We start from the raw sequence: 72,089 nt of genomic DNA, 5'->3' as shown, positions 1-72,089 counted from the left end.
CCAATTTGACCCTAGGTTTTCTTCCACATATGATGGCAGATATTTTCTCTGTGGTCCAATGTACATAAGTGTATTGACTCATTTATTATTTGCCAAGAAGGACTTGAAACAGTATGATTACACTATGTGTTCCTGGAGGAGGAATGGTCAGCAGCACCATATGGTGTTATATTTCCAATATTATCTCCCTCTACTCTGAGCATAAGCCTTTTATTTTTGTGCTGAAGTTTAAGCCCAGGGCCTTGCACATTCTGTATGCACACTTTCAGTGAACTGTGCCCCAAGCACAAACATCTTTCTTTAGATTTGGTTGTATCATGCCTCCACATTTAATGTTAGGCTCAGTGTCATTGGATTTACATAGTCCCTTCTATTTCTATTTAAAATACAAATAGTTTTTATATACCTATGGATTCATTAATGGATTTCTTTGTTTCATGATTGCTTGGTTTATATTATTGCAAATTTATACTTTAATAATACACCTTGGTGTCAGGATGGGATAATGACTTTTTTTTCCTTAGAATTTAAAATTTCTTGGATAAGTTTATTGCAGGATCTTCCATCTCTGGTTTGATGGTGCCCAGTCCCTGTGCAGTTTAAGGGTTGTAACATGTTGTGGTACTACTATGATCTTTGTAAGGGTAGATTATGTATCTTCAAGTTTTCATGGCTACATCAACACAAAGGGAAGAGAAGGATTTATGAACATAAGTCAAGGAGTGCTAGTAGCAACCAGAAGGTTGAATGATTCTCCCCTGACTCTCTGAAGGCAGTGTGGGTCTGCTAACCCTTTGACATTGGTCTGTGTCACTGAAAACATACATTTGTGTAAAAGAATAAGCTTCTGTTACTTTAAGCTCTGATATTTTTGGTGTTTCCTTTCAGCAAAAATAAGAATAAAGGGTTTTCTGCACCTTAGACTATGTGACCAGATTGAATCCTGTTAATGTAGTAAATGTCAAAGATAAGCCATAGTTGTCCAGATTGTGTAAACATTTGGTCATCATGATGGTCAGGTGACTCCTTACTGTCAGAAATAGCAACACCTGGCCACGCAAATTTTTCAGTGTGAACTCTGAATAAATTGTGATCCTAAACTGCAGTTTCCTCATAATGCCATCCATCACTGTGCATCTCTGTATCTCCACAGTTTGTGTAGAGTGACTAAAATGGTCATGAGACAAGACCCCGGATAGACATGTGTTTCCTGTGTGGGAGGATGTGTTTTCCCATAGGACCTCAGTTTGTTCTTTCTCCTGAGGCATCACCCCTTCTGAGTCTTTCACAGTGTAAGAAGGGTCTCAAATCTAAGGTACTCTTTCCTCATTCTAGCTGCTCATGGGTGTGATAAATTCTCACATTTTGAGTACCCTCACCACATTTCCAATTGTCTGTTTTCCCTCTCCAATTCACAGGATTATCAAGTATTTTTCCCATGCAACACTGAATCCGACACAGCATATTCCCATTTATCTCCAAGTAATGAATGGTAGTTTAAAAAATATTTATGTTCAGGTGATTAACATTCCACATGGGAGTTTAGCAGATAATAATTTCCTGACTCTGCTGGCAAAAGATTTTGTACCTTTCTTCTTTCTGTCTTCTGTAGGCACATTCATATTATCAGTTTGTTTTGGAAACTGTTCTTATTTGAAACTGGACTATCCCCCAAATAATGTGTTGGTAGCCTAGTCAGCAGTGCAGCGAGACTCAGAGATGGGGCTTTTAGGCTAATATAGAATCAAAAAGGTTCTGCCTCTTCAGTGGATGAGTGTGTCAGTATCTCCCTGTCGTCCTGGGAGCTGGAACATTACTTAGAGGAAATGGGTCACTGGCAGGTGCACTGCACAGGTTTATCTTCTCCCCAACCTCTTCCTGCCTCTCTCTGCTTCTTAGACTTCATGAGCTCAGCAGATTTTCTCCATGTCTTTCTTCCATGATGTTGATGCCTTGGAGACAGCCTAGCATGAACTGAATTCTTTGAAATTGCAATTCAAAATGAATAAATTCTGTTTTAAATTATTTTTGTCAGGTATTTTTGGTCACATAGATGAAAAGTTAACTAATACTGAAAGGACATAAAGTAGTTTCCTCACCTACTGTCATCCTTTTTTCCAAGTAATAAATATCACAGCTGCCAGGGCATTAAACTTGATGCCCACAGGGGTGATTTCTCTTGGCTTTTGTAGAGCCTTATTGGTGTCTGGTCATCTCTTCTTAAATGACAGTCAGAGGAATGGGGAGATGATTATCAGGAGATAAGCTGGTTGTCTGTGGCTTAGAAGCATTGCCTATTATCCCTTTGATCTACATAGGAAAACTTTTGGGAAATGAATATATAAAGATTTTTTACCACTTCTTCCTTTTTATGGAGATTTTTGGTAACCTATAAATTGGACACTGGTATTAAAGGGAAAATACAGAATTTATTTTTCCCTCTGATATGTAAAAGAAGGTAACTTAGAACAAACTGTAAGGAAAACTCATACATGTTCATGTGTTTCAGAATACACAATGTCCTTCAGTAAGTAAAAAGAGGTATTGGAGAATACCACAGTTGACACAAAGTGTGGACTTGAAGAGTAGGCCTAATAATTAGTATGTTCATTTCTTGGTTTGTAATTCAAGATTTGTTCACTTATTACAAGTTTCATTTTTAATAATTGCAAAACAATTTTACTAGTAGAGCTTCAAACACTAAATATATCCAAAGAAGGATAGAGTTGGATTTCAGAAAAATTATTGTCCTTACTTTACATTAATCAAAATTTTTCTTCACTATTTTCTTTTCCCTGAATGCTGATAGTAAGTTTATCACATCTTTTCCAGTGTGGGAGGTGATTTTAAATCAAATTCCAGAGCTGAACTTTGTAAAATCTATCAGAAAAATAAAAAGAAAACAAAATTTTCCTCCATTGTGACTGCATAAAAATCAATACATTTCCTCAAGTTTGTGTGTCAGACAAGTTGGTGAATTATGGCTTTACCACATCAGATTTTCTCTCCTAAGGTATTGTGACTGTCAATCATATATCCTATTCTCTGTATATTGCAGTTTAATGCTAAATTTTTGTTATATTTTGTGTGTAAGGTGACCCCCAAAAGCCCATTTTTGAGAAAATGCAAGAGGGTTAAGAGAAGAAGTGATTGGGTTGTGAGAGTCCTAACTCCCCCAGGTATTTAATGCTCTGATTGGAATTAACTGCAGTAACTAAAGGGGTAGGTAGGGTGGGGCTGGAGGAGATTGGAATTGGGGCATGACTTTGGGTTATGTATTTTTATCTGGAGAGTGGAGACTCTTTTTTTGCTTTCTGATTGCACTGTGAGCTGTTTCCCTCTGCCACACTCTTCCACTGTGATGTTCAGGCTCACCTCAATCCCTGAGGAGTGGAGCCAGCCTTCTATGGACTAAGACCTCTGAAACTATCAACCCTTAAATAAACTGTTCTTCCTCTACAATTTTATGCTCAGCTCTTTAGTCACAGCAGCAAAATAGGTGACTAGAACAATCATATATATCATAGTGCTTTGCAAATTCTGGATTGCTCACATAAGATTCATTGTCTACTAAGTAATTATTACTCTGGAGATATACCAGGTTTCAGCCCTAACCATTGGGGATCCTAGGTGGATGGGAGGCTTCAGCAAGGTGGGGAAACAGCACACAGAGACACCAGACATTTGGAGGCTGAATCTGTCTTCATTTTTTCTGCCAGTCTTTTTATAGATATTTTTCTATACTGATGATCATATAATTTTATGGCTAGTTTAAAATAAGAAAAATCTTCAAAAGTATAATGTATGCTTCTTCTCAAAGTACACATTCTCTCTGTATGACAGCCTAGACCAAAACAACCTCATCTCCCAGCTAGATTAAAACAATCTCTTCTCCCAGCTAGATTAAAACAACCTCTTCTCCCAGCTAAACTGAGGGCACCATGATCTGCCAGCCTTCAAACCTCAGAACAAACACATCACTAGATTTTCTAAAAAACTACCCCCACCATGAACTCCAGTGTTTAACAGTGAGAAAATTTTACTATTATTAAAGGGCAAAGAAATCAACTTATAGTTAATATTTAGTCTATTCTAATTTTATATAATAGCAGACTACAATCTTATTCTGATTCTTAAAGAATTACACTAAATATAGGAAAAGCACAAATTATATTTATGACTAACTTAAATGTTTTTATTATGTAAAGTATCTCTAGAATCAAGTATTGAAACTAAGAAAGCAACAAAGGCTAAACACCACATCCAAGCTCAGAGGAATGCCTCTTTATCCATCTATTATTATACTAAAACAATCACAGCCTCCTTTTAACTTGAGCACAGCTACAATTGTTTATTTTCATATATTTTATCTATGTACTACTGCCAATTTTTTATTATGCACTATTTTGTGTCCCAATACGGTAAAACCTTCCCAATGTTTTCCCAATCAGTTTCTAAATAATATATTGAATATTAATATTAAAAAGCAAGTACACATGGAGACATGCCACACCTATGGTGTCCAAGAGGGAGGATGATAAACAGAACAGCGTCAAGTGTTGAGTCCTTTATTCCAACAGACCGTGTCAAGTGTCAGAGTGGCAGGAAATAGACCCAGCCTATATGTAACAAAATTACATATTATTTTCTGAAAAATGTTGATGCTTGCTTTTCCTCTTGAGGAATATATTGTAAGCAACCTACATATATTTTTCCTCTTGTACACATAAGCATTGAGTTTGGGCAAGCATGGTCATGCACACTGTAATTCCAGCTACTCAGGAGACTAATGCAGGACAATTAAAGTTTGATCTTAGCTTTCACAATTTAGTGAGATCCAGTCTCAGAATAAAAAACAAAAAAATAAGGAGAAGTATCAATGGGAAATCAGTCAATTTTCCCTGGGTTCTATACCTAGTACAAAGGAACATAAGCAAAACCCACTGAACTTGAAAATTTTTACTCACATCAGGGTGGGCAGTTTCTCATTCAAATTCTATGAATACAATTGGGTACAGGGAAGACCTGAGCTCCATGACTTCCAGCTAAAACTAGTCTTGACAACATTAATTCTGCCTATCCAAGAACATGGGAGATCTTTCCATCTTACAAGATTTTCTTTAATTTCTTACTTTAGTGTTCTGTAGTTCTCATTATAGAGATCTTTTACCTCTTTTGTTAGATTGATTACCAAGTATTTTATTTTTTTCAAGGCTATTGTGAATGGGGTAGTTTTTCTAACTTCTCTTTCTGAAGATTTATCACTTATGTATAAAAATGCATTGGATTTATGAGCATTGATCTTGTAACCTACTACTTTACTGAATTTGCTTATGAGTTCTAAAAGTTTTCTGGTGGAATTTCTGGGTTCCTCTAAATATATAATCATGTCATCAGCAAACTTGGGTAGGCAGAATTAATATTGTCAAAATGGCCATACTACCAAAAGTGCTATACAGATTCAATGCAATTCTAATTAAAATCCCAATGATGTACCTTACAGAAATAGAGCAAGCAATTATGAAATTCAGCTTGAAGAATAAGAAACCCAGAATAGCTAAAGCAACACTTAGCACAAAGGACGAAGCAGGGGTTATCACAATACCAGATCTTCAACTCTACTACAAAGCAATTGTAACAAAAATGGCATGGTATTGGTACCAAAATAGAAAGGTAGATCAATGGTACAGAATAGAGGACATGGACACAAACCCAAATAAATACAATTTTCTCATACTAGACAAAGGGGCCAAAAATATGCAATGGAGAAAAGATAGCCCCTTCAACAAATGGTGCTGGGGAAAACTGGAAATCCATATGCAACAGAATGAAATTAAACCCCTATCTCTCACCCTGCACAAAACTCAACTCTAAATGGATCAAGGACCTCAGAATCATACCAGAGGCCCTTCATCTTATAGAAGAAAATGTAGGTCCAAATATTCAACATGTCATCTTAGGTTCAGACTTCCTCAACAGGACTCCCATAGCACAAGAAATAAAAGCAAGAATCAACAACTGGGATAGGTTCAAACTAAATAGCTTTCTCTCAGCAAAGGAAACTATCAGTAATGTGAAGAGAGAGCCTACAGAGTGGGAGAAAATCTTTGCCACTCATACTTCATATAGAACACTAATTTCCAGAATATATAAAGAACTCAAAAATTCTACACGAAGAATACAAATAACCCAATCAACAAATGGGCTAAGGAAATGAACAGACACTTCACAGAAGAAGATATACAAGCAATCAACAGATAAAGGAAAAAAAGTTCAACATCTCTAGTAATAAGAGAAATGCAAATCAAAGCTACCCTAAGATTCCATCTCAGCCCAATTAGAATGGCGATTATCAAGAACACAAGCAACAGTAGGTGTTGGCGAGGATGTGGGGAAAAGGTACACTCATACATTGTTGGTGGGGTTGCAAATTAGTGCAGCCACTCTGGAAAGCAGTGTGGAGATTCCTCAGAAAGCTTGGAATGGAACCTTCATTTGACCCAGTTATCCCACTCCTTGGTCTATACCCAAAGTCTTCAAATCAGCATACTACAGAGATACAGCCACATCAATGTTCATAGCTGCTCAATTCACAATTGCCAGATTGTGGAACCAACCTAGATGTCCTTCAATTGATGAATGGATAAAGAAACTGTGATATATATATAATGGAATATTACTCAGCCATAAAGAATGATAAAATGATGGCATTTGCAGGCAAATGGATGAAATTGGAGAATATCATGCTAAGTGAGATAAGCCAATCTCAAAAAGCCAAAGGATGAATGGTCTCGCTGATAAGCGACTGATGACACATAATGGGTGGTGGGAGGGGTTAGTGTTAGGGTTAGGGTAAGGTTAGGGAGGGGGGCAAGAATGGAGGAAGGAAGGACTGTATAGAGGGGAAAAAGGGGTGGGAGGGGTGAGGGGGAAGGGAAAAAATAACAGAATGAATCAAACAATATTACCCTATGTTAATTTATGATTACACAAATGGTATGCCTTTACTCCATGTACAAACAGAGAAACAATATGTATCCCATTTGTTTACAATAAAAAAAAAACTAGTCTTGAGCCTACAAAAGGTGTTCTATGAAGGTTCATGTGTTCTGATGCATGTAGAGGCAGATTATTAAGAGATAGATTTGAATTGTAGGTAATCACTCCTGAGAAAGAAGTCTAGGGAAGGAGAAGAAAGCAGATGTAGCTGTTTTTCAGGGGTGTTCCAGGTCTGGGGCTGCATTTTTTTCCCAAAATATCATGTATTTTAAATTTGCAAATTCCTTTCCTACTATTTATTTTTTTGGTAGTATGTCTTGAACTACTTTATTTCCTTTACAGAAGTTAATTTGTAGCCCTTTATTATAGGAGCATCCCCTCAATTTGCACACTTCATTTTTATTTATGTGATAGATTGATGACCTGTAGTGTTGAACATATTTTCTTTTGGACATTTAAATGTGTTAGTACCATAGATTTGCATTTGTTACTCTAGAGTCATTAGATATTGCTAAGAAAGTAAACCATGCTTATTATTTTTACATTCCATCTGGATGATCCATCAACTTTAAGAATTAACAAAATGCACATTAAAAGAGGATTCCATTCATTGCCTATGGTAATAAAGTTTTGAAAGAGAATAATAAGAAGAGAATCACTCCCTATTGCATTCAGGGAGCCCAAACCTGTCTTTTCTTGGTCACTTTTCATCCACATGAGTCTTGGCAAGGAGACAGGTTAGGCATGTCCTTGTCTTTCTGCTTCCACTCACTCAGGCATGATGAGGTTTGGACTGCTGTCCCTTGTGTGGGCTTTGCAGACTGTCATGGCCATAGGAGTTTATTGTTCTCCAGGCTTGTCCTGCCACCTGGGCCTCTAGCTCCTCTGAACTTCCCAGCACCCTGTGCCAAGCCCTCACTTGGTACCAGCACCTCTTTCCCTCTGTCCATCTTCCTTGGAGGAGCCCTGTCCAAGTGTGACATGGGAAGATTTCCAACACTGCTGCTGGGTCAACCCATCACTTCCTTTACTATGACAAGCATGATGTGCACCATACTAACCTAGACAATCAGCCTGAGGGGACTGGGAGAAAAAGTTGACATAGTGAGCAAGGAACAGTTTCCACCTGGAAACCCATGCTCTAAGGGTCCATCTTTCTTCATCTTTCCCATCAATGTCTGTAGACTTGACCCTTACATCTCTCATGGGGGCAAAATTGAGCCCAATTCAGTGATCTTTCCCTTAGTTTTACATGCTCATAATGGATGACATTCATCTTGAATCTTTTGGCATCCCTTCCATTAAATCAGAATTGCTTTCTCATAGTTCACATTAGAAAGATGTTCATTATACTAAAGCAAACCAGGAAATGAAGACACTCACTAGAATATTAAAGTGTCTATTCAATTACCTTTTAGCACTTCTATAGCATGGAACATGTATCAAACATCAAGTAAAACTTTTATCAGAAGATTGTCATTATGCTCTACTTTTAATTTCATTTTGCTTCCTTGTGGCCACTCATATCAAAATCATGATGCTGTCCTTTTATGTGCATTGACACTTTATATAAAATCTATCTGCCAGATTTTTCCCAGTAATGATAATAAATTTAACTTTATTAAGTATCTCCTTAGAAATTTTTAAATGCTTTATGTAAACCACCATATTTTTTACAGATTTTTTTTTATTTTTCTTTACTTGTGAATTGCTTTGGAGAACAAAAACTCTCATGTTTGTTTACTACATGTTGGCTTTGTAACTGGAGGGTTGAAGGAAACCATAGCTTTGTATGTTTTCATTTTATTGTACCTCAAGTTCAAAGGCATACACATTCAAATCTCCTTACACTTTCAGTAAAAGAAACAGCTTAAAGAAGCCTATTTCTCAATACATTAATATTCTAAAATATAGGTCATAGATAAGTGAAAATTATAAAAAAGACTCAGAAATTCTAACTTTTTTATTCTTTCTTCAATGTTATATCTCAGTAGTGTCTTAAACAAACAAAGCATCAATCCCAAGTTGAATTATAATTTTAAAAACTGAATATTTTTACTTTCATTTACATAAAAGGTTGTCCTGTTTTAGTGCATAAAAAGTTGCTGTTTTCCCATATGTACTAAAATGTAAAATTTAATCAATTTGATTTTATTGCCTCCATAATATGTTTGCATTACTCTCCTCAGTTATAATAACTGTCAATAACTGCTCTGAAAATTCTTTTAATTTCAGACTTTATTTTGATATTTATGTTCCTTTTTATGAATTCTAGGCCACAGGTCAACTTGCAAAAAACCCAGGAAAACATTAATTGGATGTATGACAATATGTCCTCAAAGATTACCAAAAAACAAAAAACTATTACCACTGTCAATAGATTATTTTGGGTGTATGCATTAAGATATGACAAATTCTTGGAGTGATACGTGTATATTTGAAATGATCAAAAAGGATTCTTGTTGCTATTTGCTATTGTAGCAAAATGTACAAACTGCTTAAAATATTTGAATTCAGATTCAATAGTGAACTCTTCTTTAGTGTTCTACCTCATTGTTATTCTTGGACCAGTGCTACTGGCATCAATAGAGAGCTTGCTACATACTCAGAAACCCAGATCCTGTCCCAGGACTAGTGACTCCATCTATGCATTAGCAACACATCCAATCCATGTTTGTGCTCATTTCAATTTGGGAAGCAATCATCTAACTCAGTATAACTTTCTCATCTGAGAAATACACAAAATATACAAATATATTCTTTTATTTTAATTTTACATTTTAGTTCACAAAAGTATAGGATATACACTTCTTTTGGACTTATGTCTTCCTCTTTCCTCAGAGTTACATAATACATTAGACAAGCAAGCTTTGTTAAAAAGTATCTTATTGAATCATTGAGGTTCCTCACCTTTTTCAGAACCAGTTCTCTTAACACTCATTGGGTTGTTAAAACCTGTGTGAATGATCAGATGGTCAAAGTGTCATTTATATGCTTATTCTTATTTTAGAAACCATTGACATTCATGGATGTGGCTATTGATTTCTCTCAAGAGGAATGGGAATGCCTGGACCAGGCTCAGCAGAAATTATACAGAGATGTGATGTTGGAGAACTACAGAAACCTGGTCTTTCTGAGTGAGTGAGCTTCCCTTCAGAATCTTGATTCCCTAACAGTATTGAATGCCCTTCCTTTGTAGAGTATCTCTTGGTAGGTCCATGTGCACAAATCAGTTTCAGATACATACTTTCATGGGAATATATTGGGAAATTGTTGATATGGACAGGAAAATATTAATTATATTTCTTTTTATTTAACCTCATTCTTTCTTGATATGATGTACACCCCTCACTTCAGATTTGTAAAAGAAATTTTACAGTATAATATATTGTGACATACCCCTTAAGTCCAATGTATTTTCTTATCTTTGATTCATTCCCTTTACTGTTGATAGTTGGAAATTGTGCTCTGGTTTTGAAGAGTGAAATGTTTTTTTATATATTCTAATGAGTCTGTCAGGAAACAATATTTGGAGAAATAATTTTCCAGCATCTGGTCTTACTCTAATGAACACAGTAGTAGCACATAAATGTCAGTAACTACACGGAGGATTCCCATCAGTCATTCCATTTTCCTGTAAACAATCCTCACTGTCTCCAAGGCATTCCTAGTCACCTATATGGACCAAAGGAAAGATCCATAAAATCTAAAGAGACAAGAGACAGTAGCTGTTTTAAACAGGTTTTTATTTTTTTCTGCTGCTGTGACCAAAAGATCTGAAAAGATCATTTTAAGGAGAAAAAGATTACTTGTGGCTCATGGTTTCAAAGGTCCTTGTCCATAAACAGCCAGCTCCATTTCTTGGGGTTTCACAGGAGGCTGAACATCATGCTGAAAGGGTTTGGTGGAGGAACATGGTTCACATGATGATAGCAAGCTGAGAGGTATAGACTCCAGAGACAAGATACAGAGACAAAATACATACCCTAGAGGTGTGCCTCCAGTGACCCACCTCCTCCAGCCAACCCTACCAGACCACAGCTACCTAGAGCTCGGTTAATTTTATCCAAGGATCAATTCTCTGGTTGGATTAATGCTCTCATAACCCAATCACTTAACCCCCAACCTTTTCGCATCATCTCACACATGAGCATTTGGGGATACTTCACATCCAAAATATAAGAGCAGCCATATAGACAGGTAGGTAGATATGAATAAAACCAAAGATTACTGAAGATAGGTCCCAAGGTGAAGGAGGAAACCACACTTTAATATGTTAATTGAGAAACTCTAATCCAACAGAAATGAATTTCAGAAACCTAGTTTTATCTGTCTTGCAGTCATAAAAGGTCATGCGCTCCCTATGCTTATCATAATTTCAAGTCCTTTTAGGGTTCTTCTTTCCCTTAGTGATCCCTGAGTATATTCAAAGCAACAGCCAAAGTACCCCCCTTTGTCTATTAGGATCTGCATGGTCTGACATCTCTATTGATTTTGAAGGCCACTAGAATACCTGTTTACATTTGTGAATGTCTCTAGGTTAAATCATTGCAATATATTAATAAATATGCAATATATTAAAACAGTTTCTCTAATATGATTTAAATATTTATTCACTTAAATTTTCACCTCAGGACTCTTTATTAATCTGGGTTTTCTGTTAATATTCTCTGCCATGTAATGAATGTTTCCTTCTCACAATTCCAGTTCTTTGTGAGTGCATAGTTATGACTGAAAATTAGTATTGTAAACAAGATTTTTAAAATAATATGGTTATTGATGATTTTATGGATTAAATTTCTATTATTCTGGTGCCCATTTGTGTTCCATTGTTTAGAATAGGTTGAGATGTAGGTTTCCTCCCATCAATGAATAATGTGTTTATTTTTATAATGTATGCTTTATGATTGAATGTAAATTGCCTACTTCACATTTTTGAGCAATGTAAGTTGAAATATGCATGAAGCATGTGCCTGTTCTCTTAGAATTACATGTTTTACTTGCTTTTATAAATATTGCTCCTGTTTTGTTTATGATTGCATACTATGTTTTGTTTCTTTTCTCCATCTTGGTATTTGTATAGTTTATCTAATTAAAATATGTGGATATATGTACATGTACTGAAGTTTGTACTCAGGGGTACTCTAATCCTTAGTTACATTTGTAGCCCCATTTTATTTTTATTTTGAAATAGATTCTTGCAAAGGTGTTCACACTGATTTCAAATTTGCAATTCTTCCTCAGGCTTTCTGTCAGCTAGAATTACTAGCATGCCTATCATCTATTTATTGATAAAACTCTTCTTTTGTCCAGGGTAAAGATTTTAGCATTTTAAAGTAGGACTTTCAAATATTTTTACATTTCTGTTTATCTTTTATGTATTTTTAAAATTTAAATCAATCAAACCACATAAAACTAAACTGACGGTTTCAATATTTCAAGTATTGTGTAGTAGTTTTAATTCAATTTGTTTTCCAACATCTTTCTTGGAAGTTTACATCTCCCACAATAAAGTTGGATTTTCACAAAAAACAAGGGCTCCTTTGTCTCCCATCACAAACACCATTATTTCTGTGCAAAGGGTTTGATTCCTTTAGATGTCTCATATCAGTAGAATCACACAAGAATTGGCTTTTGATGAATGGTTATTTCAGTAAGCATGATGTCTTTAAGATGAATATTTATGATAGATGCTATGCAGTTTCTCATCTTGTAAAGTTGAAAAACATTTTATAGTTTTTTTTTTCCATATTGCCCTCATTCGTGCATAAGAAAGGACATTTATTTTTGCTACCCCTGTTGGCCCTCTTAAATGATTTAATGATTGCAAGTGTGTAACTATGTCTTAAATCACACATATAAGTGAGAATTTACTCTATTGTTTTCCATATTGCTACTTTTCTCAGTCCTTGTCCATATTAATATATTGAATACTGTAGATTTTATTCCCTGTTAAATCAGAAAGCATTATTCAAATTTGTTTCTATTTTGAATAATTTTGAATTATTTATAAGCACTTGTAATTTCACAGGATTTTAAACACAGTCTTTCTGTGTTTGAAAAAATAATGTTGGAATTTTGATAGCTTATACCAGGAGTCTCTAGATCATTTCAGTAGTACAGACAATATCTAATTTTATCTTTCATTTCTTAAATGAGCCCATGTTTAAGAGTGCACCATTTCCACACATTTTTGGAGTTTTAAATGTCACTTCCCCTTTTGATTTCTAATTTACTGTAGTTTGTTTATAAAGTCATCTAAATACTGTCATTTCTTAAGGTACTTTCTGCTTTTAAGCTGGTCAATCCAGAATATTTCATGAGCTATTGAGAAGATTGGGTCTGAAAGTCTACTTGATTTATACTAGTTCCTGAAGTCTTCCAGTCCCTGTTTACCATTCTGCCTGGTTTCATTCTCTGTTTCAGTCATTGGAGATTGGTGTCTCCAAATATTACTGTGTCACTATTTCTATCAATTCTCTCAAGGTGGCCTCTCTATATTTGGAAGTATGATGCAAGTTAAACATGTATTTATTATTATTTTAAGTTTTTAGAGAGTGATGTTTTCTTTCTTTATATAATATTCTAGTTTTCTCTTTTTTCATAATATTTGCACTTAGCCTTTTATCTCACATAACTTTTTGCTTAATTGTTTTACATAATCATGGCCACCTCTGATTTCTTTTTTTCATCTTTGCATGTAATATCCTTTTCATCATTTCCCTTTTACTAAAATTGATCATAAATTTAAATAAAATCTCATGTAGAGCCCAAACAGGAATTTTGAGATTTAATCCCATTTGTCATGTTTTGTGTTCTGATTGGTGTTTAATAATAATCCATTTATTCTTAGATAAATAACTGAAAATAATGAACTTATTACTGTTACTTTGTAAGTTGTTTTCTCTATTTCTTATAAAAGTTTTCCCTACTTTTTTATTTGTGTTAATTTTTGGTACATAGATTATTATTGTGACATTCTTTGAAGCCTAACCATATTCTCTCTATATATTTTATGGTTATTTTGCCATTAAATTGGGATTATATAACTACATTATGTATTGATACTTAATTTACTAAAATTCCATATAAAAATCAACATCTTTGCATGTCCTCTTAATGTTTTTATTGATTTCACAGCTATTTTCATATTGTACACTAATTACCAGGTTTATGATAGTCTTGCCTTTGTCTTTGAAATTCTATAGCAAAATTGTATTTTGTATAATCATTAGAGTGTAATAGAATTCATATTTGTGTGTATTTGTTCTTTTTCCAGTAAGTTTTCAGATTTTAAATGATTTGTTTTGTGAAGATTTATTTAACTTTCAATTGAAAGGATTCTCTATAGAATTTCTTGTAGCACAGGTCTAGAAGTCAGAAACTTTTTCAGCATTTGTGTATCTTGATATGTTTTCTTTTTCTTTACTATTGAAAAATAGTGATTTTGGATATACTATTTATGGATGTTAGTTTTTTCTTTTTCTTGATTTTTGTTCATTGAATTACATGTTCCAATTCTTTTCAGGAAGTCTTCCAGTAAAAAAATCACTAATAATTATGTACATGTCCTTGTAAGTGATACATCTCTTATCTTTTGATCCTTTCAAAATTTGTATGTGAATTTTGAAACTTTGATAATATGTGCTTTATTTTGAATTTTTTGTGCTTATCCTTGTTGGAAATCATTGTGCTTCTTAATGTTTGATATCTTTTCTTCCTCACATTTCAATTTTGCTGATCTGATTTCTTAAGAAATATTTCATGTACATAATTTCTGCTGATTTCTATTGATAACTTTTTTCTCTCAATTTCATTTACTTTACTTCTGTTTTAATTTTAATTTTTAATTTTTATTAATTTTTAAAAAAATTTTGCAGGCTGCATTTGATTCATTGTACACAAATGATGTACATCTTTTTCTTTCTATTTGTGCACAATGTATATTTATACCATTCGTGTAATCATGTCTGTACATAGAGTAGTGATGTCTGTCTCATTCCACCATTTTTCATACCCCCTTCTTCTCATTTTCTTCTACATAATCTAATGTTCCTCCATTCACCTCTCACCCACAACCTCCCTACCCCCATTATATATCATCATCCCTTATCAGGGAAAACATTCAGCCTTTGGTTTTTGGGGATTGACTTATTTCACTTAGCATAATATTCTCCAATTCCATCCATTTATCTGCAAATGTCATAATATTCTTCTTCTTTATGGCTGAAAAAAATTCCATGGTCTATATATACCACAGTTTCTTTATCTGTTTATCTTTTGAAGGGCATTTAGGTTGTTTCCACAATCTAGCGATCGGGAACTGAACTGCTATAAATATTGATGTCGCTGTGTTACTGTAGTATGCTAATTTTAAATCCTTTGGGTATAAACCAAGGAGTGGGACACCTGGGTCAAAACATAAGTCCATTTCAATTTGAAATTCCACCAGCAATATAAAAGTGTGCTTTTTTCCTCAAATCCAGGCCAACTTGTATTGTTATTTGTATTTTTGGTAGTAGCCATTCTAATTGGACTATGATGAAATTATAAAGTTGTTTTAATTTTTATTTACCTTAATTCTTGATCAGCACATTGAATATCACAGAAATGGTTATTTAGTCTTATTTAGAAAATTCATAACTTTCACATTCTTATGGTCTCTTCCTACTAGTTTTATATTGTTCCTTTGTTTCATCCAAGTTTCCCTTTTTTCTTTGTGTGCTATTATTTCCACTGAGATTTTTCTACTTAAAAACAAGCTTACAGTAGATAATTATAGTTGTTTTGAAAATGTTTGAAAATTATGAAAGAAATAAACAATAGGTAATATAAACAGACATGTGCCTATAATTCCAGATAAGGGGGAGTCTGAGGCAGAATGACTGCAAGTTTTTGGTGAAATCCTGTCTCAAAAGTAAACAATCTAGAAAAGGCCTGGGGGGACTGAGGTCGAAGCTCAGTGCTAGAGCAGTTTCCTACCATTTGTGATCTAGTGGTTTCAATCCTCAGCACCCCAGAAAAAGAAAACAAAGGTATTGGGTCCATGTAAAAAGAGAAATTAAAAAAAAAAAAAAGAAAAGAAACAAAAAAGGGACTGGGGAAGTAACTCAGTGGAAAACTGTCCCTGGATTCAATCCTAATACACTCCCCTCATAAAAGAAGAGGATGAAAGTATGGCAAAAAGTCAATTGTTACCTCACTTTACTCATGTGAAATCTGAACAAGTTGAATTTAGGAGCTATGATTAGAGAAATATTAGAGGTAATGTCAAAGTTTTTATTTTATTTTATTTTTCATGATGCTGGGGATTAAACCGAGGGCCTTATGCTTGCAAAGCAAGCACTCTACCAACTGAACTATATCCCAAGCCCTGCAAGTTTTTATTTTAATGGGCAAAAGTCAGGTGTTCTGTACAACATGGTGGGTGTAATCTATTATATTATTCTGTTTATTTTGTATTGGGAATTGAGTCCAGTGGTCTTTACCACTGATCAACACCATCAGCTCTTTTTCTTTTTTGTGTTTTAGTTAGTGTCTTGCAAAATTGCTGAGGTGGGTCTTGAATAGGTATTTCTTCTGTTTCAACCTCCTGAGTCACTGGGATTATAATTGTGTGCCAGCCACCATAGCTGGCAGTGTATTGTATAATTTTTTTAATGATTTATAAATATTTCATTGGTGGTTTTACTTAATACTGAATGCAGAGAATACAAAAAAGTCAGCACTTAAAAGGAAACATTAATCATTAAAAAAAGTATAATACAGTTACATATATTAACTGGTTTTGTATGTTTAGAATTACAAGCAAATATACAGCTTTCATTCTGAATATAATTTGAATTTGAGTTTTTTTTTTTGCTGTAGTTATACCAAGTATGATTACTTTTGTTTGTATCTAACCTAAAAGCAAGATTTTACAAGATAATCCTGAAACAAAACAGTAAATCAGATATTTTAAAACAGCTTTATAGGGGAGAATAAAGCCACCCAAAAGAAAAAACTTTCAATACCAGATATATATATGCAAAGGAGGAAATATCAAGGAGGAAAAAGAATCACAAGAACCAATTTTACTCTAACAGTGATTTCTAATTCTAGCAACAATTCAACTAGCAGTAACTTAGATCCTGTTGTCCTAGAAAATAAAACCATTAATTCTTTCACTACAATTTTCAGATTTCACTCAATGAACACTTATTAAGCATTCAGATTCTTCTGTAATTACAGAAGAAATGATTTATACATATAGAAACATTAACAAAATAGGTCTTCAAACACACTGCTGAAACCCGCAATATAGTTTGTGAACCAGATTTCAGTGATCATAATGTTATGAGTGATATAGAGCTTATTACAGCCCAGTACAGCTTAGGTCTGTTGACTGAGTACTCCACCTGTTCCTACCATCCAAGAGTCACCGATGTGGATGGGGCTACAATGACAAGTCTGACAGGCCTCTAAACAGGACTGCACATTAAATAATTATGATTCAACTGTGATGCACAGCTAGCTTACAGAAATGACATTTCCACTGGAATAGCACTACAGAATTCTAGTGACATTAAATATTAGAATTTATTCTCCCTGCTAACTATTCAGCAGAAAAAGAGTTTTCTGACTGCATTTTAGAGGAAAGGACACCTCTAAAATATACACAAGTGGAAAGTAGAAAGTGAGCAAAGTGAACTCCTGAAGCTGATTTTTCACAGACACTAACAAGCAAAGCAGTTTGCAATAAATCAAAATCACCATAAAGCAAAGATTAAGTTGATCAGTTCTGAAGAAAATATAGCTCATTTTGAAAGTTTTGTTTGGTTTGTGATCTGACTATAAAATGCTAAAATAAACCAAACAGACTCTAGCAAAATTAATGTGCCATACAAGATTTTAAAAATGTACTCTAAGTTCAAAGGTTTTGTCTTCTCCCCAGAGAAAGTATAAAAAAGAAAAAAGGAGCTCTTGCAAAAATAAACAAAACTAAGCGCTGGCCAAAGAGCACAACTTGTAGAGTGCCTGCCTCACATGCGCCAGACCCGGGTTCGAGTCCCCAGCACTGTGGAATTGCGGAAGTAACAAACCCAACGAATTCTGAACCACCCAACCTTCCATCATCTCTCTTTATGCCAGATGAGTGGAGCAAGAAATGGCAGATGGATGACGTCCTGCCAGTGAGCAGAAGAGAATGTTTTATACAGCTGCTTCTGTTTCCTCCAGTGCAAGCTGGGGACAGGAGTCCAAGTACTGTTCTTTGCACTAAAACCGTTGCACGAGTGAGCAAGCACCACAGACCTCCATCTGGCTTAGTCAGGAATAAAGTTGTATTTATCCCATCGAATAAACTATTTCATGGTAAAAAAAATAAAAATAAAAATAAACAAAACTAAACCCACCACCCAAAACATTCATAAATGGAAGGGTTTTTCCTCTTGAATACTTCAATTGGTCCAAGATCAGTGTAAGGTTTTCATTCTAAGAACTTCTACTCTCTTCCTTTAGCTTCTATTCTCTAGTCATTTCCATGTTTTTATTAAACAAGACTATGGGCAGATTTTCTTAAGAAGTCAGGTTGAGTCAGAGGTAGCATTAGGATGCACTATAGTTGACTATAGTATGAAGTTCAAATGAACACATTATTCTTATAAAAGGATTACAATAAGTAAAAGTGCCTAAAGAAAAATGTTCAGCCCTCACTGCCTTGCACTAAGAAAAATTTTGAGAAAGTGGGAATCAATGTTGGGAGCCAAGAAATAGACATTTGCCTTACCTCTTTGAGCTCCTTTAATGCACCAATTCAGGCTGGTTTTCCATGAAGGGCAGCACTCCACTCACGTAGTAGGCAATGCCAAGAGACAGCAAAGCAATGGCAAAGATCAGGAGCAGGACCCTCCAGAAGCCCAGATCCTCTACAAATTCCTGCCAAGTGGTTCAAAAGCTGGACAGGACCCCTTCACCTTGCTGTAGGGTGGGATTGAGGAGAGAATGCCTTTTCGTGGTACTTTCACTCTCAGCCATCTGCATGGTCTCCAGTTTGAGTGGATTCCTCTTTGAAATCCTTTTATCTCCTGTTCTTCCAAAGATTCCAGCAATCAGATGACATCGTTATTCACTCCCCTGCACTTTGCCAGAACTAAAGGAGTCTCACCTTGATCATTGTATATATCAATTTCGAGTCCATTGAAAGCTAAGAATTGAATGGAATCCACATGGCCACAGAGGTGAAGAGCTGTGTGTCCTTGATAATCTGTGGCCAGCAGATCAGCACCAAATTTATGCAACAGCTGGCTGATGGCTACATTCCCTTGGGCTGCTGTAAGGTGAAGGCCTGTCCTGCCTCTGCTGTCATAGATATTTGAGTCAAAGCCACTTTCCTGAAGCCTCTTAGAGTAGTTAAAGTCTCCATCAATAGAGGCTTGTAGCAAGGGCACATTAGTTTGAGAAGAATATTTACAAAACGTAGGACCTTGTTCTAATGTGGATGGAATATGCATCAGCTGTCAGATTAGACCTTTCCTCCAGTGGTCACTCAGCAGTTTTTCTGAATTCTTAAGCAGGCTCAACAAAAATACTCAGTAAAATGCCAGGAAGGATCTGCAAGACAAGCAGCAGTGATAGCAACAGCACCTGTCTGCAGGTTGCAGAGGGAGGAGGGTCCAGCCACTCGTATATTGTTTTTAATGAGTGCTACTAGAGTGTATGTAAAGTTTACTAAAAATAAATCTAATTACATAAAATAATGCATGTATTAATTAGCTATATTTTCTCATTTGTGTGCCATAAAACACAATGTACATAAAAGTTATGTGTAATCAGTTAATAAATAACAAAAAGTATGAACATTAAAAAGTCAGTCCTTTTTGGTGATTTGTATGGTTTGACTTTATTCCGGTCATGCTGACATCAGTTGTGATAGGCTTTTGTTGCCCCTCAAGCCAGTTTTTATGTTGTATCTTCTCTAGATGTGTGTGTGCATTTCTCCCACTGTAAATGCCCATATTTCTTCTTAAGAAGCAATACTTTTTTAAACCCATGATCAATGTCTTTGGCACTGTTTTTCAAAATCTACCCATTATCTCCAGGTCCCTGTGGAGACAAAAACTAGTTTGCATAAAGTTGTCAGGAAAGTCATAGTTGTTTGTTTTTTTCACACTTCCCTTTTGCTCTTGGGAGAATAAAGGGGTTGATAGTTTTTTCTTATTACATAATGACCTACTGTGGTTTAGGAATGACTGTGTTGATCAAAGTAAAACATTTTCCTTTTCTCTACTATGTGACTCACTCTAGTGTGCTCATCTGAGGTTCTGTAAAATCTAAGATGGTTTTGGAAGTTCTCACAAGTCAGTTTTTTCAGTACATTTTTATGAAGTTTATTTTATATTTTTATTTGTTCTTAGTAATATATGACTTTCAAATCCATTTTGATAAAATTATACAAGTGTGGAATATATCTTATTGTAATTAGGGCCAATTCTTGTGGGTGGTCATGCTGGTGGAATTCACTTAGGGATTTTCATATGTATACATAGGAAAATTATGTTAGATTTACTCTGCTGTCTTTCCATTCCTACACTCCCTATACCATGATTTCTTTATTCATCCATTTGTTGATGTGCTTCTAGCTTTGTTTCATACCTAAGCTATTGTGAATTGTGCTGTTGTAAACATTAAAGCAAGTGTGTCATTGCACCATGCTCATTTTAAATACTTTGGATAAGTTGAAGTGGCTTAACTGGTTCAAATGGTGGTTCCATTCCTAGTTTGTTTTTCACTGGGAATTGAACCCGGAGGTTCAACCACTGAGTCACATCTCCAGCCCTTTTAATGATTTTCTTTTTAATTTAGGGGCAGGATATCACTGAGTTGCTAAGGGCCTCACTATGTTGCTGAGACTGGTTTTGAAATCATAAACCTCGTGCCTCAGCCTCCAATGCTCATTCCTAATTTTTGAGGAATCTCCATACAGCTTGCTCCAATTTTCAGTTCCACAATATAAGTGCATCCCCTTTTCCCCTCATCCATGACAACATTTGTTGTTACATGTATTCTTGGTAATTGCCATTAAGAGTGGAGTGTGGGGTTATCTCAGTATAGTTGTATTTTACATTTCTCTAATTGCTAGAGATATTGGCCTTATTTTTATATACTTGATGATCCTTCCTATTTCTTATTTTGAGAAGGACATATTAAGATTTCTTGCCCATTTATTGATTAGGTTTTTTGGGTTTTTTTAATTTATGGATTAATTACTGTCTTAGATTTGCTTTGCTGTTCCCTTTTTGATGTGCTCACATTGATAATAATTTCATTTTTTGCAAAGAATATTCACAAGAGTGCAGCAAGTAAAATAATTTATTTCTTTGATTTCTTTCAGTTTTGTATTCTCATCCAACCCAAGGATTTTCATCAGAGCTGGGAATAAAATGTTCATTCCATCAGGTGATAAAGGGAAGGTATGGAGACTGTGGCATGAAAATGTATGCTTAAGGAAAGAATGGAAATGTGTGAAGGAGAGTATTATTCGGGACAATTGTCATGATGAATATAATAAATGTGAGATAACTACACAATAAAATTTTTTATCATGAATTGATATCAAGAATATATGAAGTCTCAGAAAACACCTTAATTTTGCTAGTCAGTTTTGAGGAAGGTTTTGAGTGTCTTGAAAATTTATCTCCACTGAATTTTTGATAACATAACCTTGCTGTGAAATAAAATTGGAAAATATGAAATAAAATCTATTGCATGCTTCAGTTCATAACAACAAATATTTGAAATGTAGAATATATTCTTACTCAAATATATTTGTAGACAAGAGATTTAATACTATAAAATAAATTGCTAACTATGATCAGTTTTTTTTTTTAACTTAATGAAGCATCTGTTGTTCTGCATTCAACAAACACTCCTTCCTTGGGTCCAAATGTAACATTTTAATGAATTTAGGAGAATCTGTACTTATCCATTGTTACTTAATCAAAAATTAGGTATAGCTATTTGGTGAGAATTCTACATTTATCATAAAACTTTCAAGATCTTTTGTCCAGGTCTATACCCTAAATAAATGAGTGCATTTTTATTGATGAAAAATGTATGAAATGCAGTGAAACTCACAAATATTTAATATTTTTTTCAAATCCTAGAAAATATCATTCTGATCATTTTGCAAAGAAGCTTTACAAAGGCAACAAATGTGAACAAGTATTTCATCAGTGCTCAAAATTTATCATTCCGAGCATCCTTATTCAAGGAAAGAATAGCAACTATAAACAATGTGGAAGAACTGTAAATAAAATCACAAGAATTATTCAGTGCAAGAAAACTCATGTGGGAAGAATGCTATACAGATTTAAGAAATGTATTAAAGCATTTAAGGATTTCTCAACCCTTTTTCATAGTACTGATACATCCTACAGACATGAAGATTGTGGTAAGGCTTTTAATCAAAAGTCAGTCCTTACTAAACACAAGAAGAATCATGCTGGAGAGAAACCCTATATTTGTAAACAATGTGGAGAAGCATTAACTTACATCTCAAAACTTACTGAGCACCAGAGGATTCATAGTGATGAGAGACCATACAAATGTATAGAATGTGATAAAGATTTCAAATACTCCTCAAGCCTTACTCAACACCAGAGGATTCACACTGGAGAGAAGCCCTACAAATGTACAGAATGTGGGAAAGCATTTACAAAATGTTCAAACCTCACTAAACACCAGAGTGTTCACAGTAATGAGAGACCATATGAATGTAAGGAATGTGGCAAAGGATTTAAGTGTAGTAGAGTCCTTATTCAACACCAGAAGATTCATAGTGATGAGAGACCATATATATGTAAGGAATGTGGCAAAGGCTTTAAGTATAATGCAGCCCTTATTCAACACCAGAGAATTCATAGTGATGAGAGACCATATGAATGTAACAAATGTGGCAAAGGCTTTAAGGATAGTGTCACCCTTTTTAGACACCAGAGTGTTCATAGTGATGAGAGACCATATGAATGTAAGGAATGTGGCAAAGGCTTTAAGTATAGTAGAGCCCTTATTCAACACCAGAAGATTCATAGGGATGAGAGACCATATAAATGTAAGGAATGTGGCAAATGCTTTATGTATAATGCAGCCCTTATTCAACACCAGAAGATTCATAGGGATGAGAGACCATATGAATGTAAGGAATGTGGCAAAGGCTTTAAGTATAATGCAGCCCTTATTCAACACCAGAGAATTCATAGTGATGAGAGACCATATGAATGTAACAAATGTGGCAAAGGCTTTAAGCGTAATGCAGCTCTTAGTCAACACCAGAGGATTCATAGTGATGAGAGACCATATGAATGTAAGGAATGTGGCAAAGGCTTTAAGTGTAGTGGAGCCCTTATTCAACACCAGAGGATTCATCGGGATGAGAGACCATATGAATGTAAGGAATGTGGCAAAGGCTTTAAGTGTAGTGGATCCCTTATTCAACACCAGAAGATTCATCGGGATGAGAGACCATATGAATGTAAGAAATGTGGCAAAGGTTTTAAGTATACTGCAGTCCTTATTAGACACCAGCAGATTCATAGGGATGAGAGACCATACAAGTGTAAAGAATGAGGCAAATGTTTTAAACTCATCTCAACTCTTACTCAACACCAGACTATTCACACTAGAGGGAAGACATATAAATGCAAATATGTGTAAAAGCATTTTTTCAAGGCTCACATCTTATTCAACACCAGAGGACTCTTAAAGGTGAATGTAAAGAATGTTGCAAATGCTGTAAGGATTGTCCAACCCTTATTAAACATCACAATAGTGATGAAAGATCATACCAATGTATACATTGTGTCAACAATTTTCAAGAGAACCCTTTCTCACTGCCAGAGAATTCATATTAAAGAAAATTCATATGAATGTAAAGAAGGAGACAAAGCTCTTAATAGGAGTTCTTTTTTGGCTTTTAACTTGACCTGGTTTCCTCTTTGATTGACTTTTTCTCTAGTGTAATTTCTCCCTCTGCTGAATTTCATTGTTTTTCATTTCCTCCTCATGGAATATTTTTCTTGGAATGTTCGGTAGTCCATGCTTGCTTTTTTTTTTTAATTTTTTGCATATCACTTATTTTAATGTTACTTTAATTCATTTTTGTAGTAAACAAATGGGTTACGTCTTGTTTCTCTGTTTGTACTCGAAGTAGAGGCATACCATTTGTGTAACCATACATTTACCTAGGGTAATAGTTTTTGATTCATTGTAATTTTTTTCTTCCCCCGCTCCAACCCCTCTTATCCCTCTATACAGTCCATCCTTCCTCCATTCTTGCCCCCCTTCCACCCCCATTATGTGTCATCATCGACTTGTCAGCGAGATTATTCATCCTTTAGTTTTTTGAGATTGGCTTATCTCACTTAGCATGATATTCTCCAATTTTATCCATTTGCCAGCAAATGCCATAATTTTATTATTTTTATGGCCAAGTAATATTCCATTGTATATGTATACCATAGACTCTTTATGTATTCATCAATCCAAGGGCATCTAGGTTGGTTCCACAATCTGGCTATTGTAAATTGAGCAGCTATGAACATTGTTGTGGCTGTATCTCTGTAGTATGATGATTTTAAGTACTTTGGGTATAGGCCGAGTAGTGGGATCGTTGGGTCAAATGGTGGTTCCATTCCAAGTTTTCTAAGGAATCTCCATACTGCTTTCCAGAGTGGCTGCACTAATTTTCAGCCCCACCAGCAATGCATGAGTGTACCTTTTTCCCCACATCCTCACCAACACCTGTTGTTGCTAGTCATGCTTTCAATTTGTAAATTCTCTTAACTTTGTTTATCATGGAAGGATTTTATTTCATCATCAAATCTGAATGTTAGTTTTGCTGGGTATAAGATTCTTGGTTGGCTTCCATGTTATTTTAGAGTTTGAAATATGTTGTTCCAGAACCTCCTAGTCTTTAGTGTCAGGACTGAGAAATCGGCTGATGTTCATATTGGATGCCCCCTATATGTAATCTGATGGTTTTCTCTGACAGCCTTTGAAAATTCTATCTTTATTTTGTAGGTTAGACATTTTCATTATAATGTGCCTTAGTGTGGATCTGTTGTGATTTTATACATTTGGTGTCCTATAAGCCTCTTGTAATTGATTTTCCATTTCATTCTTGAGGTTTGGAAAATTTTCTGACATTATTTCATTGAACAGATTTTTCATTCATTTGGTTTGTATGTCTGTGTCTTCTCATTCCAAATCTTAAATTTGGTCTTTTCATGTTATCTCATAATTCTTGGAGGTTCTGGTCATGATTTCTTCCAATCTTCTCTTTGTAATGAACATTATTTTCAAGAAGAGATATTTTGTCTTCATTGTCTGAGGTTCTGTCTTCCAAGTGATCTAGTGTGTTGTGAGTCTTTCCATTGAGATTTTCATTTGGTTTGTTGTTTCCTTTATTTCAAGGATTTCTGCTTCATTTTTTTTAGAATCTCCATCTCTGTATTGAAATAATGTTTCCTTTCTTGAATTGGTCTTTTAACTGTTTATTAAAGTGATGGTTCATTGCTTGAATCTGCTCTCTTACATTCTCCTTTATTTCTCAGATCATTTTAATTAGTACATTCTGAACTCCATTTCTAACATTTCTTCTACAGTGCTGTCAATGTATTCTATTAATATAACATTTTGATTTGTTTGGGGTGTATTCTTCCCTTTTTTTCTCATGTTGTTCATTTGTCTTCCTCTCTTGCACTGCATATCTGAGGTATTATATTTCCACCCTAGAGATTTAAAGTATCCCTGCAGGTTTCCTATACTTGACCTTTAAGGGAGAGATCAATAGTGACATTACCCAATGCGAATAGTAGGAATCTTAAACAAAATATCCCTTCTTAAAATGTTAAGAGTTTTGTCACAATAAGCAGAGATGATGTGTTCATTTATCATCTAGAACATAAATATGAGGTTTGGAATAAGGTCTACAATTTCTAATGGTGGGTAGAGATCAGGTGAGGGGTGTAGGATGTGATGTTAATGAGGTAGGAGGTGAGATTATAGTGGTGTTTGATCATAGAAAATGTGAAGGAGGAATCAAAAGAAGTTGGTTTTAGTAGGAGAAAAGAGAAAGAGTCTCCAAGGAAACATAAATAAGTGGAAAGTAGAGTGAGTGAAAAAAAGAAAAATGTGAAAAAAAATCAAAGAATATACAACCAAATTACAATACACTATTCCAATCTCCCAGTCCCCATGCATGAAAAGTACTTGATTTCATAAATGTTGAGGATGTGAGAGCAGGCAATGAGAAATAAATTAGGGGTAATAAAGGAGTCTTGAAGGAAGATTGAACAGTTATTTCCATTGGAAATCATTATCTTCTCTGTTTTCCTCGTCATCTGAGTAGTGTGGTTCTCTGGAGTTTGTTGATAACTCCACCCTCATGATGGTAAGAGTTACTACAGTGAGAGGACTAGACTTGGAGGTTGGACACCTGGAGGTGGGGTATAGCAATTGCCTGTCCCACTGGAAGACTTCACCCAAGGACTCTCCTTTGGGGACAACTCATGTGATGCTGGATCCTGGTCTTAGCCCTTTACCTCACTTGTAGGCTTCACAGTTCCTGGTCTCTAATTCAGTCTCTAAATTGTATCTCTCCTGCCTCCACCCTTTTGACTTACTAACTAGAAACTTCTCTCCCTAGAAATCCTGGGGCCTGACTGCTAGGATCTGTGTGCTTGTACAGGAAAATTTTTCTGTCTTGGGCAGATCAAGACCAGGTATTGAGAGCTGTGGATCAGCCACATAGCTGCAAGTGCTGGGCCAATTTAGTGTCTAGGGGTGGTTGGGAGCCTGGGAATTGAGGAGCTGTGGGGTCCTGTTGGTAGGCAAACCAGTGGAACCAGGAAATCAGTAGATACTCTACAAGGGAAGAAGTTGTGGAGCAGGTTCATGTCAGGTCCCAGCAAGTACTCCCATACTGTCTGGAAGCCCAGTGTGTGCTGGGCAGGTTGGTTGGGTGAGCTGGAATCATGTTGCCCTCATACCCTCTTCCAACCTACTGACCCTTTGCAAGGTTCTTTCCTGCCTCTGCAACTAGATGGTGGCTATTGGCACACCTAGCAGAGATCTCTCATATGTACCAAGACTTCCAGGGACCTTGGTGATATTATATCAGACCCTGTTTTCCCCAGATGGAAGCAGCCACATCCTCTGAAGTCACAGGGATTACAGGTATACACCACCACACCTACTTTATTTCTTTTAAAAATTTTCCTCAGACTTAAATTTTTTTGGGGGGGGTATGTAGGTCAGTGTTAGAGGCATTGCTTAGAATGTGCATAGTCCTCGGTTTCAGCCCCAGCATCACAAAAATAAATCAATAAATGCAATATAAGATAAAAAATAATCATTGATGTGATTGCATCATTGTAGTATTCTGATTTTAAGTCCTTTTGATATAAACTGAGGAGTTGAACAATTGAGTCAATTGGTGGTTCCATTCCAAGTTTTCTGAGGAATCTCCAAATTGCTTTCCATAGTGGTTACACCAGTTTGCATTCCTACCAACAGATGTATGAGTGTAACTTTTACCCCTCATTTTCACCAATGTTTATTGTTGCTTGTATTCTTGATAATTGCCATTGTGATTGAAATGAGATGAATTCTTAGAGTAATTTTGATTCATATTTCTCTACTTCCTAAGATGTTGAACATCTTTTCTTATACATGTTGATCAGTTGTATTTCTTTTTCTGTGAATTGTCTTCAGTTCCTTAGCCCTTATATTATTTGGATCTTTTTTTTTTAGTGTTGTTTTTTTAGTGATGCAGCCACATCAATGGTTATAGCAGCTCAACTCACAATAGCTGCAATATATAGCTATGCTTGGTGTCATTCAACACATGAATAAAGAAAATGTGTGTATGTGTGTGTGTGTGTGTGTGTGTGTGTGTGATGGAATATTACTCAGCATTAAGGAACAATGAAATTATGGCATTTTGTAGCTAATAAATGGGATTGGAAAACATCAGGCTAAGCATAATGAGTCAAACCCAAAAACCAAAGGTTGAATGTTTGCTTGAATATGTGAATGGTAATTCACAATAAGGGGTGTGCTAGGGAAAAACAGTTTCTTTAGATTAGGTAGAGGTGACTGTAAGAGGGGAAGGGGTATGGGGGTAGAAACAATAGTAGAGTGAAACAGACATTACCTCTGAGAAAATGAGAAATTACACTCCATTTTTTATGATTTATCAAAATACATAAATGTGTGCTGCTCTCATGCATAACTAATTAGAATAAAAATTGAAAATATATTTTGGATTGAACTATAATAATAGCACCTATTTGTAGTATGCAATATGATATTTTCATACATTTATACATTGTGTAATTATAAAACTAGAGTAATTAGTACATCTAACACCTTAGGTGTGAGAAGATGGTTAGAGATTGATAAATGTATCCCACATATTCTTATAGGAGTATTGTAGATTCAGGTACCACATTTCAATCTTTAATTTGTTTTGATTTCTTGTTTAGTATGATGTAAGTTAAAGTTCTAATTTCTTCTGTATGTGGATATGAAGTTTCACAAGTACCATTTGTTGAGTAGATCATAAAAGGTGTAAGAGGATCACCTTTCTCATTACAGATTCTTGTCATCTATAATGAAAGGGTGATGGTGTATGTATGGATGTATTTCTGGGTAAAATAAATTAAAATAGTGAAAGAGTGATTGTGTATGTATGAACTTCTTTCTGGGTTTTCCTTCCTGTTTCATTTGTCTGTTTGTTTACTCTAATTCCAGAATCACAATGTTCTAATTACTACATGTATGTAATACCAAGGGAATTTGATGCCTTCTTTGTCCTATAGAAGTCCTCATGGCCTCCTTCTGTAGATTGCTTTGAATAGTATGGACATTTTAACAATATTGTTTCTCTCAATCCATAAACATAGGATGTCTTTCCAACTATTTGTGACTGATTTAATTTCTCTCAACATAGTAAAATTTTCAGTGTTAATGTCTTCCACTTCCCTTGTTATGTTTATTCCCATGCATTTGATTATTTTTTATGCTTAAATTCTTTTTCATATTTAAAAAATTTGCTCCTGGGAAGCTTTACCACTGAGGTACATCCAGTGTCATTTTATTATTTCTATGTTTATTACAGAAAGCATATATGATGTAAGAGTAATCCTTTTAATTTTTAGTGCTATTAACTGCACTTATATTATTGTAGCACTGCAATTTCCAGCAATCCCCAGTACCTTTTTTTCTTTCAAAATCTAACTCTATGTCAATCAAGCCAGAATTTCCCATTGCCATTCTTTCTGAGTCTCTAAAACCTGCCACTCTATTTTCTGACCCTAAAATTAGAAGAATCTAACTCTACTTTCTAAATGTGAAATATTACAAATTATTTTTCTTTTGTAATACATTTAAGTTGACAAAGGGTCTTGAAGTTTCATCTGTGGTGAACCATATGCCATAATTTCCTTCCTGTTGAAAACCAAATAATTCCAGGCCAGACTTTGATTATAGATTTATCTACTTGGGACATTGTGTTGTTTTTAACATGGGCTACTATAAATGATGCAGCTGTAAGAATAGGATTACACATACTAGTTTCAATCCCTGAATTCATTTTTTTCTACTGAGTACATAGAAGTACAGTTAATGGACCATATATTAATTTATAGTGATAAATGTTAACATATTAGGTTAAAATAAAGATTAATGAGACTATTGAGTTATAAAAGTGCTGTACAATTTTATGTATGTATCAGTATGAGCTAAATTAAGTCACGAAATTTAGACCCAACTCCCAATTATCTCTTCCTGATATCAAGCAGAAATTTAAAATTTGTGTCAACTCAGAGGTAAATGATGCAATTATGTATTACATATTTGCAACCCACATGTACCAAAGTAAAATAATTTATCTAGAAATTATAAAACCATGAATTTATTTAACCTAGAATATACACAGACTATTTAATGATTATAAAACTGTTCAGTGGCTCATTAACAGAACTCATCAATCCTTAATAATAAAACACCGTACTCTTTCATAAGGGAGATTTTGGTAAAAGAATTTCAAAAATTCATAAATCATTTCTCAGTAGTTATTAACAACAAAAAACTAATTGTGTATAGCTGCTAACCACCATGATGGGGCCAGAATGATGGACTATGTCATTGTTTTGCATAATTCTTGAAGAGGAGATGATGCAGTTCAAACTGCACATGAACATAAACCCATGAACAACAGAATGGACTGTGTAGCGATTTGTTCTTGGGATGCATTTAAAGACAGGATGGTACTGTGAAGGTGCTGGGAATACCTCTTACACTTCCACAAGAGTCACAGTGTACCCACTGGAGAGGGCCATGAACCCCTTAAGGCACATCACTGAATATTCCCAATGTAGAAAATAAATACTGAAGAAAATAACATGGGTAAAATTGTGTAGGATTCAGTAATAAATATAAGACCATGCATATTGACCATGAAGTTTATAACAGCAGAGACTGAGAATTGAGCACTGAATGACATGTAGAAGACACACAAGAAAAGAAGATACATGGTCTCTGATGTGGATTTATGATTGAACTTTGCCTGGCAGGAGCTTCTCGGGCTGAGGTTGATCATCTGGGTTACAATCTGCTGGCAGGTGGCACAAATGGAGAATCCCCTCAACAACCTGTGCAAGTAGATTTGTGATTTACATTTGATGTCATCCCCCAAATCCTGAGACAAAAGAACATATGTAGCTATGAGTTCCATGATGAGCAGCATCTCTAGGTGAAAAGGAGTCATGAGACCAATGGTCAGATCTGTGAGCTTGAGTCTGAGCTGTAGATGGAATGTGAAGATGTGGAAGAGAAGAAGAATGGTATTGCCTGAGATCTGAAGGACAACGTCAGAGAAAATTGCGTATCTTATTGGTCAAGGAATCAAATGGTAAGTGAGGAGAAGAGCAAGAAAAATTCTTTTTCACAGATCTGGAAAGATTCATCAATCTCAGCATACACATAGCTATTGAGAATGCATGCGGATCCCTCTTGCTTCATTCTTTTCTGACACCCACCGGAAGGCATCGCCTCATTTTACTCAATAATGAATGGATTTTTTTTCTCCATTCCTGGTCTGCCACATTGCAATGGGTTTCCTGTACCTTAAAAAAAATGGAGAGTGAGTCAGGAATATCATGAGTTCAAATCCAGCCTTAAGAACTTAATGAGGGACCCAAGCAACTTACTGAAACCCTGTCTCAAAATAAAATATAAAAAGGGCTGGGAATGTGACTCAGAGGTTAAGCATACCTAGGTTTACTCCCTGGTACAAACAATTTATCATGTGTCATAGAAAATACCTTCCCATTTTTACCTCAACTTGTGGTTTTCAGAGGCTGTATCTTATTTGATTTTAATTTTTGTCATCTTGTGAAGGGTCAGATATGTATTACATGCTCTAGAATTTTTGGTAAATTCAAATGGGAGGATTGCATAACAGTAAACAATTCCAGCCTTCCTGTAATGGTTAATTTGAAATGTCAACTTGATTAGATTAAAAGATGCCAATGATTAAGAGGATTTGGGTGTGTCCATGAGAGCATGTTTAGGAATGGTTGGAATGTGAGATAGTTAACTGAAGTGGAGATGCTCCTGTGGCACGGGCAGAAACACCCAATAGGATGGTAGTTTGGATGGAATAAAAGTTGGAAGAAGAAGGAAGTGTATGCAGATGCAATGTTAACTCTTCCTGAATGACTTCTGGATTGCTGCTTCAGTTATCTGAGCATATTGGACACTTGATTATTCACTCTTCAAAAGTGGACTCTTCCAGTGATTCACCAATTAGTTTCTAGAAGCCTTGGTCTCAGGCTAGGGTAGCACTGTTTATCCCCCATGTTCTGGGACTTCCACTACTTGGACTGCACAACTACAGGTTCTTCCAGCTCTCCAACCTGTAGACAGTCATTGTGGACTATTCAGCAGGTAAGCCAATCCCTTTTTACACTCATACTTTCTGTTGATTCTCTTTCTGTAGAGATCCCTAACTAATACACTTCCCAACCAATGAGTCTCAATGAAGTAGACAAAACATAGATATGTAATTTCAGAGCTGTCTTCATTCAACTTTATTACCATAGCAAGTATCTTTATATAGTAACTGTGCAAATGTTGATAAATGTGCATTCTAAGGACACATTGTTTGAATTTACAGGTATGATCTTCCATTTAGTACAAGTGTGAATGTGAAGAGTCTATGATAGTAAACTGGTCTACATATGTATAGAATAGGGACAATCATATTAGCTATATCCTAGAGGCATTATATATGACAGAAGATGAAGTGTACATATGAAATATATATACTTTTGCATTCTAAATGGAGAAAAATTGAAAGCATTCCCTCAAAACACTGGAACAAGACAGGGATGCCCTCTTTCACCACTTGTACTCAACATCATCTTTGTTACTCTATTCAAAGAAATTAAAGAGATATGAATAGGAAGAAAAAACTCTATTCCCATTTGCCAATGACATACTTCTCCATCTAGAGGATCCAAAAAAAATTCCCTCAGAAAACTTCTAGAACTCACAAATGAATGCAGAAAAGTAGCAGGATATAAAATCAACAATCAAAAATCTAATTCATTTCTATTCATAAGAGATGAATTTCTGAAAGAGAAATTGGAAAAACTACCCCATTCACAATAGCCTCAAACAAATAAAACACATGGGAATCAATCTAACAAAAGATATGAAAGACCTCTACAATGAGAACTGCAGAACACTAAAGAAAGAAATTAAAGCAATCCTTTGAAGATGGTAAGATCTACCATGTTCTTGGATAGGCAGAATTTATATTGTCAAAATGACCATACTACCAAAAGCGCTCTACAGATTCAATGAGATTTCAATTAAAATACCAAAATTAGTAAAAATTACATGGATTTGGCACCAAAACAGGCAGGTAGACCAATGGTACAATATAGAGAAAACTGAGCCAAATCCACATAAATACAGTTATCTCGTTGTAGACAAAAGCACCAAAAACATACATTGGAGAAAAGGTTGCTGTTCAACAAATGGTACTGGCAAAACTGTAAATCAATATGCAGCAACATACAATTAAACTATTCTCACCCTGCACAAAACTCAAAGTAGATGAAGTACCACGGAATTACACCAGAGACCCTGCACCAGACAGAAGAAAAAGTAGACTCAGATACTTATCACATTAACTTAGGACCAGTACTCCTTAACAATGCTCCCAAAGTGCAACAAACAAAAACAGAATCAATGTGATGGATTCAAACTAAAAATCTCTTCTCAGCAAAGGAAATAAAAGTGTGAAGAGAGAGCCTACCCAGTGGGAGAAAATCTTCACCACACACATTTCAGCTACAGCACTAATCTCCAGAATCTATAAAGAAATCAAAAATCTTAACTACAAAATTATAAGTAACCCAATCAATAAATGGGTAAGGAACTGAGCAAAAACTTTGCAGAAGAAGTTAGACAAGTGATCAAAGAATATGAAAAAAAAATGTTCAACTTCTCCAGTAATTACAGAAATGCAAATCAAAACTACCCTGACATTTTATCTCTCTCAAATTAGAATGGCTATTATCAAGAATAAAAGCAAAAATAAGTGTTGGTGAGGTGGTAGGGAAAAAGGTACACTCATACATTTCTGGTAGGATTGCAAATTGGTGTAACCACTCTGGAAAGCAATATGGAGGTTCTTCAGAAAACATGGAATGAAAGCACAATTTTACCCTCATATCCCACTTCTTGGCCTATACCCAAAGGATTTAAAATCAGCACACTACAGTGATGCAGCCACATCAGTGTTTATAGCAGCTCAATTTCCAATAGCTAAGTTATGAAACCAACTTAGATGAATGGATAAAGAAACTGTGGTATATATGCACAAGGGAATATTACTCAGCTGCAAATAAGAATAAAATTATGGCATTTATGGGTAATTGGATGGACTTGGTAAATATCATGCTAAGTGAAATAAGCCAACCCCCAAAGCAAAGGCCAAATGTTTTTTCTGATATGTGTCTGATGATGCATAAAGGGGGAGGACAAGGGAAGACTGGAGGAACTTTGGATTGTGTAGGGGGAAATGAGGGGAGAGGAGCGGCAGTGGAAAGGAAAGACGTTGGAATGAGACAAACATCATTACTGTAAGGAATCCGGCCTCCCAACTACCTGTCAATCTGCATTCTGCCCACCTCTCCCATTACAGGAATCCAGCCTCCCAACCCCCTGTCAATCTGCATTACGCCCGCCTCTCCCATTACAGGAATTTCCGGCTTACGTTGCCGTAATCTTCCTGCCTCCCACATTACGTTCTAATATGTCAATGGTCCATCAGTCAGTCTAATAATTCTCCTCCGCAATTGGTTCCTCCCAGCCCACGAAATTCCAATATCTGAGGAGAACCCATGCGCCATGTTCTTCTTTTCTTCTTTCCTTTTCCCCGAGCGGATGCGAATCGTCTGCATAAAATAAAAGTTCCTCGTGTGAGACCTGTGTCTGCAGAGTGCTTTTCTGGGAGCTATCCGAACTGTAACTGCCCCTAACATCTGGTGCCGAAGACCCGGGATGGGTTTTTTCCGCTGACTAAGCAAGCGGAATCCCATCTGTTAGCCCCAGTGCCTGCGGATACAGGCTCACCTTCCATTTACCTAGATGCCCAGTTTTCTGCATACAACACTGGACTCCAAAATTGGTGAGTTCCCCTTAGGCAGGCCCCTGACCACTTAAACACATCTTGGCTGCCTGTGGCTCCTGCTGCAGCCCCCCCATATCTGAGAAGTGGCCATTCCTATGGTTCCCTCTTGCCGTCCCGCGGCTCCCTCTCGCGGCTTCCGCTGCTTGCCTCTCGGCTCCCTCTCGCCGCTCTGCAGCTTCCCCCTCGCGGCTCCCACCACTCAACTGCTGAGGTGTGGGGGTATCTCCTTGGTCCCCATAGTTGGTCCTAGTTGCTGGGTGAATTCCTGAATTTTATGGTGCTGAAATTCTTTCTCAGGGTTTGAAGCTCTCACTCTTATTTCACGCTGCGTCTCGCTTGAAATCCTGGCCAGGTCTTCAAACTCTCTCTCAGCTAATTGCCTGGTTAAATACTGGTTTTAGGTGACAACCAAACCTTTGTTCTAACCTCTCATTGCCTGGCACCGTGGTTCTTGGGACACCAAAATCCATTAGCCAGGTGGGTCTCAGCTTACCATGGGATTCAGGACATCCAGCCCAGCAAACTCGCTCCTGAGATGCTTATATCATCTCAAACCCCTTCACCTATTCCCTGAATCAGAGCTAAATTGTCCTTTAGATAGTAAGTCAGAATGGTCTATTTATGACACCCTAAATTCTAGCTTTATACTAGGTAAAATTATATGCCTAATTATACTAGTTATAATTAAGTACATATGTGGGCAACCTGGTGAATGGAAAGGAACTTTTCCCCTTCGTGTTTTTTCTTTCTTTCAGGCTAAACCTCTCTTGGCTTCTCCCCCACCTTTTAACCCTTCTTTCCCTTCCGAGTTCAATGCAGCTGGTGAGTCATCTCCTTACAAGCCTCCTCCTGCAGAAGCCCCTGTCCATTCTTCTTCTTTGCCTCATTCTGTTTCTCCTTCTGCTCCTCCATTCAGCCCACCAAGTCCCCCAACCACGTGGTCTCGTACACACATTCTAGCTCCTTTACTGGAGGTGGCTGACATGGAGGGAGTAAAACCTGAACACATTCTCTTAACTGATTTCTTATTTTCAAATATTTTCTTTCTTGCTTCTTAGTTCTCCCTGCAGGCTCAAGAAATTAAAAGGACCTAAGCATCAAGTTTCTGCTAGAACATATTAGCCCCTTTCAGATTCAGATCTCAGTCAAGGGTTACATTGAAATGTAAATGAAGAAAGGCTCAGTAGGAGACCAGTTTCAAACCCAAGGAAAAAAAAAGTGTCCATTTTAAATTTCTCCTGGGCTACAACTCAGGATACTTTTCTCCCTTTCAACTTTTCTCTCCTCATTTTCTCATGCTTTAATTAATAACCATTATCATTTTTCTTCTAGGACTTTGTTTTTCTTAAATGCTATATTTTTAAGCTCACAATTTTGATCCTACAGACCTAGGTTAATGATTTTTGATCAGTTCTTTTTATCCAACTCTAGAGTTATTTTTGAACATCCATTATATTGCAATGGAGATAAATATTACAAGGCCTTTGCTTTTCTGTTAAATATAAGCATGCATGAAAATTAAATTTTAAAAATGGATCCAAATATTTTTAATTCACATGATTTAATGAGGTTCAATTTAAATTGGGTAAACTAATAAAACTAAAATGTCCTTAAAATTAACTCACAAGTCTCTAAGTGGTCAAACTAATAAAATATTAATGTTTATAAAATGTCTAACATCAATTTTTCTAGGAATTTTCTTCAACAGGAAAGAGACGGCAAATACTATTGATACACTTGTCTGATATCTTGGTTTTTCTACAATAAGATGAGTGAATTGAAGTCAACATGTATGGGATTACTCAAATGTGTTTGTTAGAGACATCTGATTAATTTATAAGGTTATTCCATGGAGTAACATACTTAAAAACATTATTCTTTGTATATTAAATGTGTTCATATTTTCCAGGTATACAAGCCTTTAAAGCAGAAAATTTATCAAGCTGCTGTTCTCCAAATTAAACTTGTCTGTAATGGTAAACCTATCATTTACTATTCTATTATAGGACCTGTCATCAATAGGGTATATGTAAAATGACATTTAAGGAAGAGTGTAATATGCAGTAGCAAAAATGGAACTCCGCCAAAATTCAAGATAGCTATTGCACAAAGTGAATGTTTTACTGTTGGTAATTCCATTTTGTATTTTCCTTGTAAACTCTAATTGTTGCCTGATCAATATTTTGCAGAAGTACTGCTTCAAGAGCAAACACCATAAATTAACTTGGAATAGTAAGCCATCACCTATAGAACAGATAATGTAAATCCCAATTAGATAAAAGGGGGTAAAAAACTGTGTAAAGTTATAGACATTAAAGCTAAAGCCCAGTACTCTTACTTTATGACTGGTGAGACTGACTTGCTTGATGGTTAAGATCAAACTTAGAGATAGAGATTAAATACAGAGGTCAAGAAAAGTCCATATTTGGGTCTTGCCCTCAAAGTCAGCCTGAACCCAGGGAACAAGAGGACTTCTCCAAGGAGCTTTGCAACTCTGGGTCACACAACCTCCTGACCAAGGAGATTGATAGGCCTGCTAGAGAAAAAGCCACTCAGTGCATCTGCTGCAGAGGAGGGTCATGGAAAAAGGGAGACATCCCTGATGCTTTCAAGGAAAGCCACGTCATCAGGAAGACCCTGCCTAACCAAATGGCACTAATGGAGCTAAGAAGCTGCTCTTAAATTCTCTATGAGTGACCCCTGTGGAAACTCAGCTGACTCTTTAACAGACAGTAACAGGTCACTTTGACCAGCTTGATCTTAAACACCTAGCAAATCAGTTAAAACCAAAGTATAACCATTCTTGGGCATTTAAAAATAATAGTAACTATCAAGAGAAACTGCTAGAGTCAGAAGTTTTTATTCAGTTTAAGGCCTACAGACACAGGTAGGCTTAATCTATGTTTGCTAGTAACAGAAGGATAGAGATCTCTACTAAATGTTGTGTTCATATTCCTGATAACCTAAACAATGTTAAAGCTCCCAAATGAAGACCTCTCCTCTCCAGCCTTTGCTTGGCCTTGTTATGGGAAAACTTCTCAGTTCTTCCACCCCCTGGTGAGGAATTATTGGTTTCTATCATCTTTAAGATATTCATTGGCATGTTCCAGATCCTGTAACATTTATATTGTATCAATCTCACTTCAGTACTCATGTCTTTTTGTTCTTCTCTCATGGAAGCACACATCCCCAGATGCCTTTACAGCCTGCTCTCCCACAACCAGACTTCTACCATGAATACCTCAATTGAACTGATTTCTAAAAAGGAACCTCCAACTGCTTGTCCCACGCTGCCCACTTCCAGCTCGAAAAAGTCAGATCGGTCATCACCCCTTTTCCCTACAGCAGTGAAGGAGTTCCTAGTATTAGAGGGGTAAATGAAGTCAGAATTGGGAACAGGCAGTTAGTGTAGAAATAGGAGATCACTCAAATCGAGAAAATGAAGTCCATGAAAATCATCTGCCTTTGGAAGCCTAGAAGGAGAATGAACTTTTCACATCTCACCTGCAAAACCAGTCACCTAGGCAGGAAGGAGAAAGAAGGTTTCAAAAAGAACTGAAGAGCAAGATTTTTTTTACTTTTTTATAAAAAAAAGAAATGGGGGAATGTAAGGAATCTGGCCTCCCAGCCACCTGTCAATCTGCGTTCCGCCCGCCTCTCCCGTTACAGGAATTTCCAGCTTACGTTGCCGTAATCTTTCTGCCTCCCAAATTATGTTCTAATATGTCATTGGTCCATCAGTCAGTCTAATAATTCTCCTCCAAGATTGGTTCCTCCCATCCCACGAAATTCCAATATCTGAGGAGAAACCATACACCATGTTCTTCTTTTCTTCTTTCCTTTTCCCCAAGCGGACGTGAATCGTCTGCATAAAATAAAAGTTCCTCGTGTGAGACCTGTGTCTGCGGAGCATTTTTCTGTGAGATATCAGAACCGTAACTGCCCCTAACAATTACCCTATGTACATGTATGATTACATGAATGGTGTGACTCTTCAATATGTACATCCAGAGAAATGAATAGTTGTACTCCATTTATGTACAATGAATCAAAATTTATTCTTCTGTCATGTATAAATAAATAGAGCATACAATAAAAAGATACTCTAAAGTGGCAAAAAAAAACTATTTCAGAGCAGGGTGTGGTGGTACATTCCTCTAATCTCAGTGGCTTGGGAGGCTGAGGGAGGAGGATTGTAAGTCCAGGCCAGTCTCAGCAATTTAGAGAGGCCCTAAACAGTTTAGCCAAATCCTGTCCCTAAATACAATATAAAAACTGGCTGGAAGATGTTTAGCACCCCTGGGTTAAATTTCTGGTACACACACACACACACACACATACACAGAGACAGAGAAAATATCCACCTCAATTACACCCTGTAACCAATAAAATAATGTTCTTGATATCTGACAAAATATATGGTAACTCAGCAGTACAATTCATGTAACTGAGGAATGCATTAAAAACAAGTAACTGTGTCTAATACCATAAACATTTGTTGATATTAAGAGTACCTAGTATTTGGCTTTTGGGGTATCCCAAAATTTTTCTCTATTTTCCTAACAATATGACCCTTCTCCCTGTGGTTTATCCATTTCTGAATTTTGGTGGTGACTGACAGTATCAACCAGAGACAGGAATCAGTGCCTGTGAATCAGTTCTGGCCAGCTCAGCTCCTCTGGGTCTTCACCATAGGTGAACACAACCAGGAACAATCAAAGTTAACAGCAAAGATGTTCCCTTTTTGAGGTAGTAAAGTGGAAATGAGAGAGTCCTTGGGTGATGGCATCCTTGGTTCTTCAGCACCTACTCTTGGCTAAACTCCAATCTACAGAAGCTGCAGAAAATATTTCTATGAAGAGTCATGGTCCATAAAACATCCTTGGTGGATTTGTGTTCAATAATGAAAACAGATCTGCAAATTCAAGCTTGACTTGAATGAGAGAAGTGGAGGAATGGACTGAAATGGGAGATTAACTGAGGACCCAGAGTTATTGAGGGAAGTTACAATCATCTGAATGCATACATATCTGGCTCACTCATGAAGGGGGTCTCTTTAACATGTCTCATGGCCAAAGTTGAACCTTTTCTACCAATTCTAAGAACTCTACTTTCAAATTGTCCTCAAAATTGAACACTTCATCAGACTCAGGACACAACTTTGGCCATAGTACAAATTAGATAACCAGTACACATGTCACAAGAATGGAATTCTTCATAATGAATTTTCTAGGCTTTGGGAAAATATTTAATATACAGTTGAAAATGGTTTGAAGTTCCCTACCTTCAACCTTTGATTTTCCTACACTCAATTACCAACTATACCACCCTACACCTTCACACATTTTTTTTTTTTTTTTTTTTTGGTGCTGGGGATTGAACCCTGGGTCTTCTGCTTGTAAGGCAAGCACTTTACCACCTGAGCTGTATCCCCAACCCCCACACCTTCACACTTTTAATGATACTCTCTCTCTCTGACCAATTTGTTAGTGGGTCTGCACTTGATACCATAAAAACATGAAGAGAGAAGGGCACCAAGTCTTCCCAGAAGCAATTTCTAGATACTGCTTTCAAAACTTGTAACAATAAGGAAGATGAGCCACACAGGAGAAAGAAATTCATCTTAAACTAAACACCAATTCTGAGCCTCAGCCATTCATAGCCCTAAAAAAGTTACTGCTGATTTTGTCCCCCACAGTCCCTCTAATACACCCCCTGAGCTCTGTTCTGATGTGGGTGGACTGCACATTGGAAAAATCTTGTTATAACTCAAAACCCCATGAAGCCACATCCCCAATGTGGGCAATGGGGATGATGGAAAGAAGACTGTCCCTGGGGATAAACAACCCTTTCCTGAGTGTAGCCTAATTTCCATGTCCCATAAAACATCTGGGAGCTCCAAGTTATATGGATGTTGAACTGCCAAACAACAAGTTAATATTACCCTTCTGAAAACATTTTAAGGGTAAAATTGCCTGGCAAATGTTCTGCCATACTTTAAATAATTATCAAAAGTGTAATTAGTGCCCTCCATTCTGAGTGAGATCTCAGCCTCAAGTCATGTGAAAAGGAGCTGTATTACAAGCCCCTACCCTCAGCTTACACAGCAGTCTCTTCATCAAAAGTAATGGAAAATATTTCATAATTGTCTGCTCTCAAATCTGGCCAGCAGGATGACCACCCAAGGTCAAAAGTGTTAAAAAGCCCTAGGCATCAATTTCCCTAGCCAGACCATGATGAAGTTTACATTGGAGTGTATACAGTAGAGAACTGCAGGCTCAGCAAGAGACTGATGTGAGACTGAAGGAACAAAAATGTCAGTGTAACTTCTCTCTGGCTTCTCTCTTTCACTCTTTCACTGCATCTCTTTTTTAACTCTTTTTCTCTCTATCTCATTCTCTCATGCTGCTTTACTAAAATAATTAATGGCCATGCCATTTTTTTCTCTATGAATCTTGTTAATTTGTGTACACACACACACACACACACACACACACACACACACATACATATATTGATTTTAATCTGGAACACCTAGGTTAATGTATTTTTTGGATCAGAACTATTTTATCCAAACATAAAAGTTTTTTTACACTCTGCTTTGTTCAAATGCCAACTTCCAAAAGTTAGTTCTCAATCTGATAGATTTTAAAAGACTATAAGTCCTTTGTATAGGTTGAGGACAGTCAAAGATCAGAAGAGTGAGCAAAGTTCTCAGGACAATAAAGATCTTCTGTTGGAATGGCTTAAAAACACTGTGCAACAACTCTGTCCTTGAGGCCTGGAGACATTATCTTATTAGAAAATCATTTGGTACTAGTGTTCTCTGAATAGCAAGCAAGTTATATGATCTGCACATACAAAAGATAACTCCTCTAATATAAACTAATGTAACTGTATATAACCCTGGAATACTCTTCATTTTATTAAAAAGTCTTAACTGACATTTTTACTTCCTATTGCTTTCAATGCAACCCTGGATGAATGCCTTTCCTTATTGTGTCAAGTCTTTCATGATCCTTCTTCTATATTCTCCATTCCACTTTCCAAAGGATTATTGTCTATACTGATGGAGGAAAACATTGGGGTGTGATGTATATATTTACTGATAAAAAATTGACTGAGTACACATTGCCTCAATCTTTGCCTCAGTGAGCAGAATCAGCTGCAATTATTTTGGCTCTTTGTATATTTTCCAACACCTTAAACATCATTGCAGACACACATTATATAACCAAACTGATGCCACATATTTCCTCTGCAATTTTGTCACCTCATTTGAATCCCTGTTTATCACTCCTTAATCTCTTTTATAGGATCATATGGCTCCAATATTTCTTGCTCACATGTATAGTCACACTAAAATTGCTGGACTTCTCACTGAAGGAAAAACTCATGCTGATACTGCTATAAAATCACTTTATCCTCTTTTCAGATGCCATGGGATCACACAATTTTTTCCATCAAAATGCTCACTCTTTAATAAAGATCTTTTCTATTTCCTCTCAACAGGCCTGTTTCATCAATAATAATTGCTCTCATTGCACATTCTTTCATTCCTCTACTTGGGAAAACATGAACCCTCAAGGTTTATATTCTAATGCCCTTTGGCAGATGGATGTAACTCATCTTCCTCCCTTATACACCTAGTCTTTCTTCCATGTTACCATAGATACATCCTCAGGCATTGTATGGCCAGTATATATCATTCAGAGAGGGTCTCAGCCTGTATCTCTGTATCTCTCACTTGTTCCTTTGTATTCCCACCATGAGGAAGCATCATTTAAAAACTGGTAATGCCCCTGCTTATATGTCTAGTGCCTTTGCTCAGTTCTGCAATCAAAGGGATATAATTCTTTTTTTTTTATTTTTTTATTTTTATTTATTTATTTATTTATTTATTTTATGTTTACATAGGGTAATGATGTTTATTATATTTTTCCCCTCCCCCCCACCCCTCCCACCCCTCCCACCCCTCTTTTCCCTCTACACAGTCCTTCTTTCCTTCATTCTTACTGCTCTCCTTAGCCTAACTCTAAACCTAACCCTAAACCTAATGCTAGCCCGTCCCACCCCTCATTATATGTCCTCATCCGCTTATCAGCGAGATCATTCGTCCTTTAGTTTTTTGAGATTGGCTTATCTCACTTAGCATGATATTCTCCAATTTCGACCATTTGCCTACAAATGCCATAATTTTATCATTCTTCATTGCGGAGTAATATACCATTGTATAAATATGCCACAGTTTCTTTATCCATTCATCAACCGAAGGACATCTAGGTTGGTTCCACAATCTGGCTATGGTGAATTGAGCAGCAATGAACATTGATGTGGCTGTATCTCTGTAGTATGCTGATTTTAAGTCCTTTGGGTATAGGCCAAGGAGTGGGAGAGCTAGGTCAAATGGTGTTTCCATTCCAAGCTTTCTGAGGAATCTCCACACTGCTTTCCAGAGTGGTTGCACTAATTTGCAACCCCACCAGCAATGTATGAGTGTTCCTTTTTCACCACATCCTCGCCAACACCTATTGTTGCTTGTATTCTTGATAATCGCCATTCTAATTGGGGTGAGATGAAATCTTAGGGTAGTTTTGATTTGCATTTCCCTTATTACTAGGGATGTTGAACATTTTTTCATATATCTGGTGATTACTTGTACATCTTCTTCTGTGAAGTGTCTGTTCATTTCCTTAGCCCATTTGTTGATTGGATTATTTGTATTCTTCGTGTAGAGTTTTTTGAGTTCTTTATAGATTCTGGAAATTAACGCTCTATCTGAGGTATGGTTGGCAAAGATATTCTCCCACTCTGTAGGCTCTCTCTTCACATTTCTGATAGTTTCCTTTGCTGACAGAAAGCTTTTTAGTTTGAATCTATCCCAGTTGTTTATTCTTGCTTTTATTTCTTGTGCTATGGGAGTCCTGTTAAGGAAATCTGATCCTGAGCCAACAAGTTGAAGATTTGGACCTACTTTTTCTTCTATAAGATGCAGGGTCTCTGGTCTGATTCCGAGGTCCTTGATCCATTTTGAGTTGAGTTTTGTGTAGGGTGAGAGATAGGGGTTTAGTTTCATTCTATTGCATATAGTTTTCCAGTTTTCCCAGCACCATTTGTTGAAGAGGCTATCTTTTCTCCATTGCATATTGTTGGAACCTTTGTCTAGTATGAGAAAATTGTATTTATTTGGGTTTGTGTCCATGTCCTCTATTCTGTACCATTGATCTACCTGTCTATTTTGGTACCAATACCATGCCGTTTTTGTTACTATTGCTTTGTAGTAGAGTTGAAGATCTGGTATTGCAATACCCCCTGCTTCGCTCTTGCTACTGAGGATTGCTTTAGCTATTCTAGGTTTTTTATTCTTCCAGATGAATTTCATAATTGCTTGCTCTATTTCTGCGAGGTACATCATTGGGATTTTAATTGGAATTGCATTGAATCTGTATAGAACTTTAGGTAGTATAGCCATTTTGACGATATTAATTCTGCCTATCCAGGAACATGGGAGATCTTTCCATCTTCTAAGGTTTTCTTGAATTTCTTTCTTTAGTGTTCTGTAGTTCTCATTCTAGAGGTCTTTCACCTCTTTTGTGAGATTGATTCCCAAGTATTTTATTTTCTTCGATGCTATTGTGAATGGGGTAGTTTTCCTAATTTCTCTTTCTGAAGATTCATCACTTATGTATAAAAATGCATTGGATTTATGAGCATTGATCTTGTAACCTGCTACTTTACTGAATTCACTTATGAGTTCTAAAAGTTTTCTGGTGGAATTTCCAGGTTCCTCTAAATATATAATCATGTCATCAGCGAACAGGGATAGTTTGAGTTCTTCTTTTCCTATTCGTATCCCTTTAATTTCTTTGGTTTGTCTGATTGCTCTGGCTAGAGTCTCAAGGACGATGTTGAATAGAAGCGGTGAAAGAGGGCATCCCTGCCTTGTTCCAGTTTTTAGGGGGAACGCTTTCAGTTTTTCACCATTTAGAATGATATTAGCCATGGGCTTAGCGTAGATGGCCTTTATAATGTTTAGGAATGTTCCCATTACCCCAATTTTTTCTAGTGTTTTGAGCATGAAGGGATGCTGTATTTTATCAAATGCTTTTTCTGCATCTATTGAAATAATCATGTGATTCTTAACTTTAAGTCTGTTGATATGGTGAATGACATTTATTGATTTCCGAATGTTGAACCAACCTTGCATCCCTGGGATAAAACCCACTTGATCGTGGTGCACTATCTTTTTAATATATATTTGTATGCGATTTGCTAAAATTTTGTTGAGAATTTTTGCATCGATGTTCATTAAGGATATTGGTCTGAAATTTTCTTTCCTTGATGTGTCTCTGTCTGGTTTAGGTATCAGGGTGATATTGGCTTCATAGAACGAGTTTGGTAGAGTTCCCTCCTCTTCTATTTCATGGAATAGTTTGAGGAGTATTGGAATGAGCTCTTCTTTAAAGGTTTTGTAGAACTCGGCTGAGAACCCATCTGGTCCTGGACTTTTCTTTGTTGGTAGGCTTTTGATGACCTCTTCTATTTCATTGCTTGAAATTGGTTTATTTAAGTTGTGTATGTCCTCCTCATTCAGTTTAGGTAGTTCATGTGTCTCTAGAAATTTGTTGATGTCTTCAAGGTTTTCTGTTTTGTTGGAGTATAGATTTTCGAAATAGCTTCTAATTATGTTTTGTATTTCACTCGTGTCTGTTGTGATGTTTCCTTGTTCATTCCGAATTTTAGTAATTTGAGTTTTCTCCCTCTTTCTCTTTGTTAGTGTGGCTAAGGGTTTATCAATTTTATTTATTTTTTCAAAGAACCAACTATTTATTTTATTAATTTTTCCGATTGTTTCTTTTGTTTCGATTTCGTTGATTTCGGCTCTGATTTTAACTATTTCCTGTCTTCTACTACTTTTGGTATTGGTCTGCTCTTTTCTTTCTAGCGCTTTGAGCTGTAGTGTTAAGTTGTTTATTTGTTGATTTCTACTTCTTTTTTTGAATGCACCCCATGAAATAAATCTTCCTCTAAGTACTGCTTTCATAGTGTCCCAGAGATTTTGATATGATGTGTCTTTGTTCTCAGTTTACTTCTAAGAATTTTTTTATTTCCCTCCTGATGTCTTCTGTTATCCATTCATCATATAATAGTGTATTATTTAGTCTCCAGGTATTGGAGAAGTTTCTGTTTTTTATTCTGTCATTTATTTCTAATTTCAATCCATTATGATCTGATAGAGTACAAGGTAGTATCTCTATCTTCTTGTATTTACTAACAGTAGCTTTGTGGCATAAAATATGGTCTATTTTAGAGAAGGATCCATGTGCTGCTGAGAAGAAAGTGTATTCATTCTGTGTTGGATGGTATATTCTATATATGTCCGTTAAGTCTAAATTGCTGATTGTGTTGTTGAGATCTATAGTTTCTTTATTCAGTTTTTGTTTGGACGATCTATCCAGTGGTGAGAGAGGTGTGTTAAAATCGCCTAGTATTATTGTGTTGTGGTCTATTTGGTTTCTGGAATTGAGAAGAATTTGTTTGACGTACGTGGATGAGCCAATGTTCGGGGCATAGATATTTATGATTGTTATGTCTTGCTGCTTTATGCTTCCCTTAAGCAGCATGTAATGTCCTTCTTTATCCCTTCTGACTAGTTTTGGTTTGAAGTCCACATTATCTGAGATGAGGATGGATACTCCAGCTTTTTTGCTGTGTCCGTGTGCATGGTATGTTTTTCCCCATCCTTTCACCTTTAGTCTATGGGTGTCTCTTTCTATGAGATGAGTCTCTTGCAGGCAGCATATTGTTGGATTTTTCTTTTTAATCCAATCTGCCAGTCTGTGTCTTTTGATTGATGAATTCAGGCCATTAACATTCAGGGTTATTATTGTGATATGATTTGTATTCCCAGTCAATTGACTCATATTTGTTTTTGACATGATTTGGTTTCTCCTTTATTTGGCTATTCCTTTAGGCTAGCGCCTCCTGTTGCTGATTTGCATCGTTGTTTTTCATCTCTTCCTCATGGAATATTTTGCTGAGAATGTTCTGTAATGCTGGCTTTCTTTTTGTAAATTCCTTTAGCTTTTGTTTATCATGGAAGGATCTTATTTCATCGTCAAATTTGAAGGTAAGTTTTGCTGGGTATAAGATTCTTGGTTGGCATCCATTTTCTTTCAGGGCTTGGTATATGTTGTTCCAGGCCCTTCTAGCTTTTAGGGTCTGGATTGAAAAATCTGCTGATATTCTTATTGGTTTCCCTCTGAATGTAATTTGATTCTTTTCTCTCGCGGCCTTTAAAATTCTGTCTTTATTTTGTATGTTAGGTAGTTTCATAATAATGTGCCTTGGTGTGGGTCTGTTGTAATTTTGTATGTTTGGAGTTCTATAAGCCTCTTGTACTTGGTTTTCCATTTCGTTCTTCAGATTTGGGAAATTTTCTGTTATTATTTCATTGAATAGATTGTTCATTCCTTTGGTTTGTTTCTCTAAGCCTTCCTCAATCCCAATAATTCTCAAATTTGGCCTTTTCATGATATCCCATAGTTCTTGGAGATTCTGTTCATGATTTCTTACCATCTTCTCTGTTTGTTCCACTTTGTTTTCAAGGTTAAATATTTTGTCTTCAATGTCTGAGGTTCTGTCTTCCAGGTGTTCTATCCTATTGGTTATGCTTTCTATGGAGTTTTTAACTTGGTTTATTGTTTCCTTCATTTCAAGGATTTCAGTTTGGTTTTTTTTCAGTATCTCTAACTCTTTATTGAAATGATCTCTTGCTTCCCGTATTTGGTCTTTTAACTGTTGATTGGTGCGATCATTTAATGCCTGCATTTGCTCTTTCATCTCCTCCTTCAATGCCTGCATTTGCTCTTTCATCTCCTCATTAGCTTCCCTGATCGTTTTAATTACGTACATTCTGAACTCCCTTTCTGACATTTCTTCTGCTGTGCTGTCATTGGGTTTTATTGATGTAGTATCTAGGTTTGTTTGGGACATTTTCTTCCCTTGTTTTCTCATAATGGTCAGTTGTCAGTGGGACCCTGAGATATTGCAGTTTTCCACTATTGGCTTATAGTGTCCCAGTAGATTTCCAGTGTATCACCTCCCAGCCTTCAGTAGCCTGATGTCTTGGAGGAATCTGATAAAGCAGCTCGTTCGAAGAATACTGCCCCTAGCCCCCTACTGGTTCCACGTTTTGGAACTGGCTCTGTGCGGAAATGCTCTCACTGTGGGCCTGCACCGTGCAGCTGGCCGTGTGGGAAGAGCCCACTGCCGGAGTGTGGAAGACTACCTTGGGAAGACTCAAGCTGCCCTGCCCGGCTCTGCTAAGCCACCTCTATCTGGGCCTGCCACCCGGGCTGAGCTTTACCCAGTGGGCAGACTCACCCGTGGCTCCACTTCAGTCCGAGTCTCTCAATGCCTCCCCTTCTTAACTCCTGGGTTGTGGAGCGACCGGGGGTGCAGTCTCCCTCTAGGCCGCCATCTTGGATCGCCCCGTGAAGAGAGCCCGCAGCCGGAGTGGGCAGAGCCGCCTGAAGAGGTCTCCGGCTGCCCTGCCCTTATCCCTGAGGCTGATTGCAGATCGAGGCTCTCCGCTGGTTCTTTGCAGGAGTACACTGCACTGCAGGGGCTCCGGGACTCGGAGCCTGCTCTGTTCAGACAGGCTCTCACTAGCGGGCCAGTTCCGTTCCAAGAACCTGGAGAAGCTGGCTGTGTGGGCGGGGCCCACCGCCGGAGTGCGCAGGACTGCCTGTGGATGACTCTAGCTGCCCTGCCCGGCTCCGATAAGCCACCTCTATCTGGGCCTGCCACCCGGGCCGAGCTTTACCCAGTGGGCAGACTCACCCGTGGCTCCACTTCAGTCCGAGTCTCTCAATGCCTCCCCTTCTTAACTCCTGGGTTGTGGAGCGACCGGAGGTGCAGTCTCCCTCTAGGCCGCCATCTTGGATCGCCAAAGGGATATAATTCTAACCAAAGGAATTCTCCAAAATCTTACTGGACAAGCTTTAGTTGAACATGCATATCACATTTTTAACGTGGGAATTAAAAAATGGGGACCAGACTTGCTCTTATTAATAATGCTCCCAATATTGCCTTGTTCCCAATAAATGATCTTAATGTACTATATGAAGGTAATACTCATTTCTGGTCCTCTGCCTTGGACAGACACTTTACCCCTAAGGTACCACTATGAAAGATTTATGCAAAATATTGAGTTCCACCAGATCTGATATGGCAGGATCCTGTACATTTCAGTGCATGGGTAAAGGGATATCCTGCTGTTTTTACTCCTACAGGTTCTGTTTGGATTCCTGCCAGGTGTGTGAGACCCATCAATCATCATGAGTTGGCATCAAGGGCTTCAGAATTATATTCCCAAATTTCATTTGATCCTAGATGAAGAGGACTGTGATTCAAAGAAGGAACCTCTGACAACAGCAAGAGGTTCAAGAGACCCCTGGTCTTTGAATCATCTATTGGCTTGGGGAGATATAAAGAGTTTAACAACATCTGCTCAAAAATTACTAATGCAGGTAGCTTTAGAATGTACCCCAGAAAATTTGGTTACATCTCTGTAAAATTTACGCAAAATTGCACAACTATGCTGGCTACTATTGTGTTGTATCCCTGTTGGAGGTGACGCTGTATAAAAATACTGTTCCCTTTTTGGCTTCCTGCACTCATTATAATATTTGGGTCTGCTCAATGGTAGTTGTTAATTCTTCTGAAAATTTGATTCCATCAAAATATTCTTGATAATAGAGCTGCTATTCATTGTTTGCTGCTGTTATATCATAAGGGGTGCCATGAATTTAATAATATGCAGTGTTTTAATTTAAATGATAACAATAATCCCATTCAAAGAAATTGGATCACTTAAAGACACTATAAAAAGGTGCAACAAGATGATGGATGTTGGGATTTATTAGATTGATTAACCTCATGGTTACCAAATTTTGTATGGATAAAACAGCTTTTCATTGGAGGATGTTCATTGATACTTGTCTTATTTCATTGTGCTTATTTTTGTCAATATCTGCCTTGCTTTCTCCCTCCACCTTCCTTACACAAAAGACAAGTCATGTCTATTCAAAAGGCCATACAAAACAAAAAAGGGGAGTTGTAGAGGTTCAGGTCAGTCAAAGTACAGAGGAGCCTGTCCTTCGAGTGTGCATACATTTAGGGCTTTCTGTTTGAATAGTTTAGAAACACTCTGAAACTCCTCTGTCCTTGAGGCCTGGAGATTCCTGGTCAGAGGGGCAAGGAGGGTTAAGGACAGTGCAGTCCACCTACTAGGATCTATGCACAGGGAGCAGCAACAGCTGGATAGCAAGCTGGCATTCATCCACTCTGAGGGAGATGGGAAGAAGTCACACAGATGTCTTTGAATTTGGAACTGCAGTGTGATGGATAAATTTGGCTGGTTGTTTTGGGGTAGAACAGAATAAAAATTTGAGCAGTTTAAGAGCTGACAGGCTGTAGTTTTGCAAGCTGACACACAGCAGTGCTTCTTATGACTATTGAGCATGGAGGCTTACAGTGGATGCAGGTATGTGGAGGAAGTGTATCACAGTAGAAGAAGCAGGAGCCAAACAGAAGGAAGAGAGTCATCCCTCTTTCAGCTCTGTGCAGTAAAAGTCCCTGTTGTATATGTGCTGAATTTCCTAGGCTGTTGACAGTCTTCTACCTGTATAAGGAATATAAATTGTACCCTCCAACTGAGCAGCACCATGTCCCTTTCCTTGGTGTACCCCAAACTTGCTTATTTTAACACTAAAATCCCTGCTGTGCATGGGCTCATGCTGTGGGAATTACCTCTCTGAGCCCTGGCACCAGTAATAACCTTGCTTCCAGATCTTGGTGGTCTGACCTCATTTCTCACATTTTCATGCTCCAGTCTTCAATGTGACTGGGGAGGCAAAATGACCTGCACAGGAAGCCCAACAGGGTCCAATGGGACTAGTTTCCTCTATACCCACAACTTAGCCCCATGCCTTGGACACAGATACCAAGTACATTCATTTGACTTCAGGGGTAACTTTGCTCTTAATTCAGTCATTCATTACAACCAACCAGCAACTTCTTCAGATTAATTACCAGGAAATATTCTGCATGCCCTACTGCACAGAATTCCCTATGTCTTATAGGTTTCTCTTTTCACATTGTTACCAATGTTTAATTACAAAGAATAAAAGCCCACTCCCTGCAAAAATGTGGCAGAACAACAGCAGAATCCAGAATTTCTAGGTGGAATTTGACAGACTGGATGGAGCAGCACATGAACAAAGGAAACCTGTAAGAGCTGTTCCCAGAGTTAATTTCTTGTGACATTGCAGAAGCTGTAAATATATTTCATAAGAGTCTGTGTAAGGGAGGTTTAGGTACCAGTTTAAGAGTTGTTAATGTTAGTTACACATTCACTGAGTTGTCAGAATAGCTGTCACGAGACCAAGTTGGGATACATAACAACTAGTCTGTACCCATCTGACCACCACACATAATTTGACTTCATTTTCAGTTCCTGGCTTTACAAAATAAAGAAGACTTGTTACATGTGAGTAGAGCATTTGGTGATATTTGATAAAAGATTTACCTGTTTGTTATGATTACTCTATCAAGTTTAAGTCACACCTTTTCTTACCACAGATGTTCCTAAAGCATCCAAATTTCATAATGACTATTTTACATTCAAATGCTTAAAGAATAAATGAGTATTGCAAGTCAGTGGTACTAACCCTTAGACCAGTAAAATGATTCTTAATTCCACCAATTAATTTGTGACCCATAAATCTATTTTGTGCAACCATTGGAAAAATGACTTCATTTTATTCAGTAGGATAGAATATCATGGGATGGGTTGTGTGCAATTCAAAATGATAGTTCAGGCAGACACAGTGGTACATGTGTGCAATCTCAGCAACTTGGAGGCTGAGGCAAGATAATCTCAAATTTGAGGTTAGTTTTGACAACTTATTGAGACCATATCTTAAAATGAAAATGACCAGGAGGGTTGCTCAGTGGTAGAGAACCCCCAAATTCAATCTCCACATGCATAAACATGGTGCAAATTTAAGTTTAACCACCTGATAACTTCTTATGAAGAAACACATATTCAGATGTAATAGTCTTTTCATCTTTCCACCAGTCCATCTATGCATCTGTTTTTAAGAATTCATTATTTTTTTCTGAGAACTGTATTTGAATTACACACTTTTCTTCCTTGTTTCTCCTAATTGCCAATAAATTCACTGAATTCTTGCCTTCCATCACTGCTCCTCTAAAAATTAGAATCATATATGACCCTGTGATCAGAGTAGATGTGGGCTTGAAGAGTGGCCAAATAGTGGCACTGATCCTTATCCCATCATCTATCCCTGGTTTTCTTTCTGCTTAAGGCATGATCTGCCCATTTCAGTTTCCTGAAACCTGCAGTTGCCACTCAGTGAAATTATTTTGCCAATCAAGGAAACTCAACCTGAATCTTCCTTAAGTACCTCCATCCCAGGACACAGAAAAAATTGTGTTCTTAATATGTAGGTCTCCAGGTCATATTCTCTGAAATAAAAAATGCCCTTGCAAAAATAAAGGAACTAGGTTGGTACACTCTTGCAGCCAATCTTAATATCTTTTCCACAAATTGTTATTATTGTACTGATTATCACTGGGATGAATGTATATATAGCTCTACAAAGAGGAAGTGTTCATACTGAGTTTGGAGACATTGATTTCATGAGGAGAATACTCCTGAGAAAAGGCAGTGGGAATATCATACCAGATGATTTTTAAAGGATAACCTTAAAGAACTCATTTTCTCTCCCTGAGTCTTACTTATATATTCTGTGCATGGATTGATCATAATTTTGAGCACCTATTCAGTGACAGGTGTCCTAACTGTTAACTTGTATTGAACACATGTAGAAATATACTCCCTGTGATAAAGATAAAGGCAATGATGACAAGCAAGTCAAATTTAGAATGCTGAAAGTTTTAAGACTCAAGGTTAGTATTCTAGTCAATAAAATAAAATATGTAACTGAGTATTGTGATATCTAATAATTTTGTATTTATTGAATAACATTCAAAAAGATATGCAGATAAGTTCAATTTCACCTTTTTCCATTGTCATCTGAAGTCCATACCTGTAAGTTAACCACCCTTATTCATCCAGTTAATGTTTCAGACATTTCCCTCCATTTATATCCATATATGTGTATTTAGATTGCATCATGCATGAAGAAAGTCACATTTTATGTAGATGAGAGTTTCGAAGACAGAATCTAATGTATTACACACAGAACTTGACTGAATATAAACATCTGAACGAGCTTCATTGTGACATAATTCAATTATTCTAAAATTCAACAGTTAAAATTGTACAGTTCAACTTGTATATTCACAGATTTTTGAAACCATCACATATCAATTTATGAAGGATTCCATTATTTGAAAAAACATGCCCTTTGTTCATGTTCACCTAATAGTATGCACAGTGGAAATCAGTTGCTCTCACTTTCTATAGATTTTCCTGTTCTGGCATTAAATATAATAAATTATGGGGTCAAAATATTCTCAGCAGCACTGTCCCAATGTGTGACAGACTCTAAGATGCAAGGGACTCGGGGCCCTACCTCTCATATACGTGGACACAGAAGAGAGCCAAAAGAGTTCAATGGAAATTTAAAGTAATTTTATTAACTTTTGTTCATGAATAACACACACAATAAGTTAATTTGGCCTTATAATCAAAATTAAATGCAAATATTATCCTGGTTAGTCTAGATCCAACTACTGCAAGGAAACCCAACATTAAAATAGCTGCAGTCTGAAGTCTGGGTTCAATTCTTATCAACTCAAAAGTAAAACAAACAGAGAAATAATAGCCAGGTGTGGTAGGGTGTGCCTGCTCTCTCAGTGACTGAAAAGATTGAGACAGGAGACCACTGTGGTGACGCACTCCTGTAATTCCAGTCACTTGGTTACTGAGGTAGGAGAATTGCAAGTTTAAACCAAGTCTCAGAAACTGAGCAAGGCCTTGAGCAACTTGGCAGACAAGTCATTTCTAAATAAAATATAAAAAGAATTGGGGATGTGGCTTAGTGATTTAGCATCCATGGGACCACTCCCTAGTTGCCCCACCCAGCCCCCCAAAACACAACCCCAGCATTCTCATAAGACCAGAGATCAGAGACAGTATTTGGAATTTAAAGTAATTTCCATTATATCATTTCCAATTCATGAACTATATGTACATATATAATTCAAAAGTCATTATGACCATATGTATATATACATACCATATGATAAATAAATATTTCCACTACTGCAAGAAAACCCTGCCTTAAAGTCGCTGAAGCTGAAGCTCTGGGTTCAAGTCACAGCAAGTCAAACACAAAAACTTAAGCTAGGTGTGGTGGCACACGCCTCTGATCCTGAGGCCAGCCTAAGCAAATTCATGAGACTCTGTGTAAAACATTAGAAAGGAGTGGGAATTTGCTTCAGTGTAAAGTGCCCTTGGGTTGAGTCCCTAGTATCACAAAAACCAAAATCAACAGCCCAAAGTCTGTGATCTGTTCTCATTAATTCCTGGATTGACCACATTAGACTGTCACTCAGAGATGGTTCACTAGGCTCAGAATCAGGGGGTGGGGACTGAGCACCTGTCCAATCAGAGGCACCTGGGTGAGAACTGTCCAATCCGCATGCAGCTAGCGAGGAGGGCGGGCTTCTGAAACCTAGCGCTGGCCTTGGTCTTGGAGCCGCCATTCTCCGGATCCACTTCTGGCTTTTCCTCCTGTTCTCAGTTGCCAACTCTAATGGATACAATTACCAAAGCACGACAGGATCAACAAGAAGCACAATCATCAGAGAACCACAAGCAGTAGTCAGTCATGACTATACTATTGTACACATACCACCAGTCTAGAGCCAGACTTCGGTGGAGAGCCTGTACTGGGTTGGCTGGAGATGGCCGCTGTCCCTGCACCAGTGAGGAGAAGTCTTAGTCACTTACCCTCAGAGGCCTCCCATGCGGTCTGGACCAGGTGTTGGTTCCGCTCACACTCTAACACCTGAAGGTACATAACGATTATCTTGTGAGGGTGCTTCACGTGGACACAGAAGTCCAGCTCCTTGAGGACTCGTCTTTCTGCCTTTATAATCTGGTTCTTCAAGTTGACATAATCTTGATCTAGGAGAAGAGGCACAGGTTTCTTCTTTCCTCTCAGGTGCCCGAGGCGATGAAACACATTGATGATATCCCTAATTCTCCTCGGAGCCTCTTCTATCTTAGACTCCAGGTGCACACAGGCCATAGACGCATGCTCCATGTCCTCACATTGAAAATAACCTCCTTTTTTTGCAAAGTATATTCACAAGAGTGTAGCAAATCAAATAATTTATTCCCTCTATTTCTTTCAGTGATGTATTCTCATCAAACCCAAGAATTTTCATCAGAGTTGGAAATAAAATTTTCATTCCATCAGGTGATAAAGAGAAGGTATGGAAATTGTGGCATTGAAAATGTATGCTTAAAGAATGAGTGGAAATGTGTGGAGAAGAATAATGTTCAGGACAATTGTCATGGTGAATATAATAATTATGAGATAGTTACACAATAAAAATTTTTATCACAAATTGATATCAAGAACATATGAAATCTCAGAAAACAACTCAATTTTGATAGTCAGTTTTGAGGAAGGTTTTGAGTGTCTTGAAAATTTACCGGCACTGAATTTTTGATAGCATAACCTTGTGAAATGAAATTTGAAAAATATGAAATAAAATCTGTTGCATGCTTCAGTTCTTAACAATAAACATTTGAAATGTAGAATTTGTTTAAATTTTTACTCAAATATTTTGTAGACAATAGATTTAGTAATATAATATAAATTACTAAGTATGATCATTTTTTTAACATAATGAATTATCTGTTGTTGTACATTCAACAAACAGTCGTTCCTTGTGTCTAAATGTATCATTTTAATGAATGTAGGAATATCTGTATTTATACATTATTACTTGATAAAGAATCAGGTGTAGCTATTTTGTGAGAATTCTACATTTATTATAAAACTTTCAAGACCTTTTAGCCAGGTCAGTACCCTAAATAAATATGAGTACATTGTTTTTGGTGAAAAATGTAAGAAGTGAAACTCACAAATATTTAATATTTTTTAAATCCTAGAAAATATCATTGTGATCACTTTATAAAGAAGTTTTATAAAGGCAACAAATGCAAACAAGTATTTCATCAGTGCTCAAAATTTATCATTCCAAGCATCCATATTCAAGGAAATGATTGCAAATATCAACAATGTGGAAGAACTTTAAATAAAATCACAAGAATTATTCAGCACAAGAAAATTCAGGTGGGAAGAATGCCATACAGATTTAAGAAATGTGTTAAGGCACTTAAGGAATTCTCAACCCTTTATCACAGTAGTGATAAACCCTACAGATGTGAAGATTGTGGTAAGTATATTAATCATAGGTCAGTCCTTCCTAAACACAAGAAGAATCATGCTGGAGAGAAGCCCTATACTTGTAAAGAATGTGGAGATGCATTTATTTACATCTCAAAACTTACTGAGCACCAGAGGATTCATAGTAATGAGAGACCATACAAATGTATAGAATGTGATAAAGATTTCAAATACTCCTCAAGCCTGACTCAACACCAGAGGATTCACACTGGAGAGGAGCCCTACAAATGTACAGAATGTGGTAAAGCATTTACAAAATGTTCAAACTTCACTAAACACCAGAGTGTTCACAGTAATGAGAGACCATATGAATGTAAGGAATGTGGCAAAGGGTTTAAGTATAGTAGTCTTTATTTGACACCAGAAGATTCATAGGGATGAGAGACCATATGAATGTAAGGAATGTGGAAAGGGTTTAAGTATAATGCAGCCCTTAGTCAACACCAGAGGATTCATAGTGATGTGAGACCATATGAATGTAAGCAGTGTTGCAAAGGATTTACATGTATCAGATCCCTTATTAAACACTAGAGGATTCATAGTAATGAGAGACCATACAAATGTAAGTAATGTGAAAGAGATTTTAAATATATCTCACTCCTTACTCAACACCAGAAGAGTCATACTGCTGAGAAGCCCTACAAATGTACAGAATGTGAGAAAGGATTTATTCAGTTTTCACACTTTACTCAACACCAGATGATTCATAGTGATGAGAGACCATATGAATGTAAGGAATGTGGCAAAAGCTTTAAGTATATTACAAACCTTTTAGACACCAGAGGATTCATAGTGATGAGAGATCTTATGAATGTAATGAATGTGGCAAAGGTTTTAAGTATACTACAGTCCTTATTCAACACCAGAAGATTCATACAGGAGAGAAACCATACAAATGTACAGAATGTGGGAAAGCATTTATTCAATTTTCACACTTGACTTGACACCACAGGATTCATATAGATGAGAGACCATATGAATGTAAGGAATGTGGCAAAGGCTTTAAGTTTAGTACAGCCCTTATTCAACACCAGAGAATTCATAGGGATGAGAGACCATATGAATGTAAGGAATGTGGCAAAGGCTTTAAGTATAGTGCAGCCATTATTAGACACCAGAGGATTCATAAGGATGAGAGACCATACAAATGTAAAGAATGAGACAAACCTTTTAAATTCATCTCTATTCTTACTCAACACCAGACTATTCATACTGGAGTGTAGCCATATAAATGCAAATAATGTGGAAAGGCTTTTATTCATAGCTCACATATTATTCAACACCACAGGATTCTTAATGGTGAATGTAAAGAGTGTTGCAAAGGCTTTAAGCATTGTTCAACCCTTATTAAACATCACATGATTTATAGTGATGAGAGATCATAGAAATGTATGGACTGTAGCAAAGATTTTCCACTCAACCCTTTCTCACTGCCAGATAATTCATATTGGAGAAAATTCATATGAATGTAAAGAAGGAGGCAAAGCTCTTAATAGGAGTTCATTTTTGTTTTTTAACTTGACTTGATTTCCCCTTTGATTGACTTTTTCTCTAGTGTAGTTTCTCCCTCTGCTAACTTTAATTGTTTTTCATTTCCTCCTTGTCAAATATTTTTCTTAGAATGTTCTGTAGTTCATGCTATCAATTTGTAAATTCTTTTAACTTTTGTTTATCATGGAAGGATTTTATTTCATCATCAAATCTGAATGTTAGTTTTGCTGGGTATATAACATTCTTGGTTGTCTTCCATGTTATTTAGAGTTTGAAAAATGTTGTTCCAGAACCTCCTACTCTTTAGTGTCTGGACTGAGAAATCTGCTGATGTTCATATTCAGTTCCCTGTATATGTAATCTGATGGTTTTCCCTCACAGTCTTTAAAATTCAGTCTTTATTTTGTATGTTAGACATTTTCATTATAATGTGCCTTAGTGTGGGTCTGTTTTCATTTTATACATTTGGTGTCTGTTAGCCTCTTGTATTTGATTTTCCATTTATTCTTTGGGTTTTGGAACTTTTCTGACATTATTTCATTGAGCAGATTTTTCATTCCTTTGGTTTGTAACTCTGTGTCTTTCTCAATCCAAATAATTCTTATATTTGGTCTTTTCATGTTATCTCATAATTCTTGGAGGTTCTGTTCATGTTTTCTTTCAATCCTCTCTTTGTACTGAACTTCATTTTCAAGATGAAATATTCTGTCTTCATTGTTTTAGGTTCCATCTTCTAAGTGATCTAGTCTGTTGGTGATGCTTTCCATTGAGATTTTAATTTGGTTTATTGTTTCCTTTATTTCCAGGATTTCACCTTCTTTTTATTTTAGAATCTCCATCTCTGTATTGAAATAATATTTTGTTTCCTGCATTTGAACTTTTAACTGTTTATTAAAGTGATGGTTCATTGCTTCAATTTGCTCTCTTATATCCTACTTTATTCACAGATCATTTTATTTTGTATATTCTAAAATCCACTTCTAACATTTCTTCTACTGTGCTGTCAATGTTTTCTATTAATATAGCACCTTGATTTGTTTGGGGTGTATTGTTCCCTTGTTTTCTTATGTAGTCCATGTGTCTTATCCTCTTGCAGTGCAGACCTGAGTTATTATAATGTCCACCCTAGAGATTTAAAGTGTAACTGCAAGTTTCCAATATGTGACCTTTAAGGGAGAGATCAATATTGACATTACTCAATGCAAATAGTAGGAATCTTAAACAAAATATCCCTTCTTAAGATGCTAACAGTTTTGTTACAATAATCAAAGATGATGGGTTCAATTATCATCTACAACATAAATATTAGGTTTGCAATAAGGTCTACAATTTCTAATCATGGCTAGAGAACAGGAGAGGGGTGTAGAATATGTTGTTAATGAGGAAGGGGATGAGATTATAGAAGTGTTTGATCATAGAAAGTGTGAAAGAGGAATCAAGAGTAGTTGGTTGTTAGCAGGAGAAAAGAGAAAGAGACTCCAAGGAAACAGATAAATAAAAGGAAAGTAGAGTGAGTAAAAAAAGGAAAAAGAGAAATATGAATAAAAATGAAAGAATATACAACTAAATTATAATACATTACTCAACTCCCACTTCTGATGCATGAAAACTACTTGATTTCATAAATGTTGGGGATGTGAGAGCAAGCAATAAAAAAAAAATTAGGGGTAAAAAAGGAGCCTTGAGGGAAGATTGAACAGTTATTTCTGTTGGGAATAAATATCTTCTCTGATAAGTGTGGTTCTCTTTGGTAACTCCACCCTCAGGATGGTAAAAGTTACTACAGTGTGAGGGCTAGACTTGGAGGTTGGACTCCTGGACGTGGGGTATAGCAATTGCCTGTCCCACTGGAAGACTTCACCCAAGGACTCTCCTTTGGGGTCCACTCATGTGATTCAGGACCCTGGTCTTAGCCCTTTACCTCATTGTGGGCTCCACAGTTCCTGGTCTATTTCAATCTCTAAATTGTATCTCTCCTGCCTCCACCCTTTTGACTTACTAATCAGGAACTTCTCTCCCTAGACATCCTGGGGGCTGAGTGCTGGGATCTGGGTGCCTGTACAGAAAAATTTTTCAGTCTTGGGCAGATCAAGACCAGGTTTTGAGAGCTGAGGACCAGCAATGTAGCTGAAAGTGCTGGGCCATGTTAGTGTCTAGGGGATGGTTGGGAGCCTGGGGATTAAGGAGCTGGAGGACCCTGTTGATTGCCATACCAGTGGAACCAGGAAACCAGTGGATGCTCTACTGGGGAACAAGTTGTGGAGCAGGTTCATGTCAGGTCCCAGCAAGTGCTCCCATGTTGTCTGGAATCCCAGTGGGTGCTGGGCAAGTTGGTTGACTGGGCTGGAATCAAAATGCCCTCAAACCCTCTTCCAATATACTGACCCCTTGCAAGGTTCTCTCCTGCCTCTGCAATAAGATGGTAGCTATTGGCACACCTAGCAAAGATATCTCAGATGTAACAAAGCCTCCAGGGACCTTGGTGATATTATGTCAGACCCTGTTATCCCTAGATGGAAGCAGTCACTGGGATTGCAAGTGTACACCACCACTCCTATTTTGTTTCTTTTAACATTTTTCCTCAGACTTAAATTTTTTGTTTTTTTTTGTAAAGAGTTGGGTATGTAGGTCAGTGGTAGAGGCATTGCCTAGACTGTGCAATGTGGTTTCAGCCCCAGCAACATAAAAACAAATCAATAAAATCCAATATAAGATAAAAAGTAATCATTGATGTGACATCATCACCATAGTATCCTGGTTGTAAGTCACTTTGATATAAACAGAGGAACAGAAAAATTGAATCAATTGGTGGTTCCATTCCAAGTTTTCTGAGGAATCTCCTGTTTCTTGTCATCTTGATAATTGCCATTCTTATTGAAGTAAAATGGAATCTTAGAATAATTTTGATTTGCATTTCTGTACTTGCTAAGAGATGTTGAACATTTTTTCATATACATGTTGATCAGTTTTATTTCTTATTCTGTTAATTGTCTACTCAGTTCCTTAGCCATTTAACGATTACATGCTATAAGGATTTCAAAAATTCATAAATCATTTCAGTAGTGATTAAGAACAAAGAACTAATTGTGGATAGCTGCTATCCAACATGATGGGGCTAGAAAGATGGAATGGGTCATTGGCATAATTCTTTAAGAGGAAATGATGCAGTCCAAACTGTACATGAACATAAACCATGAACAACAGAATGGACTGTGTGGCTCTTTGTTCTGGGGATGCAATTAATGACAGGATGGTACTGTGAAGGTGCTGGGACTACCTCTTACACTTGCAGAAGAAGGTCACCCTGTCCCTACTTGAGAGGCCCATGAGTCCCATAAAATACACATCACTGAATATTCCCAATGTAGAAAATAAATGCTGATGAAAATAACTTATGGGTAAAATTATGTAGTATTCAGTAATAAATAGAAGACCATGCATATTGACCATGTAATTTTTAACAGCAGAGATTGAGAATTGAGCACTGACTGACATGTAGAAGACCCACAGGAAAAGAAGGTACATGGTTTCTGATGTGGACTTATGTTTGAGCTTGTCCAAGTAGAAGCTTCTGGGGCTAAGGTTGATAATCTGGGGTACAGTCTGCTGGCAGGTGGCACAAATGGAGAATCCCCTCAACAACCTGTGCAAGTAGATTAGTGGTTTATATTTGATGTCATCCCCCAAATCCTGAGACAAAAGAACATCTGTAGCTATGAGTTCCATGATGAGCAGCATCTCTAGGTGAAATGGAGCCATGAGACCAATGGTCAGATCTGTGGACTTGAGCCTGTGCTGTAGAAGAAATGGGAAGTGTGGAAGAGAAGAATTGTGTTGCCTGAGATCTGAAGGACAACATCACAGAAAAATGCATATCTTAATAATGGTATCCTATTGATCAAGGAATAAAATGGTAAGTGAGGATAAAAGCAAGAAAAATTCTTTATCACAGATATGGACACATCCATCGATCTCAGCATACACATAGCTATTAACAACACATGTGGATCCCTCTTGCTTCATTCTTTCCTGAAATGCCTCCAGAAGGCATTGCCTCATTTTACCTATTAGGGAATGAATTTTTTTCTCCATTTCTGGTTTGCCACATTGCATCAGATTTCCTATGCCTTAAAAATATCACGATTTCTAATCCAGCCTTAACAACTTATTGAGTGACCCAAGCAACTTACTGAAACCCTGTCTCAAAATAAAATATAAAAAGGACTGGAAATGTGACTCAGAGGTTAACCATACCTAGGTTTACTCCTTGGTACAAACAATTTATCATTTGTCATAGTAATATTTTTCCACTTTTACCTCATTTTGCAGTGTTCAGAGTCTTTTTCTTATTTGATTTTCATTTTTGTCATCTTGTGAAGGGTCAGATACATATTCAATGCTCTACAATTTTTGGTAAATTCAAATGGGAGGATTGCATAACTGTAAACAATTCCAGCCTTTCTGTAATGGTTAATTTGAATTGTCAACTTAATTAGATTAAAAGATACAGATGATTAAGAAGATTAGGCTGTGTCCATGAGGGCATGTCTAAGAATGATTGGAATGTGGGACAGTTAACTGAAGTGGAGATACTCCCTTAGCATGGGCAGAGCTATCCAATAGGATGGTAGTTTGGATGGAATAAAAGTTGGAAGAACAAGGAAGGAGATGCAGATATATGTTTGTCTCATCCTGAATGAGTTCTTGATTGCTGCTTCAGTTGTCTGAGGATATTTGACACTTGCTTCTTCACTCTTCCAAAGTGACTCTGTCAGTGATTCTCCAGGTAGTTTCTAGAAGCCTTGGTATCAGACTAGGGTAGCACTGTTGCTCCCTCATGTTCTGGGACTTCCACTTCTTGAACTGCACAGTTACAGGTTCTTCCAGCTCTCCAACCTGCTGACAGCCACTGTGGACTATTCAGCATGTAATCCAATTCCTTTTACACTCATACTTTCTGTTGATTCTGTTTCTGTAGAGATCCCTGACTAATACACTTCCCAACCAATGAGGCCCAATGAAGTAGACAAACCATAGATCTGTGATTTCAGAGCTGTCTTCATTCAACTTTATTATGAGAGCAAGTACCTTTATATAGTAACTGAGTAAATGTTGATAACTATGCATTTTAAGGACACATTATTTATGATCTTCCATTTAGTACAAGTGTGAATATGAGCAGTCTATGATGGTAAACTGGTTGACTTATCTATAGAATAGGGACAATCATATTATGTATATCCTAGAGGCATTATATATGACAGAAGATGAAGTATACATACTAAATATATATACATTATTATTTTAAATAGAGAGAAATTGAAAACATTCCCTCAAAGCACTGGACCAAGACAGGGATGCCCTCTTTCACCACTTGTACTCAACATCATCCTTGAAACTTCAAAGAAATTAAAGAGATATGAATAGGAAGAGAAAAACTCAAATTATTACCATTTGCCAATGACATAGTTCTATATCTAGAGGATCCAAACATTTCCCTCAGAAAACTTCTAGAACTCATAAATAAATTCAGAAAAGTAGGATATAAAATTAAAAATCATAAATGTAATTCATTTCTATTCATAAGTGATGAATCTTCAGAAAGAGAAATTAGAAAAACTACCCCATTCACCATAGCCTCAAAAAAATAAAATGAAATACATGGGAATCGATCTAACAAAAGAGATGAAAGACCTATACAATGAGGACTATAGAACACTAAAAAAGAAATTAAAGCAATCCTTTGAAGATGGTAAGATCTACCATGTTCGTAGATAGACAGAATTTATATTGTCAAAATGGCCATACTACCAAAAGTACTATACAGATTCAATGTCATTTCAGTTAAAATGCCAAGAGTATAAAAATTACATGCATTGGGTACCAAAACAGGCAGGTAGACCAATGGTACAGAATAGAGAAAACAAAGTCAAATCCACATAAATACAGTTATCTCATATTAGACAAAAGCACCAAAAACATACGTTGGAGAAGAGGTATCCTCTTCAACAAATGGTGCTGGGAAAACTAATCAAGTTTTTATTATTTTATGCAGCAACATAAAATAAAACTACTCTCACCCTGCACAAAACTCAAAGTGGATGAAGGACTTAGGAATTAGACCAGAGATGCTGCGCCAAACAGAAAAAAAAAGGAGGCTCAAATATTCATCACGTTAGCTTAGGACAAGTATTCCTTAACAATGCTCCCAAATTGTAAAAAACAAAAACCAGAATCATTGTGATCGATTCAAACTAAAAATCTCATGTCAGCAAAGGAAACAAAAGTGTTAAGAGAGAGCCTACACAGTGAGAGAAAATCTTCACCACACACACTTCAGCTAGTGCACTAATCTCCAGAATCTTTAAAGAACTCAAAAATCTTAACACCAAAATTATACATAGCCCAATCAATAAATGGGTAAGGAACTGAGCAAAAACTTCCCAGAAGCTAGACAAGCAATCAATGAACATGAAAAAAAAAAGTTCAACTTCTCCAGTGATTGGAGAAATTCAAATCAAAACTACTCTAAGATCTCTCTAATTAGAATGGCTATTATCAAGAATACAAGCAGCAATAAGTGTTGGTGAGGAGGTGGGGAAAATGGTACATTGATACATTTCTGGTGGGATTGCAAATTGGTGCAACCACTCTGGAAAGCAGTATGGAGATTTCTCAGAAAACTTGGAATGAAAGCACAATTTTACCCTCTTGTCCCACTTCTTGATCTGTATCCCAAAGGACTTAAAATCAGCACACTACAGTGATGCAGCCACATCAGTGTTTATAGCAGCTCAATTTCCAATAGCTAAGTTATGGAACCAAACTAGATGAATTGATAATGAAACTGTGGTATATATACACAATGGAATATTACTCAGTCATAAAGAAGACTGAAATAATGGCATTTATGGGTACTTGGATAGAATTGGAGAATATCATCCTAAGTGAAGAAAGTCAATCCCCAAAGCAAAGGCCAATTGTTATCTCTGATATGTGACTGCTGATGCTAAATGGGGGAGGACAAGGGAAGAATGGAGGAACTTTGGATTGTGTAGGGGGAAATGAGGAGAGAGGAGGGGCAGTGGAAAGGAAAGATGTTGTAATGAGAAAAACATTATTACCCTGTATACATGTATGATTACGTGAATGCTTGTGACTCTTCATCATGTACAACTAGAGAAATGAATAGTTGTACTCCACTTGTGTACAATGAATCAAAATTTATTATTCTGTCATGTATAACTAAATAGAGCATACAATAAAAAGATACTCTAAAGTGGAAAAAAAACTATTTCAGAGCAGGGTGTGGTGGTACATGCCTCTAATCCCAGTGGCTTGGGAGGCTGAGGCAGGAGGATTGCAAGTATATGCCTGTCTCAGCAATTTAGAGAGCCCCTAAGCAACTTAGCCAAACCCTGTCCCTAAATACAATATAAAAACTGGCTGGAAGATGTTAAGCACCCCTGGGTTAAATTTCTGATACACAAACACACACACAGAAAATATCCATCTCAATTACACCCCGTAACCAATAAAATAAAAATAATGTTCCAGATATCTGACAAAATTTATGGTAATTCAGCAGGACACTTCAGGTAACTGAGGACTGCATTAAAAATAAGTAATTGTGTTTGATACCATAAACATTCATTGATATTAAGAGTTACTAGTATTTGGTTTTGGGGTAGCTCCACATATTTCTCTATTTTCCTAGCAATATAACCCTTCTGCCTGTGGTTTATCCATTTCTGAATTTTGGTGGTTACTAATGCTATCAACCAGAGACAGAAATCAGGGTCTGTGAATCAGTTCTGGCCAGCTCAGCTCCTCTGGGTCTTCACCATAGGTGAACACAACAAGGGCTACTAAAAGTTAACAGCAAAAATGTTTCATTTTTGAGGTAGAAATGAGAGAGTCCTGGGGGGATGGCATCCATGATTTCCACTTACTCTTGGCTAAGCTACAATCTACAGAAGCTGCAGAAAATACTTCTATGAGTAGTCATGGCCCATAAAACATTCTTGGTGGATTTGTGTTCGATAACGAAAACAAATCTGCAAATTCAAGCTTGAATTGAATGAGAGAAGTGGAGGAATGAACTAAAATGGGAGATTAAGTGAGGATCCACAGTTATTGAGGGAAGGTACAATCATCTGAATCCACAGAAATCTGGCTCACTCATGAAGGAGGCCTCTTTAACATGTCTCATGCCCAATTATAGAAATCCTATTAGTCAATGAGTTATTTCTTTACTTCCTGATTTCCTTTCCCCCTTCTGTCTTTTCTCCCACCCTGTTCACTCCCTACCTTTCATTTTAGAACTAGATTTTCCAGTTCAATCTCCTATTTTCTTCTCACAATGAAGGAATTTAGAACTAAAATCTTACTGTGAGCTACATAAATTGTTCATGGGTGCCTTTACTCTTCTCTGTTTTCATAGGATACATCTCACAAATATATCATCTAAATGTATTTACAATCAAAAAACATTAAATAATGTTCTTAGTACACTTTATGATAAGTCCTTCCCATTTGGGTACATGTGAGGCCATCAATTCATTAGTTTTGATGGGTACCCAATTAAAACCTCATGGTCATTATCTTGGAAAATGAGAGGTATAGTCAAAAAGCTTTTTACCAGATGATGCTTGTTTACGATAGTCTGAAAATGAAAAAAATTATTCTCTTCCAATGGGGAATTCCTTTCTGCCTACAGCAAGACAGGTCTTGTCAAACATTAGATATAATAAAAAGATTACCTGTCTACTGAGACACTTTATCATTACAAAGAGTAAGATAATTGGAATAGCACTATGGTAAGATGGTAAAAGCAATTCTAGCCCCTGTCATAAAATAAAAGCTACCTTTATTCTGATTACCAAGGGGTATGGAAAAGTATTTGAGATATTAGTAAGTAACCTTCCAGGTGCATGAAATTGCTGCTACAAATCACTTCACTCATGATTCTTCACAATTAACTACCATTATCAACAAGTCACTGTCAAGAAGTCCCCAATGTGCAATATGTTCACTGACCGGGCCATAAAGATCACAATTGCAGCTTTCCCACTGCTGTGGAGGATACAACAAGCCTAAATGGAATCTCACAGTTTATTACCATCATAAATAGCAAAGAGAAGCATGATGTCAGCTCCGCAGACACCTAGTCCCATAGGATGATATCACCCAGTGACCACAGGTGGTGGTTTATTCTGCCACCTGGAAGCTGATTCTGCACTACAGCCAAATAGTGATCTTACATAAACTTTCATAAACTTACATAAAAGCTGAAAAGATGTTTATCACAAATGTTTTTTCTTGTTGAAAAAAATTCATCAGACCTTAATTTTTAAATTTTTAATGCAAACTGTAATTGGTAATAGTTCATATTGTTTATATATTTGAAGTAATCTGTGTTTCTATTTTCACATGATTCTGTTGCATACACATTCTATTGAAAACTACCAAATATGCTCCTACAGCTTGCAGGTATTACTGAATTTATTTATTGTAATTTCTCAATATACATCAGAGCCCTTTTGGCTGCCACGTGGGAGTGGTCTTGAGTTTGGGTGTTCTGTTTCCCTCTTTATTGTCTTTGGCTACAGGTATAAAGAAGTTATTGATAGTTTGGATCTTCATCAGCCGCAAATGTTTATATGGTCAAGGCTTGATTTCCAAAATGGAGCTATTGGAATGTGGTGGATCCTGTAAGTGGTGAGACCAAGGACCTGAGGATTTGGCTCAGTGGTAGAGTGCTTGCCTAGCATGTTCAAAGACCTGGATTCTATCCAGACTATCATAGAAAGTAAAACAGAGAGAAGGGGAGAGATGAAACCGAGTACATCATTGGGAGCATAGTCTAATGGGATCATTAGAGTCACACACTTTTATCTCTGTTATTCTCTGAAATTTTGTTCCATTGTATAATCCCACCACCCCAAAACTACATGGTCAACAATTGATAAACCAAAACCTCCAAAGCTGTGAATCAAAAGAAACCTTGGCATATCTGTAAGTTTTTTATCTCAGGTATTTGTTATATAGACACAAAACTGACTAACAGAACTTATTTAGTATTGAGTCACTTGTTAAATGTGACTCTGGTTAGGCAGCATGATGGTGCACACTGTTTTATCTAGTTTTTCAGGAGACTAATGTGAGAGAATCACTTGAATCCCAGAAAATGTACCAGACCCTATCTAAAACACACACACACACACACACACACACACACACACACACACACACACAGATACAGACATGCACACACACCTGACTGATTTAGAATCTTGGTTCATATTCAATAAAAGTCATTAATTTGTGTGAAGCTTAAATGATCTATGATTCCTGTCTGCTTCCTTTCTTGGTGATGTCAGTTGCTGAGGATAATGTAAAATTTCACCTCAAGTCCTTGAGGTCAATGAATATAAAGAAAACAATGAGGAAACATCAGAGTTCTGGCTATCACAGGAAGAGGCTGAAGGGAAACTTGTAGCAACACTGGACATCCTTCAGGAACACAGGAAAGCACTAATTCTCCCTTTTGTCCTTTGTCATCTTTGCAGAACCCTGGAATCTTGGGTGCACTCACCTCTGGACTGAAGCTTTACTCTTTTACTTTGAGCTCCCTGATCTCTTTTGCATTTGAGGTACCATGGGTTACTTTATGCTATGAGAATAAAGTTCACCTTTGGACTTGTTGACTTTGTGGAGTCACTAGGAAGAGTAGCACAATTTAAAGTAACTGAAGGGGGTGGGAGATATAAGTTCATTGGATTAGACAAAGGAAAATGAAGGAAAAGGAGGGGAAAGGAACACAAAAAGACAAAAGAAAAGAATGCAAATAACTTCCTATGTTCATATTTGAATACATGACCAGAGAAACTTAACAACATATACAACCACAAGAATGGAAAGTTATAGTCCATGTATGCATGATATGTCAAAATGTATTCTACTGTCATGTATATCTAAAAGGAACAAATAAAAATTAAAATGGAAAGTAACAGCAGTTGCAATAAATGGTCATTACTACAGAGGGAAAATTCTGACTTACTATTCTGTTTCTTGGTGTGGTTTGTTAAGAAAAATCTCAAGATGTCTGTTCAGATCAAATAGGCAGTGCATGGCAATTTGTTGTTAAAATTGTTGGCTAGGTTGCTCAGGGGAATCTGGTATGCAGGGCTATGTCTTGGTGGCTTGGGCATTAGGGAGCTATTCAAGCTCTAATCACTGAGGACAGAGATCTCATGGGAGGTAGGGAGGTACCAGAAATGCTGGTTAGCAATGAGGTGCCACCAATCTGTGAATAGATGTATTCACAATGAGCTGCATTGTAGGAATAATGGGCAACCCATCACCATGGCATTGCCCATTTGTGCCTCAATTCTGGGGGAAGAGGGACAGGATTAAGTACAGCAATAAAAGGAAAGTGGTTAATAAACATGTAAGCACATAAACATGTTGCTATGGGAAACAGCTGGTCTAAAATGCCACATCACTCTGAATTCAGGAAATAATGTGAAATAGGAGGCTATAAAAACATTAAAGGTTGCTGAAGATTCAGGGAAAATGGGAAGACTGAACTTCTGAAGAAGGGGAACCTTGGTTTGGTGAACTTAATCTGTAAGTCACTATGACAGTGGCTACTCAATAGTATGATGTTTGTCAATAGTTATAGAATTACAAATGAAATAGTGTATTTAATATTGATATATCAATATCAGTATTATTATGTTGATCCAATAATTACAATAAATGTTACAGAAATGCAATATGTAAATTATAGAGAAAATTCTGGTGAATAGGCACATGGGAACTCTACATTATTTCCTCATTTTTTTGTCCATGTGACTCTGATCTAAAAGAAATGTTTAATTGAAATAAGCAGAATATTGTCAGGAATTTTCACAGCCTCAGTCATACCCTCTGCAGAATGAGCCCTCACCCAAAGAACCCAGATGCATTAGTACTGATAATTGATGATGCAGAACCAATCATCCTAATTTTTACTGAATTTCCCTTTGAGGTTTTGGTGGCCTTTTTCTATCAGTAGGTCAAACAAATTAATCTTTTCTATTTTCACACATATTAATGGGACACACGAAGTTCTTAGGAAGGAAACAAGTTCCTTATGTCCACACGGATGTTCATCCATCCGATTAGTCATCTCCCAGTATTATAATTAGTAATTCTTTAAATAGTGAAGAAAATGTGGCCTACAGTGATTTTACTACTCAGGCTTCAGGAGAAATTTGCCTGAAGTGGTTTAAAATATAGTCCACCTAATGGGCAGGCATGCTGGCATATGCATTTAATGCCAGAAGCTCAGAAAGCTGAGACAGGAGGTTTCTGAGTTTGAGACCACCTTCAGCAATGTGGTGAGGTCCAAAGAAACTTAGACAGACCCTGTCTGTAGATAAAAAATAAAAAATGCTGTGGCTGTGGCTCAGTGCGTAAGCACTTCTAAGTTCAATCCCTGGTAGCAAACAAGATAAAAGGTATAGCTTCTCTTATGCCAGATTGGTTCATACATGGGGTAAGCAGCTCAGAGTCAAGAGTCAGGATTTGGGTGGAAGCAAGCTTGTGGCAAGCAGATTGTAAACTCATTTATTGCAGGAACAGCTATATGTTTTATAGGTTTCTTTCCCAATCACAATGCACCACGGGAAATAAGACCACCATGTTCCTATATGGGTTCCCTTGGTAACACTGAGTCAATTTGGGGGAGTTGTGTACTTTCCTAGGTGGCCAAGGCAGATTGTTCCTCCCTGCAGGTTTACACTCTTGAGACATTCACTGCTGCTGGCCAAGAACTAGGATTTCTCCCAACAAAATGGGGTGAAAGATGGTGGGTGAGAAGTGAAGCAGTATTTCTTATAGGTCACCTACATAGTGGGAATACTGCTTCCCCCTGAGGTGGATGAAAATGGGATTGCACTAATATTCAATATTGGGCAAATTGCCCAATTCAAAATTGGGCAAAGAGTCTGAGAAAAATAATTTGAGTACATTAAATGAGAAATAGGGACAAAATTGGAGAAAGCTGTTTTGCAGAAAGGGTGGAATTGCCACACAGGATAGAAAATGCTGAAAAATTCTAGAAACAGGCTTAATGAAGAAATTCCTGAGGCTAAATGGTCACACACCCTAGCCAATACAGAGGGTGCTTGACTCCTGAAGTGGGTCCACAGAAGACACAATGAGCTCAGAAATTATCTGTGGGAAGCTGGGCCAGGTGCCAGACAACATCTTGGGATTACCATGCACCAGTGCAAAAGCAATTTTGAAGTCAGATTTGGAAGTCTGCAAGTGGGTCAGCATGACTTTATCTGAGACTAGCAAAGACTTAACTGAGTCCAGCAAACCAGGGGAAAATCAGACCCACCTCTTCCCACTGTTCCATCTGGCAGCTCACAGGTGTAAGATATGGAAAATAAGAAACCCCAAATATTGTAAGCTAGGAAAAGGGAGTGAGGATGATGGCTAGACATTGATGGCATTGATTCACTTTCAGTGTATTCTTTCCCACTGACAGGACAATCCTTAGAAAGTATGTGACCACCTTCTAGTGGCAAGAGAAGTCCTGGGAAGGAGACATCCATCAAGCCTAAAACAAGTCTCTGAGAGAAATTGAAAACATTGATCCTTCCACAAAAAAATTTGTTCCCAGTGACAGTAAATGGAACCCTGAAGGGAAAGACATAAGCACTGAATGCTGACCCCAGACCCTCCATTATTCCCCAAGTAAAAATATTGCTCAGTAAAACAAACTTCAAATTCTCAAAACTTGTTTCCTTCTTGACCAAACTGACAAGATGTCTCAATAAGTCACTTCTCAGTGTAACCTATGTAAGCACAGACTCCCACTTTGGCCAGTGTCTCATTTTCCACCAAGAAAGTGGGTCCATCAGAGGATGGACCTTTTCCTCATTTAATGAACTTCATCAGTGATTTCATTGATGAATGAAGGCTGTGCTGATCCAAGAAGTTTGCGACTGGCTCAGACATTCTGTGCTAAGGTTTTGATTCCCAGACCAGAAAACAGAAAAAAGTTATATTTAGTCATTCCCTGTATCTCAAAAGTCCATTCACTCTCCCCACAGTCAAAGTTAAATGACTGATGAGTCCAGAAAGTGACCATCGAACATCCAGCACTTCTGTGGCTTTCTGAAAGTTGGGGGTCACCACAGCAACCACTTAAACTATGTCTGAATCCCAAAACTCACTGCACCAACCCTCCTTGTAGAATGTAGGCCCTTTATGTCCTCTGAAGTCCACTCTATCTGAGCAACTGCCAGGTTTTGTGTGAGAGAAATTTGGTGTGTGGGAGAGAGGGGGACCAAAGGCAAGTTAAGGCAGCT

At 36.9% G+C, this 72,089-nt stretch overlaps 1 pseudogene; it reads right to left on the bottom strand.

Moving 5' to 3' along the window:
* Positions 1–18,780: 18,780 nt before the first annotated feature.
* Positions 18,781–55,059, bottom strand: LOC124971209 (ankyrin repeat domain-containing protein 46-like; annotated as a pseudogene).
* Between the last annotated feature and the right edge of the window lie 17,030 nt (positions 55,060–72,089).

This window comes from Sciurus carolinensis, chromosome 19 (assembly GCF_902686445.1).
Source record: "Sciurus carolinensis chromosome 19, mSciCar1.2, whole genome shotgun sequence".
In the NCBI taxonomy this organism is placed as follows: Eukaryota; Metazoa; Chordata; class Mammalia; order Rodentia; family Sciuridae; genus Sciurus; species Sciurus carolinensis.
The sequence above is the reverse complement of the archived record's forward strand: the minus strand, read 5'-3'. Positions and strand labels throughout refer to the sequence as shown.